The sequence below is a fragment of the Erinaceus europaeus genome, chromosome 19 (genome assembly GCF_950295315.1).
Source record: "Erinaceus europaeus chromosome 19, mEriEur2.1, whole genome shotgun sequence".
NCBI classification, from domain to species: Eukaryota; Metazoa; Chordata; class Mammalia; order Eulipotyphla; family Erinaceidae; genus Erinaceus; species Erinaceus europaeus.
In genome coordinates this window covers 9,197,897-9,269,985 of record NC_080180.1, presented here as the reverse complement: position 1 = coordinate 9,269,985, position 72,089 = coordinate 9,197,897, and positions in this window count along the sequence as shown.

The following is a 72,089-nucleotide window of genomic DNA, read 5'->3' as shown; positions in this document are numbered from 1 at the left end:
GAACTTAAGTGGAAACAGTTTATTACTGATAAGACTGCTTTGGTATGTAAAACAAGACTTTGATGGAGTGGTACCGACACTTTGTTTTGGGGTATGATGTGGCAACATATTTGAAGAACTGTGTAATTATGCCTCTAGAACCTACACAGTTTGGTAAACCAAAGCAATCTCAAAAACAAAATAAAGGAACGTAAGTGCACATACAGTGGAAGAAGGTGGTCAAACAACTTGCTAACAGTTCCTGCCTCCCTCCCACAGGCCCTCCACTTTCACACACCCTCTAGATCTTGGTTCACATACTGTCGGAGATAATTCTTGCAAGGAGCATCACAACACCTATCTAGGAAAATAGTTGCTTACTGGATTAAGCCAAAGAGAGAACAGGGAATCTGCTCAAGTTTCTATTTGATGCAGTGATGCTGAACTTGATAGCACCAGAAGTATAACAGATTGAGAATGCATTTGATTTTATCCAATACTGGAAACATCTAGATGCTATTTTGGAATACAGATGCATTACAAACTACAGAGACTAAACACACTGATTGTTTTTTCTCCCCCCACTTTGCCTTCAAACCTGTGAATTAATATGTTATGACTAACCAGCTTACCTACCAGTTAGGTTTATCTAACTAGTTCTGTTCACATAAATGATACAATAACTAGTTCTGTTAACATAAATGATAAAATCATTTCCCCCTATTTAGAGGATGGAAATGAGAAAAATATAACATCAGGAGTTTTTCTTTACCACAAAAAAACTAAATAAAAACATAAAGAGTGAGAAAAGCATTAATCTATATATTTGTCAAGTTTTCCTTCTTGCTACTATCAGAACTATTAAGCCAAATATGATAAGGACTGGGCTACTGACACCTGACTTCTTAAATCCATATAACTAATTCTATCTACTACTGTATCTATTTCTGTTGGTGAATGGAGTGCTATCAGACAGAGTGACTTCAGCAAGGTTCAAACTGGCCTAGTGGAAGTTAGCAGATGAAGGTGAAGTTATGTGTCAACAGAATCGAATGTGAAGCTGGAGAGACAATTAAGGAAATGTAGCTTCTAGGGTTTACCTTGTTACAAGCTAACAAATTGTAATTACAAGTATCCCAGAAGCCTAGCACAGAACCATGGTCTCATTACAGTTCGGGGAGACTATTAATGGATCATTCAGACAGATACAGCTATTTCTTACTTATATCATCATTTATTGTACCTGCTCAGAATAACTATGTACATAATGCTTGTGAAACTATAAAGCCATAAGCTCCAGTATCAGTTCCATTTGGGAAGACATAATTGAATTTTATACCAATTCTGCATTCTCCCATTGCAGTTGTGAAGACCCCAAATAAACTCTTTTTATTCACAATTTTAGCACAATTCATTGACTCTTCCTTATGTCCATGGGTTGAAATTAAGCCCAATCTGTCCTTATGGATTATGACTAGTGAAAATATCCATATATTTCACACATCCCTCTGTTAAGTGACAGTAGTTTACCCTGAGTCATAACTGACAGGCAGCACTATAGAAGTTTTAGTTGTACAACATCATGACTCGGTATTTGCATGTGTGGTGTTAGCTCCACATCTGGCCCAGTATATACTTGCAAGACATAGCTTCTTTTCTTTTAATTACTTTTGTATGATCTTTATTTATTTATTGTATAGAGATAGCCAGAAATTGAGATGAATAGGGGAGGCAGAGAAGGAGAGAGGCACAAAGACTTGCCCCTCTGTGAAGCTTTCCCGCCACAGGTAGGGAATCGGGGCTTGACTCCAGTTCCTTACACATTGCAACAAGTGCACTCAACCAGATGCGCAACCACCTGGCCCCCATATTTCCATGAAATCAGTGTCCCTTGCTATCTCTCTCTCTCTCTCTCACTCTCCCTTCTTCCCTCCCTCACTCTTTTTTCATCTTATGGAACTTGCATGAATAGTGTTACCACTTTTTGGCCATTATTTCATCCAGACAGAGAGACATAAAGAGAGTGAAAGGGCGGAAGGAGAGAGAGAGAGAGACTGAGACCACAGCACCAGAGCTTACTCTGTTGCCAGACAATCACCCATGTGGTGCTGAAGATTGAACCTGGGTCATAAACATGACTATGCAGGTACCCTACCCTTGAGCTATACCTCTAACTTAGAATAGCTTATTAGCACTGATAGATGAGATAGGTATATAAAAGCAGGTTATAAAGAAGGGAAATACTTAATAATTTAGAAGAGTTAAGGAGAAGAGATACCTACATATCTGGAACATAAACAGATGCATAAGTTTGAAGGTCAAAAAGAAAAGGAAGACATATATTCAAAAGCTACAGGAAGGGTACTGGTAATACTAATGTACAAGTATTGAAGCCAGTTACGTAAGGTCGAATGTGACAGCATACCATTTGATAAAATAAAAGGCCATAACTTTTACCACAAAGACCATGCCTTTTGCTAAAAAAAAATTATATAAAAATCATATGCATATGTATTTTCCAGAATTGTTCACTGTCAAAAGAAGGTACACCATTCCGACCATAAAGCAGAGATTAGGCAAGACACAATCAGCAGGCAAATCCAGTATCCTCATACATATTTCACGACTGAAAGAGTAAAGCAGAAGTCAGGATTCCCTCAGTTAGTGGTAGAACAGCCAGAGCATATAGTCCGCAGGATGCTCGGCTCTCCATTTCCTCAGAATTTTACTTGTAGTACTAAAAATTTAAGTAGCACGAGTAAGTTTTTAAGAGACCTGAATAAGAAACGCCGAGGTAATAAAGATTTGGGCAATCATAGCAAATAAGAAATATATCCCCTTTCCAAACACTAATTTTAATGTGGGAGGGGAAACAAAATGATTAAATGTGTATCTTTTCAACATATTAGGTGTTCACATTCTAACTGCTGTAAACTTTATGACACAGGTTGTTATGTGTATCATAGGTGTAGCTGATTGGCTTATAGAGTCAACATTTGATAAAGGTCAATACATGCCCAAAGTATCTATGGCACCTTTATTAAACCTTTGAGAATTTAGGGAGTTTACTAATAAACAGACCCATAGAACTCCCAGAGTTATCTCATCAGAGAACTGCATTCAGTGAGCTGAGAACCACAGAGTCTGCATAAAGTGAGAGTTCTCTAGCTTGCTCATGACCTCCTGGTAATGTCCATATCAGAGGATAAAAAATGAAAATTAACTCAAGTGTATTTGGAGGAATGCTAAACAAGAGGAAAGTAGCTTGATTTGTTCTTGAGTAAGTCAAATGAGCTTGGTCATGGTTCAAAGAAGGACAATGAAAGTTTCTATTATCATTCTTACTATTTAAACTGAGAAGTTAGCTCAGCCTGTTCACACTAACCATTAAAACTAGTTTGTGTATTATTCAGCGAATAGAAAAGTATTCTATAATCCAAACAAAGCTCTGACTTTCCAAAATGGAGAAACTCTGATCTCTATGTGATGGATTCCTTATGTTCTAGCCTTCAACTGAGCTGAGACACAGACAGAAGTGTCAGCAGTGTAGACATGAGGAGTGGTTCATATAGACAGCAATGCATTCAATACTACCCAGGTTCCTAGAATTCTTAGAAAACAGCCAACACAGCATGACACCTAAAAAACCACACCTGCAAAAATGCTCTGGTTCTTTTTGGAAAGATAAAATATTATTTAAAAAGATAAATCATTTCATGGTATTTTTCAGCACTTCTTCCATGAGCTAGAGGGGCAAAGTAGTATCAGAAGCAAAAATAATATAGTATCCCGTGAGTAGTGTTCAACAGAATTAGAGAACTTTCCAAAATTCAGTTTAAAATAGGGAAGAGAAATCTAGTTTCTGTCAATTCCGATTTACCAGAATGGAGACACCTCTAGGTTGCTTGGAACCCAGAGCTGTGAATTCACAAATGCCTAAAAGATAGGAAGAGATTTGGTTTGCTTGTTTATTTAAAGTTTTCATCATTTTTTTTTTTCATTTTGGTTTTCTTCTTTTCTTCTCTTTACTGACTTTCAGAAAGTCATATATATGAGTAATGGATAAGGTATTTTCTGAAGCATGAATTGCAGATATATATATCCCAATTTATGATTTATATTTTGAATTGCACTTTCCCCCACCCAATGACTCATCTGCATAAAATTGTTGGAAAAGTCGTTTTCTCCATATTGAATATTTATTTTTTCCATCATGGTTCCTAGATTTTGAGTGAAAATGTCTTTCAAGCTTCAATTGATAATAGACATCTTAAATTCTAAGACTTTATGACTTGTTATTTTTATGTTTCTATTTCGAGCCAGTGAAATTCCTAACTGATGTTTCACAGATACAAAATTTTGTAGAAACAATTAAGTTTTATTTCATGACCATGTCCTTCTAAGTTTACTGAAAACATGATTTTTACTCTTAAATGTCATTAATTTCCATAGTATTGTTTCCTATAATGTTATTGTCTATAACTGTAATAGCAGGTGATTTTAAAAGATTCTTTTTAAAATCACTAAAATTATAAATATAGAGGTTAATGTTTAGGACTTTCTTTACAACTTGCTGACTTCACCTCTATCACTTATGGAAATTTTTTCCCTTTTGTTGACCTTGTTTTATTGTTGTTGTGCTTATCATTGTTGTTACTGATGTTGTTGTTGTTGGATAGGACAGAGAGAAATGGAGAGGAGGGAAAAACAGAGAGGGGGAGAGAAAGAGAGATGCCTGCAGACCTGCTTCACCACTTGTGAAATGACCCCCCCCTGCAGAAGGGGTGCTGGGGGCTCACACCGGGATCCTTCTGCTGGTTCTTATGTTTGGCACCATGTGAGCTTAACCCACTGCACTACCGCCTGACCCTCTACTTACTGAAATTTTAACTGGGCTTTTCAAATTCCTAATTACGGGTCCCTGTTCAGGCGCCAATATGCCAGGCTAGCTTCGCGGGCGGGAGACAGACAACCAGGGACTCATGGCTGAGCTGGGAACGCAGTTCAATCTTTATTGATGAGCGGGGATGCAATGCAATCTGTCTAATCTCTCTTCATTAGAAAATCCTGTCCTTTATATCTCCTGAGGCAGAAGTGTCAGGTCAGAAGAGAAAATACTTAGGATAGGGGATGAGGAGAAGGAAAAAACATGCATACCAGTGGGGATTAAATGGTGGAAAACAGGATGTGACTAGGAGAAGGGGCAGAGAGAAAAGAGAGTGTGAACCAGTGGGATTAAACCAGTGCCCTGCAGACAGGGCGGGTCTCAGGTAAAACAGTGATTATGTAAATAGACCACAGCATTAAGCAATGCAAAGGAACCTAACAAGATGATCAAAACAGAAGGGGTCTTAGAAGCAGAATTAGAAGCAGACCAACACCTAATAATTCAAATTGTATTCCAATATTGATTTTCTCTATTAATTCTTTCCAGTTAGCTGTGCTTTTTCTCTTCTACAGAAAAATCTCAAACAAAACTGTGTCTTCCCTTTCCCTATGTTGACATGTGTCTCTACATATTCTTCCCACTAAAGCTTTAAATCCCTCTTCACTTTCTTATTCTCTATCATTCACAACTGTCAAGAATTAATTTTGGAAATTATTACCTTTAGCCATCAAAACAGTAAACATGATTAAATAAGAAATGATCTCTTTTAATCATATCATTTTTATAGGGTAGAGAAAAATTGAGAAGGGAAGGAGAGATTGAGAGGGAAAGAGAAAGACATCTCCAGCACTATTCCACCATTTGTGAAGCTTTGCCCCTGCAGGTGGGGACCAGGGGTTTGAACCCAAGTCCTTGTGCTTATTAATGTGTGCTCTCAACCAGTTGCACCACCACCTGTTTCCTGTACCATTATAGTTTTCATTAAATAGCTGCATCACTTTTCTTTGCAGTCTCCACTGTCCCACTACTAACAACACATGGAATACATGAGAAAACAAGCTACAGACTATCTAGGAGGAAAATATATCTGATATAGGACTACTATATAAAATATACAAAGAACAGTCAAAAATTTTCAATGACAATAGGAACCAGTGTACTAATGAATGAGCATGTACTATAAACTGATATCTCACCAAAGACAAACAGATGACAAACAAGTATATAAAAGGAAGCCTAACATCATCATATTCTATTAGGGAGACAGACAGAGGTTAAACCAAGAGTGAGATACAGTAAGGCCATTTACTAGTGTCCAAAACACTTTAGTGAGTATAGTATAGTGAGTATACTATAGTGAGTATACTATACTATAGTGAGTATACTATAGTGAGTATACTATACTATAGTGAGTATACTATAGTGAGTATACTATAGTGAGTATACTATATTATAGTGAGCATACTATAGTGAGTATATTATACTATAGTGAGTATACTATACTATACTATAGTGAGTATACTATAGTGAGTATACTATAGTGAGTATACTATATTATAGTGAGCATACTATAGTGAGTATATTATACTATAGTGAGTATACTATAGTGAGTATACTATACTATAGTGAGTATACTATAGTGAGTATACTATATTATAGTGAGCATACTATAGTGAGTATATTATACTATAGTGAGTATACTATAGTGAGTATACTATACTATAGTGAGTATACTATAGTGAGTATACTATACTATAGTGAGTATACTATAGTGAGTATACTATAGTGAGTATACTATATTATAGTAAGCATACTATAGTGAGTATATTATACTATAGTGAGTATACTATAGTGAGTATACTATACTATAGTGAGTATACTATAGTGAGTATCCAAAACACTGACAAGAACATGCCCAGGATGTAGAACAACAGGAAGTCTCATTCCTTTTTTTTTTTTTTTGTAATTTTATGAAATTCGTTGGATACAGAGAGAAACTGAGGAAAGAAGGGGTGGGGAGAGAAAAACCCCTGCAACCTCACTTCACTGCTAATGAAGGTTTCCCCTGAAGGTGAAGACCATGGCTTGAAGTTTGGTCCTTGAGCACTGTAACACGCCTCATTCCTTGCCAATGGTGCAGCAACCCTGAAATACACTGTCAGCTGTATAAAACTAAACATACTCTTCTTATATAGAGAAAATACGATACTTGGTACAAGCTGAACTATGTCCACAAAAAGGATAATATTATATATATATATATATATATGTGTGTGTGTGTGTGTGTGTGTGTATACAGATATATATATCTGTATATATATATATATATACACACAGACTTATTCTTAATTGTTCTAAATTGCAAATGAACAAGTTGATTTTCATAAGGTGAATGAATTAATATGAGTATGCTAGAGTGGACTATTTACTCTTATGTGTTAAAAATAAACAAGCTATGTCTTTCTGAAAAGACATGGAGAAAATTAATTAGTAGTAGCATTGTCATGTTAATAGCATTGTCACATAAGCAAAGTGAAAAGCCAATCTAAAAGGATCATCTTGTGTGAATCTGTCTAGAAGGCCTTCCAGAAAATGTAAAACAAAGGGAAACAGTGCAGTGACAAGTAGTCACCAGAGATTATATTGGAGGGAAGAATGGATAACAGAACACAGATATTTTTAAGGGCAGTGAAATTATTCAGTATGATACTATAAAATTCAATACATGACATAGTATTTGAATATAGAATACCAGAAGCAAGCCTGAACAATGAACAAGGAGGATTAATCAGACTTAAGATAGTTCAGTGTTAAGAGAACAGGACCACTAGGGCACCAAAGTAAAAACCCCATGGTGAGGGGTAGACATGCTTCCTGGGCTGGTGGGGGGTGGGGGTGGGTGGGTGGGTGGGATGGGCCACAGTCTTTTGGTGGTGGGAATTGTGTTTATGTACACTCCTAGTGAAGTGTAGTCATATAAATCACTAGTTAATTAATAGGAGAGGGGGGAAATTAATTGTATGTCTCAAAGTTTTTAAAATACAGACTGTGTCTTTTTAAAATATAGGCTGTGTATTTGATATGTGAACTCTCTCAAAATCCTAGACCAAGTAGATCAGAAGCAACCAATGGCACAGCTACATACAAGATACTGGGTACTATACAGCAAACCCTAACAAAAGGACTTTTCAAAGCTAGCCCAATTACCAAATAATGTGATGATAACATTAACTATCCATTGTCTTTTAGAATCCTAAGATAGCAGGAACCTCACATCTCCACTATAGAGCCTATATTTCCCCCAGTCCTGGAACCTTATGATAGGGCCCACTTTGCCACATGCCTCTCCCAATCCATATCAAATAATATTGCATCTGCCGATCGCAACCTAATCAACACAACGATTGCCACCTCAACATGCTTCAGCTCAGACTGTGTCCAGAGACTTCACGTGTGGAATGAGAACCCTTCAGCTTCATTACTTGGGTGAGACCTTTCCTTTCACAGTATTCTCTAATTCCATCCCAGGTGGTTCACTTTCTAACAAAGTCCCAAAGCCTAGATATAGACCAGGTTCTGTGAGAGAGAGCATATGTTCACACGTATCCATAAACTAGTGCAAAATATATACCTGAAAGCAGAAGTACACTAGAGTTTGCAGTGAGTACCCCCCTCCTAACACTTCCTCTCCACTATTCCAAGCTTTGGATCCATGATTGCTCAACAATTTGTTTGGCTTTGTATGTTAACTCTCTTTTCAGCTACCAGGTTCCAGATGCCATCAGGACGCCGGCCAGGCTTCCCTGGACTGAAGACCCCACCAATGTGTCCTGGAGCTCAGCTTCCCCAGAGACCCACCCTACTAGGGAAAGAGAGAGGCAGACTGGGAGTATGAATCGACCAGTTAACGTCCATGTTCAGCGGGGAAGCAATTACAGAAGCCAGACCTTCCACCCTCTGCAACCCACAAAGACCCTGGGTCCATGCTCCCAGAGGGATAGAGAATGGGAAAGCTATCAGGGGAGGGGATGGGATATGGAGATTGAGTGGTTGGGATTGTGTGCAGTTGTACCCCTCCTACCCTATGGTTTTATTAATTTATCCTTTCTTAAATTAAAAACAAGTTAAAAAAAAAGAGAACAGGACCTGTAGCTTTGATCATTTCAGTATACATGCCAAAGGTAGAAGCTGTTCTGGTGTCTCTGTCTCTTTTTCTCATACTTCTCTCTCTCACTTTGTCTCCCTCGTGTCAAAAATCAACCCTTTTTAATAGAATATTTTATTTTTAAAGATAGTGCATCAATGCACATTCCTGTTTAGTAACAAATCCTCCACCCTATGTCAATATATAAAATCAATTATGTTTTTGTCTACCAAAGATGAACAGAAATTATTTTAATATGGTATTATTTATAATAGCCTCCAAATCATGAAATATACTAAAACAATTAGTTTGTAAAAAAATACATGAAAAAAATTCAGGTTTCTCATAATTACCTTGGACTATAAATACGAAAATATGGCTTATTTTGGAATTAGATATACTGCTTGGTATGCTTATTTATCTGTATATTTCTGAACTGTATGCACACACATACAATTTATAAATAAATATAACAATAAATAGTAATTTATATATAACCATTCGTAAATAAGACACATAAATTTGCAAGGATTAAGCTTTCAAACTATCTTGTCTGGTATACAGAAAACAGGTGCAGAGATCTGAATTGATTGAATAAAAAGAGACTGATAAATTAATTATGTAGATATAATTAAAGCCAATTTTGGAAAATGTAATTTATATTTCTAGCTTTTGTTCTGTGAGAAGTCACTACCATATCAGTGTTTGACTTTATGGAAGTGACATTTCCAAGTCTTTGCATTTATAATTGATCAGTCAGATTCACATTAAGACATAGCTATGGGGATGGTGTTTCCTTTGCACAAAGAAACGTTGCTATGAAACAAAGTTCACATTTTTTTAATATTTATTTATTTATTCTCTTTTGATGTCCTTGTTGTTTTTTATTGTTGTAGTTATTATTGATGTCTTGTTGTTGGATAGGACAGAGAGAAATGGAGAGAGGAGGGGAAGACAGAGAGGAGGAGAGAAAGATAGACACCTGCAGACCTGCTTCACCGCCTGTGAAGCGACTCCCCTGCAGGTGGGGAGCTGGGGGGCTGGAACAGGGGTCCTTAGGCCTGTCCTTGTGCTTTGCGCCACCTGTGCTTAACCTGCTGTGCTACCGCCCGACTCCCCCAAAGTTCACATTTAACAATGACCCCTTTTACCCTGAAATACTAAAGCTTGTTTGTATTTGATTCCTATCGCCTTTGCTAATATGATGATGGAATTAATAAAGAGCTTGATGACACAGCTAGAATATGTAATGTTCACCAACTTTCAGCCAATGTTGATATCTCTGCTACCTGCTGATAGGTAGTTTTGAATATTTATTTACTTTATGAGAGAGGAGGAGAAAGAGGGGGGGAGAGACACAGTCTGAGCATCATTCTTACATATGTGATTTTTGAGATCTTAGGACCTCCAACACTTAATCCACTGTGCCATCTCCCAGGTCACATGAGCCAATATTTTTATTTATTTTTTCTTTATTGAGGGGATTAATGGTTTACAGTTGACAGCAAAATACATCAGTTGGTACATGTGTAGCATTTCTCAGCTTTCCACATAACACATTAACCCCCCACCTAGATCTTCCACCATCATGTCCCAGGACCTGAAAACTCCCCCCATCCCAGAGTCCTTTACTTTGATGCAATGGACTAAATCCAGTCCATGTTCTGCTTTGTGTTTTCCCTTCTGTTCTTACTTGTCCTCCTCTATCTATGAAAGGGATCATCCCATATTCATCCTTCTCTTTCAGGCTTATGTCACTTAACATGAGTCCTTTAAGCTTCCATCCAAGATAAGGTGAAGACAATCAATTTATTTAATATTTACATATTTTATTTACTGTTAAGAGTCATTTATTGCTTCCTTTGAGATCATCTTGATTAATTTCCCTTTTCAGACTAATGAAACAATCTTCACTACAAGCATCATACTGTAAAGTTTGTAGCATTTCTACTAAACTTTCTGCTTTTAAATGTCAATTATAAATTGTATCTGTGATAATAGAACAGTGCAGCCCTATTTTACTGACTATATTTTTAGTAGCAGTAAATTGACTTTTATACATAAATGCAAAAGCACACCAGAAATTCAAAACTTTATGCTAATATTCAGGATGTTAAGACATTATATTTCATAAATTTATTCAGTAGTTAAGTACATCGTAGCATGCTTTGCTAACTTTTATAATCATTTTTTTCATCAGTTAAGGTATCCAAGAGTCTAAAAGGCCAATCAGGCTTTTAATATGTAAACTATTTATTGTATGAGTATCAGAATAGTCTATGAATAATAATACTATTCATGTAAGGTTAAGGAAAGATTCATTATCTCTCTGATCTTTTTACTCAATATTCTGGAAGAAAATGCACAGGCATCTAATGAGCTGAGTTAACTTGTTCCTGAATGCAAATTTAGGTATTTTATTTCAATACATTTACTCTCTGGTTTGAGTTTTTTTAAGGTAAAGTTATTGAAATAGAGCTACACAGTACAAAAAGAATAAATACTAAAGTTAGAAACCTTGAACATCTAGCTCTGCACAGCATGGACACAGTTCCTTCAGTTTTTGTGGGTTTTTTTTTCAGCTGCCTTCTTCAGAGAGAAGTTATTAGACAGACGCAAATGAAATTTCCCATTTAGAAATGTCTGTGTGGTGACAAGCCCAGATTGTTTTATGAATATGTAATAAATACAAATAAATAAAATGTGTTGGTAGGAGTCATAGTCATCAGTTTGAAGCCTATGTTCAGAATGATAGGGGGATATTTATAAAACTTTGTCCCTTGATGATGGTGAGCTCTAATATATAACTTGGCTTGTCTATGTCAACAGTTTCAATATGGAGAAATAAGTGACTTATCTTGAAGTCACTGCCATTTCATGGGACAAAGCATAAGAAGAATTGTGTTATGAGTACTAACCATAATGAAATTGACAAAAATTACTGGCCAGTCATTTTGACAGAAACTCAAATGTGAATACATGTTCCTCAAGAAAATTATCTGGAAAAAAAGTAAAACATTCATGGATTTTTTTTGATATTTTGTAAATGGCACTGGGAGATATTAATTCATTGTGTATGACAAAAATTTAAGAGGAGGTAACATGCTACTAAGAATTAAGCTTTTTTTTTTTTTAGCTTAAACAACCAGTTATTTATCATATTTTGGAGGCTAGAAATTTCAAGATCAGAGTACAAAACAACCTGCTTCCTGGTTCATAAGTTGGCCATATTCACACTGATACACAAAACAAAAAGGCAAGAAGACACTGAATAATCTCTACAATCATATCTCTTGTCCAGTTAACATGTGTTTTCTTTTTAGAAACCCGCCCTACTAGGGAAAGAGAGAGGCAGGCTGGGAGTGTGGACTGACCAGTCAACGCCCATGTTCAGCAGGGAAGCAATTACAGAAGCCAGACCTTCCACCTTCTGCAATCCATAAGGTCCCTGGGTCCATGCTCCCAGAGGGATAGAGAATGGGAAAGTTAACAGGGGAGGGGATTGTGTGGAGTTGTACCCCTCCTACCCTATGGTTTTGTTAATTTATACTTTCTTAAATAAAAAATAAATTTAAAAAAGAATTAAGCTCATTTATTCTACTCAGACCACCCAATACTTGTTTACTGTATGCTGGGAACTCTCCAAGATGATCTGGAAACAGAGTTAAACAAATCCTTAATTCTCATGAAAGCAAAGTAAATATAGGAAAAGTTACAAGCTCAGTTTATCAACCAAAATATATAATGCGAGGGGCTGGGCGGTGGCGCAGTGGGTTAAGTGCACATGGCACGAAGTGCAAAGACCGGATTAAGGACCCCACTTGCAGAGGGGTCGCTTCACAGACAGTGAATCAGGTCTGCAGGTGTCTATCTTTGTCGCCTCCTCTCTGTCTTCCCCTGCTCTCTCCATTTCTCTCTGTCCTATCCAACAACACCAACAATAGCTATGAAAACAGTAACAATGACAACCACAACAAGGGCAACCACAAGGGCAACAAAATGGGAAAAATAGCCTGCAGGAGCAGGGGATTCGTGGTGCTGGCATCAAGCCCAAGTGATATCCCTGAAGGCACACACACACACACATACATACACATACACACACTCACTCACACACACATACACACATACATACATACACAAACACACATACACAAACATACACACACAACACACATATACACACATACATGCACACATACATATACATACATATACACATAAACATACACACACAATCACACACATACACACAAACACACATACATATGTACATACATACACACATAGATACACACATACACACAGATACACACATACACACATGCACACATACACAGAGATACACACACATACACACACATACACACATGATACTATCTTCTTAGATTTCTTTTTTTTTATTTTTAATTTAAGAAAGGATAAGTTAACAAAACCATAGGGTAGGAGGGGTACAATTCCACACAGTTCCCACCACCCAATCTCCATATCCCACCCCCTCCGCTGATAGCTTTCCCATTCTCTATTCCTCTGGGAGCATGGACCCAGGGTCTTTGTGGGTTGCAGAAGGTAGAAGGTCTGGCTTCTGTAATTGCTTCCCCGCTGAACATGGGCGTTGACTGGTCGGTCCATACTCCTACTTTAAGATGGGTGTTTAGGTAAGGATGTTCTATGGTGGCATAAACTTAGAATTCTAACTAGTATTTAAGAGCATGCAATACTAGTTTTTGCTTGAGCACTTACACAAACAAAAGTGTAAACACAACCCAACTCATTTTCATGTCCTTATATTACTCTGATGCTTCAAGAATAAAATAAAACTCCACCTACATCAACCCCCCCATATTAACTAAAATGAAACAACAAAAAAACTCAATATATTATTAACCAACTGAATATGGCACTATATGAAGAACTATAAATCACAGGTTATATTTGAAGAATAAAACACAGATTTCATGTTAGCAAATAGATTAATGCAATCAACTACATAAACCAGCTAAGGAAGAAAAATTATTGAATCATATCACCTGACACAGAAATGTGTCAGGGTGAATAAATAGGTCAGTTTGAGGCATTCTTCTACTTACTGTCAAGAATATTAGTGACCATCCACTGAAAATTTATATCACATGAATTACCATGTCTCATAATTTATGTTTTGTGTGACATCCTTTTAAAAGGTACATAAAAGTTTGTAGATATTAATTTTGAAATAATTACTTATTGTTTATTATAAAGAGACATTCACTTTTTATGACCATTTATAACTTTATGGCCCAAATCCATTTCCAAATTTAAAAGATTGCAAAGCATTAAGTTAATATTTACAGCTCAATTTAACATATTTGTTTATATATGCTCAGTCTGAATCACTGCTCCCAATACATATGCAGATAAGTAGCAGCATTCGTCTTTAGAGTTAATCATTATTAGTAGTACAATACTTTGTGGTAATTTATGTTTTCAATACTTAGATGTTACAAGTAATACAGAATTTTTTAGGGTCTCACATATGTGCATTTACTGAAATGTTATATTAAACAGAAAAATGTAACAATTACCTTTATTTGCTAAAAATCTCAGAGTTTATGTTTAGCTCAAAACCATGTTGTACATTCTAATGCCTCTCATGCTATTTCTTAACAAAATGTTTTATCTGCAAAGGATCTTTTTGAAAGTATAATTTAAATAGAATATGTTTTATAAAAAATGAAAGTCAGAGGAAATATGTAATGTTCATATTGATCACTGTACACTCATGTGAGACAAATATTTAAAAAAATGAAGCTGACATATAGTTTTAGTTCCAAGATATTAGAAGCTTAGAAGTGATGTATCCAAAAACATGAGAAAAAATCTGAACAAACTGAAAATCAATGATTTAGACCCTTAAAAATTACTGAGCTTGCATGGCAACAAGTTGCCCCCCCAAATCTAGAATAGCCAGTAAACCAGAGGATCATATCTTAACCTACACTTAGGAAGGCAGGAGCAGGTGGAGCCACACACTGGTACAGACACATCCGTGTACACTTCTGATGGAAGTACTTCTGGCTAAAGTAGAGTTCAGCATCGACAAGTGTGACATTAGAAACAAATGAAGGTTTGAGTTTTATGTGGATATTCACATATCTGTGGGTTTTACCTCCAGAAATCCTATAAGATTTCCTTTTTAAAAATATTTACTTATTTATTCCCTTTGTTGCCCTTAACATTTTATTGTTGTAATTATTATGTCATTGTTGTTGGATAGGACAGAGAGAAATGGAGAAAGGAGGGGAAGACAGAGAGGGGGAGAGAAAGATAGACACCTGTAGACTTGCTTCGTCACTTGTGAAACGACTCCCCTGCAGGTGGGGAGCTGGGGGCTCAAACCGGGATCCTAATGTGGGTCCTTGGTCTTTGTGCCATGTGCGCCTAATCTGCTGTGCCACCGCCTGACTCCCAATCTTATAAGATTTCTATAAAAATGATCCAAGATAGACTCCCTAGCAGCTTTATGGATATAAATAATTCCTATAATGTGTAAATGTATATTATAAAATACACATAGACAATATGTATAATTATATACATATAGCATCTTACATACACATCATATATACACACACAAACTGATGAAACAGAACCACAGCATCATTCTAGCATATGCAAACCCAAAGATTGAACTCAGGACCTCATGCTAGAGCAGTCAACACTTTATTCATTGTGCCACTATTCAGGCATTATTAAAAACATCTATGCGTCTGGTAGTTAGTTCACATGGTCAGAGTGCACAGTTTATCACGGGCAAGAAATCAAATCCATGCCCAGACCATCAGATGGGAGCACTATGCAAAGGGAAAGCTTCACAAGTGGCGGGATAATACTATGGTATTGTTTCTTTGTTTCTTCCTCACTATGCAAAAAAAATAAAAGAGAAAGAAAGAAAAAAAAAGACAGGAGTCCACTGATATTGGTGGAATGACACAGGCAAGAAGCCTTAGTGAAGTCATAACAAAGGAAATGAAATGAATGAATAAACAGAGTTTTATATAATATAAAAGTATATTCATTATATTTTTAGTTTTACACATTACAGTACAATTTATATGTTAAGAGAAGAAAAGAAAATATTATAAACTCCATCAAAATTACAAAAGACAAAAAAAGGCAATAAGGGAAAAGTGCAACAAACAAAAAATAGTTACAAACATGGTAGATGATAATGAAAATATATCAATAACCACATTAAATGCCAATGTTCTACAAATGAATTAAAATATTATTAGTAGAAATTTTAAAGAACAGACAAATGCTATATATATATTCTAAAAATAATCTAGCTTAGTTAAAAGAATGATAATATAACAGCAAAAATAATAAAATATCTAGGAACAACCTAACAAAAGAACTGAAAGACTTTATACTGAAAATTATGAGTCACTATTTAAGGAAATAAAAAAAGATACAAATAAGTGGAGATATGTACAATGTTCAAGGACTGGAAGAATTAACATCATCAAAATGACTGTTCTACCTACAGAGTTTTGTTTCCTCAAGAATACTTAACCCTGGCCATGTAAGCACCTAAGAGAAGTGAGACAATATATCGGGATGGGTCACAGTCTTTTGGTGGTGGGAATGGTGTTTATGTACACTCCTAGCAAAATGTAGACATATAAATCAGTAGTTAATTAATAGGAGAGGGGGAAAATCAGTTGTATGTCTCAAAGTTTCTCAAAACACAAACTGAATCTTTTTAATATATAGGCTATGTATTTGATATGCGGACTCTCTCAAAAGCCTAGACCAAGTAGATTAGAAGCATCCAATAGCACAGCTATATACAAGATACTGGATACTGTACAGCAAACCCTAACAAAAGGACTTTTCAAAGTTAACCCAATTACCAAATAATGTGATGATAACATTAACTATCGATTGTCTTTTTGAACCCTAAGACAGCAGGAACCTCACATCTCCACTATAGAGCCCCTACTTCCCCCAGTCCTGGAACCCTTGGATAGGGCCCACTTTCCCGTATGCGTCTCCCAATCCATGCCAAATAATATTGCATCCGCTGATCACAACCTAACCAACGCAACGATTGCCACCTCAACATGCTTCACCTCAGACTGTGTCCAGAGACTTCACGTGTGGAATGACAACCCTTCAGCTTCATTACTCGGGTGAGACCTTTCCTTTTATAGTACACTCTAATTTCATCTTAGGTGGGTCACTTTCTAACAAAGTCCCATAACCTAGATATAAACCAGTTTCTGTGAGAGAGAGCTTATGTTCACACGTATCCATAAACTACTGCAAAATATATACCTGAAAGCAGAAGTACACTAGAGTTTGCAGTGAGTACCCCCCTAACACTTCCTCTCCACTATTCCAAGCTTTGGATCCATGATTGCTCAACAATTTGTTTGGCTTCGTATGTTAACTCTCTTTTCAATCACCAGGTTCCAGATGCCACCAGGATGCTGGCCAGGCTTCCCTGGATTGAAGACCCCACCAATGTGTCCTGGAGCTCAGCTTCCCCAGAGACACACCCTACTAGGGAAAGAGAGAGGCAGACTGGGACCAGTCAACGCCCATGTTCAGCGAGGAAGCAATTACAGAAGCCAGACCTTCTACCTTCTGCAACCCTCAATGACCCTGGGTCCATGCTCCCAGAGGGATAGAGAATGGGAAAGCTATCAGGGGAGGGGGTGGGTTATGGAGATTGGTTTGTGGGAATTGTGTGGAGTTGTATTGTACCCCTCCTACCTTATGGTTTTGTTCATTAATCCTTTCTTAAATAAAAAATTTAAAAAACTATATCTTTGGCAAAAAGAGGCAAATTCACTCATATAGTCAAAGATTTATATACCCCAATTTCTCTTTTAGTAAATGACAAGGTTAAACAAACAAGAATCAGTAATGTGTACCCAACTGAAGAGAAAAAGCAGACAACTTGTTCTCATTACTAGGTACTATACTGACTAGTGGGCATAATACATCAAGAATAAAGTGAAAATAATCTCTAGCTAATTCTGATAGAACTGTCCTGTCTTATCAAAATTACCCTTTGCGGTTCCCATACAAAGGCACTATGGATTGCCTATCTGGCTGACCTCAGACTTCAGTCTATGAGAAAAACAGATACTGATGATGCACAGAGCCTACTCTGCGCCATCGCTTGGCAATACTGTGACCCTCTCATCCTAAATTGTTACCATGGATTTTGGTCCAAAACCCAAGCTCCTTCCTCAACTCTAAATATTGTTATTGTTGAGGTTCAAAGTCCCCAGGTGAACAGACATTTTTCTCAGTCATGACTTTCTAAGAGCCGCTTGTCCTCACAGAGGCTAAGGATAAACAAAACTTGTAACTGATCTGACTAATCAAAGGAGGGTATGGAACACACAACTCTGATGTCTGGAGCTGTGTGGAATTATACACCAGTTAATCTTACAATTTTGTTGACCATTATTAGTCATTAATAGTAATTTTAAAAAGAAAACAAAATCAGTTGCAAAATCAATACAAATAAAGAAATATTTTATACATAAAATGTATTCAGTAGGGAGTCGGGCAGTAGTGCAGCGGGTTAAGCGCATATGGTGCAAAGCGCAAGGACTGGCATAAGGATCCAGGTTCTAGCCCCTGGCTCCTCACCTAGAGGGGAGTCACTTCACAAGCAGTGAAGCAGGTCTCCAGGTGTCTATCTTTCTCTCCCCTTCTCTGTCTTCCCCTCCTCTCTCCATTTCTCTGTCCTATCCAACAACAACAACATCAATAACAACAACAATAATAATTACAACAATAAAACAAGGGCAACAAAAGAAATAAATAAGTATTTTTAAAAATTTATTCAGTATTATACTTTGAAAATAACTCTTGAGACTGTTATTTTGTACAGCTTAATTTAATTAGATCTAAAGTAACATATTAGGCAAGATGTGAATCTTAAAAAAACATATAATGTTTTATATTTAATGCAAAATTTTGGTAGGAGGCAAATATTCTTTAAAATTTACAATTATCAAAATGTGTAATCTTTTTATTTTGTATGATAAATAAATGTTTTATTGGTAAAAAAACATTATTACAGAATGTTACTCCCTTTGCATTTTTAGAAGAGACACTATTGAACTGTTCATTTTCTTTAAATATGGCTATAATTCTCTAGTAAAATAATCTGGGCCCAGAAATTTCTTTTATATAAGTTTTCACATTTATAATCTGATAAGATTGGACTGCTCAAATCATTTAGTTGATATTGGATCAGTTTAACAGTTGCTGTTTTTCAATTAATTGGTTCATTTCAGTGAAGCTATAAATCCCTATGTGTGGAGTTGTCAGTAGTAATTACTAATTATTGTTCTGATGACTGGTAAGTCTATGCTAATGATCGGGTTTGTTGCTACTAAAATCTAACTAGTCTGTCTTTCCCTCTTTATTTATTGTTAATTTATTTTTGCTATTGTTAATTCCATTTAAATTTTACTGTTTTTGCTCTTATTTTTACTGGCTTTTGTCTTCTCAATTTAGGTTCATTTAATTTTTTCTGTAAATACTACTAATTTTTATTTGTTCCTCTTTCAAATGTATGACATCATTCCATTTCAAAATTACATCTTTTTATATGCCTACAAATACATTAATTATGTAATAAGCCATCACTGCACTAATAAATGATCATGGGCTAAAATCAGTGTAAATAAACAAGAAAATTCACACAACCAAAGGAGTAGGGTACTGAAAACCATTAGTATTCTCATTGCAAAATCTTTTTGAAAATGTAAGCTTCTTGACTTCAGAGTTAATTTAAAATCAGAGACATTTTGTCTTCCATATTGCCTGCATTTATTGCTAAAAATAATCCTCTTAAGAACGTGTTAACTATGCTCCATATATTTTGGTCTTGTTATCATTTTTATTCAGTTTTCTCATCATAAGCCTTAGAAGCAAGAAGGGACCTATTCACAGTATTAAAAAAAAAAAAAGAATTAGCAGCCACAGCATATTCTATCTTGCCAAAGAATCCTTCAAGGAGTAATTAAAATCGTCCCATACATATAGAAACTTAAGGAATTGACCACCACCCATCCTGCCTTGCAACGATTATTGAAAGGAATTCTACATTCAGAGAGGCAAAGGAACTCCGACTCTATGGTGATCAGTGGCAGAATCGAACTGGGAACACAAACAACAGCACCAACAACAAAAAAGCATATATGCCCTTTGGAGGGCAAAGTGGACAGTGATAGGATCAGTGTTGATAACACAAGATCAACTATTGCATAGCTAGTTGTTAGACCAGAAACCGTAAAATCCTAATGTTTGTCTCACTTTGGTTGGAACCTGAAGGAAAAGTGTTGAGTAGGCTGAAGGTAGGGCTTAGAGATTTTATCTTTCCACAGTTGACTTCTACTTTGATTCCATTATAATTAAACAACTATGGTGATTTGAACTCTTTTACAACTGTTGAAGAAAGTTTTTTTTCCTAATATTCCAGAATAGGCTCTAGTTTAGTAAATGATTTCTGTGTGCTTGAAAAAAAAAGTGCAAATAAATATAATTTGGCTTGAGCCCAGGTCCTTGTGCACTGTAATGTGTGCACTTGACCAGGTATGAAACCACCAGCTCCCCAGTGTTGTTTATAGATTTATCTATTAAAAATAATAAAGAGTTCAGTATATGCCCTTCAAGTCCCAACAACAGCACTGATAGCACGTAAAAAATGTGCTTGCATTTTGGCAAAGAAAATACATTTTCAGATACTTAGATATTTAAAATACGATGGTTCGTGTTAAATAGAGTGAAGTCATTTTTGAGGGATCACTATATCAACCAAAATAACTATACTTAAAAGGTACATTTAGTGAAGTATAGTATTTATACCCATTTATATTGTCATAAACACAGACTAAATTGAAGTATATTAAGAAATATTTATGAAAATAAATATGCAACTGGAATTAACTTTTAAAGTTGCAAGACAGAAACAAAATCTGAGAGAATAGACTGTCCATATGAAATTGATAGACACCTGAGGACCTGCTTCACCATTTTCAGGTATGTCTTTCTCTGTCTTTCTTCATCTCTCTCCTCTCCTTCCCTACCTTTCATCTCCCTCTAAATTTCTCTCTGCCCTCTCAGAGGAAGTAAATTTAAAAAAAAAACTAAAATTAAAATATATTTTAAAAATAAACATCAGCACCTATTCATAAAAGCTTTTCTTTTTAAATTTTATTTATAAAAAGGAAACACTGGCAAAACCATAGGATAAGAGCAGTACAACTCCACACAATTCCCACCACCAGAACTCAGTGTCCATCCCCTCCCTTGATAGCTTTGCTATTTTTTTTAACAGACCTTCCATATGACCCTGTAATACCTCTCCTAGGGATATACTCCAGGGTCTCCATAAGACCCGACCAAAAAGATATGTGTACATCTATGTTCATAGCAGCACAATTTGTAATAGTTAAAACCTGGAAGCAACCCAGGTGCCCAACAACAGATAAGTCGCTGAGAAAGCTGTGGTATATATACACAATGGAATACTACGCAGCTATTAAAAACAATGAACCCACCTTCTCTGACCCATCGTGGATGGAGCTAAAAGTTTTACTTTTTTAATGTCAGTAAGGATAAGGTTCATAAGAAGCTACCATGATGCCAACCAGACTTCCCTGGACAGATAACCCCACCAATGTCTCCTGGAGCCCTGCTTCCCCAGAGCCCTGCCCCACTAGGGAAAGAGAGAGGGAGTATGGATTGACCTACCAACGCCCATGTTCAGCAGAGAAGCAATTACAGAAGCCACACCTTCTACCTTCTGCACCACATGATGACCCTATGTCCATAATCCCAGAGGGATAAAGAATAGGAAAGCTATCAGGAGATGGGATGGGATACGGAGTTCTGGTGGTGGGAATTGTGTGGAGTTGTACCCCTCTTACCCTATTTTTTTTTTGTCAGAGTTTCCTTTTTATAAATAAAAATTTTTTAAAAAGAAAAAAAGTTGTCATTTCAAGAAGAAAAGTAACTGCTAGTCTATGAAGTTTATAATAAAAGCATTTCTATGCATATGCTTTGCATAATTACCTTCTAGAGGCTTGGTTAGGACATAGGATCAAAGATATTTATTGAATTATATGCTAAAGTACAAACACAGGGGATAGGAAGATAGCCTAATGATTCTACAAGACTTTTTCATGCCTGAGGCCCTGAGGTCTAAGGTCTATTCTTGCCTCCAGGCTATTTGCTGGGGCTCAGACTTCTCCTGGCAGCCATTTTATTGAACAGGACAGAGAGAAATTAAGAGGAGTGGGGGAGATAGAGGGAGAGCAAGAAAGAAAACCCGCAGTTCCGCTACACCTCTTGTAAAGCATGCCCCCTACCGGTGGGGAGCCAGGGGCTTGAACCAGGATCTTTGCCTAGGTCCTTGCACTTAGTACTATGTGTGTTTAACCAGGTGCATCACCTCCTGACCCCCAATAAGATACATAATTTTAAGTAGAAATACAGGAAGAGGAATTACTAGCTATATCAACTATTGATAACGAGTTTACATGAGGTCATACAAAATCTACTTTATAATGTGCCAATATCCCTCTACAAGGAAGAGTATTTCTTTTTTCTTCCTCTCTGTATGTCTTGCTTTAACTATTCTTATTTATTGTACCTAGGGAAGTATTTACAGTTACTGCTATTTTCTGTGAGATTATAACATCTATTACTGATACAAAAGAAATAGAACAAAATTGAAACTTCGAGTAGAAAAAGCAAGGTTGTCCCACAGAAAGAAAGAAGGTCATACCAGAGACTTCAGGTGTGGAATGACAACCCTTCAGCTTCATCACTTGAGTGAGACCTTTCCTTTCATAGTATTCTCTGATTCCATTCCAGGTGTTCCACTCCCCAATAAAGTCCCCAAGCCTAGATATAGTCCAGGTCCCCTGAGATAGAGCATAGGTTCACCCGTGCCCATAAACTAGGGGAAAAATATATACCTGAAAGCAGAATTACACAAGAGCATGCAAGGAATACCCCCAACACTTCATCTGCACTATTCCAGTCTTTAGGTCCATGATTGTTCAACAATTTGTTTGGCTTTGTATGTTAACTCTCTTTTCAGCCACCAGGTTCCGGGTGCCAGCAAGATGCTGACCAGACTTCCCTGGACAGACGACCCCATCAATGTGTACTGGAGCTCCACTTCCTCAGATCCCCACCCTACTAGGAAAGAGAGAGGCAGACTGGGAGTATGGATTGAACAGTCAACACCCATGTTCAGCGGGGAAGCAATTACAGAAGCCAGACCTCCCACACTCTGCAACCCACAACGACCCTGGATCCATACTCCCAGAGAGAAAGAGAATGGGAAGGCTATCAGGGGAGGGGATGGGATATGGAGATCGGGTTATGGGAATTGTGCGGAATTGTACCTCTCTTATTCTATGGTTTTGTTAATGTCTCCTTTCTTAAATAAAAAACAAAAGGAGAAGGTCATAAAGTAAAAACTTAAACTTCAGAATTGCACATGGTGCTGACTCTGCATATGAACTAGTAAGGTTAAAATGCTTGCAGCATCACTTCACCCCAGCTTTCAGAGACAGGGGTATGCATATTTGTGAGATAATGTAACAATACAATCAAATGTACTGTTTAGATTAGAAATCTCACTCTAAATTTACCAACCATTACACATGCATATAGAAAAAGATTCAGGGGAGTCATGTGGTAGCACTGAGGGTTAAGCACACATGGCACCAAGCTCAAGGACTGGCGTAAGGATCCCTGTTTGAGCCCCTGGATCTCCACCTGCAGGGGAGTCACTTCACAGGCGGTGAAGCAGGTCTGCAGGTGTCTGTCTTTCTCTCCCCCTCTGTCTTCCCCTCCTCTCTCCATTTCTCTCTGTCCTATCCAACAATGACATCAATAATAACTACAACAATAAAACAACAAGGGCAACAAAAGGGAATAAATAAATAAATAATTATTAAACAAATATTCAGAACTATTAATAAAGGATTTATGTAAACTTAATTGGAAACATTACAATTAAGACTAATTTTTCAAGTTCATTAGTTTTCCCTTCTTTCCTTTCTTTCTTTCTTTTTCTTTCTTTCTTTCTTTTTACAAAGTTACCAATTCCAGTGGAAATTTTTAACTTTTTTTTCCTCTTTTAATTTGACAGGACAGAAAGAAATTGAGAGGGTGGGGAGATAGAGACAGAGAGAGAAAGATAGACACCTGCAGACCTGCTTCACCTCTCATGAAGCAGACTTCCTATAGGTGGTAAGCAGGGGCTCGAACCCTGTCTATGTGCTCTTAACCAGGTGCACCACAGCCTGGCTCACCATTAGTTTTCTTTAAATCTTAAAATACTTTGAAGCCTTTCAATATGGTAAGCATGGGAAGTGTCTTTAAATGATTATGCAGACCACAGAAAAGATCTTCATTTTTTTAAAAATTGTATTATTCTTTTAAATATTTATTTATTCCCTTTTGTTGCCCTTGTTGTAGTTATTATTGTTGTTGTTATTGATGCCATCATTGTTAAATAGGACAGAGAGAAATGGAGAGGGGTAGAGAAAGATAGACACCTGCAGACCTGTTTCACCGCCTGTGAAGCGACTGCCCTACAAGTGGGGAGCCAGGGGCTCGAACCGGAATCCTTATGCTGGTCTTTGCACTTTGCGCTACGTGCGCTTAACCTGCTGTGCTACCACCTGACTCCCAAGATCTTCAATTTTTATTCTCTAGAAGACAAACAGAAACATATTAGGTATAGTAGTTTTATGTTTTATTTCAAGTGTCAAAATAGAACATTTCATAAGGATTTTAGAAACATATGTCACTTAATAATGTACATCATCACTGGCATTCTACAAACTGTCATAATTACTGCCTTTGTGTATTTTACTCAACACATTGGCCACTTTAGATATATATGTATACCTAATAAAATGACTGTAAATACAATGGATAATTCTTTCCCTATAAAAGTGCACTAAGTAGTAAATTATCCTTGTAGTCTGCCCTATGCTTAGCATTTTAATGTATTTGTTTCTTAAATTTTATTTTAACATGACTGTGCTTTTGCAATGGCGTTGAGTTACATCCTGTGGATCAATGCTCATAAACTAAGAGCAGGGGCAGAGAGATCTTCAAAGTGAAGAGATCAGCTTCTTCCATAAAGAAAGACATCGCATCTGCATTTAACTGCTTCTCTTAGCACTCTGAATGTAATGGAAGGTCAGAGTGTCTGAAGTCTCTTGGTGTTTACTGTAAAAAGAAAATGCATGGTTCTATATATTCTTCTGATGGCTTATATTGTCCTATTGTTCTCCATAGGTTTAACTTTTTATTATAAGCTATAAGCCTCAAGTACACAGGAGAACACCTCTGATAATGTGGTTTCAGTGTTTGAAATGTCAAACATTAGAATTTTAATTCCTAATACTGTGCCTCTATCTGTATTGTTATTGTGCACTGTGAAGTTACTAGCAACGATAAGGAAGGTCAGGGAGAAAGAAAAAAAATGCTTAATTGGCTCTCTGTCCATTATTCTTGCATTGTAGAAGAGTGACAAAGAATTCAAAGAGAGTTGAGAATGGGCTAAAGAATTTGCATTTATGGGGCTGGATGGTGGTGGTGTACCTACATGAGTGCACATGTTACAAAGTGCAAGAACCCGGGTTCGAGCCCCCATCCTCACCTGTAGGAGGAAAGCTTTGCAAGTGGTGAAGTCAGACTGTAGGTGTCTCTCTTTCCCTCTCCCACTCTATCACCCCCTTCCCTCTTGATTTCTGGTTGTTTCTATCCAATAAATAAAGGGAATTTTTAAAAATTAAAAAAATGCATTCACTCTTGTTTAAGAAACTCAATAATTGTTCCCTTCAAGAAATAGGGAAGATTATATATTAGTTTCCTTTCCCTAAAATATGCTTTCATACATTTTAAATTTTCTTCATAAATTTATAAGCATGTTCTCAAAAATGTACTAAAAATAAAGGATGCCTTTTGAAGCTCAAAAAATATTGAATGAAATATAAAATTGGAAATGTGATTATTAGTATATCTCTGCTGGAAAAATCGTACCATGTTGTTTTCGACGGGTTATGTTGTTTTCGCCGGGCTGGCTTCACGGGCGGGTAACAGACGACCAGGGACTCATGGCTGGGTTGTACGCAGTATCTCTTTATTCATGCAGGACGCAGCACAATCTAAGACGAGCTAAGCTAAACACAAGGTACCATAAAACTCACAATGCTGTCTTTATATATACTTGCCAAGTAGGGTGGAAACAGGATGTGACATAGAGAGGGTGGAGAGAAAAGTGACTGGCGAAAATCAGAGTGTGACAAGGAGGGGGCAGATTAGATGAGAATCCTATCACTGAACCACCAATGCCCTGGAGGGAGGGTGGAACTTGTTAACAGTGGTTATGTAAATAGAATAGTGTTAAGCAGGGGGGATTTAAACCAAATGAAACAGAAGGGGTCTCATGCATACCAACAGTACCACTCCTTGACAAGCAATATGAAAAAAGTACGGGGATCGGGCGGTGGCGCAGTGGGTTAAGCGCATGTGGCGCAAAGCGCAGGGACTGGAGTAAGGATCCCGGTTCGAGCCCCCGGCTCCCCACCTGCAGGGGAGTCGCTTCACAGACAGTGAAGCAGGTCTGCAGGTGTCTATCTTTCTCTCCCCTTCTCTATCTTCCCCTCCTCTCTCCATTTCTCTCTGTCCTATCCAACAACGAATTGCGTCAACAAGGGCAATAATAATAACCACAATGAAGCTACAACAAAAGGGGGAAAAAATGGCCTCCAGGAGCGGTGGATTCATGGTGCAGGCACCGAGCCCAGCGATAACCCTGGAGGAGAAAAAAAAAAAAAAAGAAGAAAGAAAAAAGTACATGTTAGTATTCTTACTGTTATTGTTATTATTATGATTTTAACCAGAGCACTGCTCAGCTCTGGCTTTTATGGTGCTGCTGCCACCAATTAAAGGTGGGACATTGAGCCTCAAGCTCTACAGTAGCTTTCCACAGCCACTATGTTAGCTTCCCAGCCCTAAAATCAAGAGTTAATTATCAGGGACATCTTCAAGTCAAGCTGAAGTCATAGCACTGGGTTTACTCCACCTCTCGAAGCAAGTGGGAAAAAAATTGGAAAGGCTATATTAAAGAGTTCACAGACTCTACTTCAGTAAATACAGGCCACTGATCCCTGAGAGATGCCCAAATGAAGCAAGCCCTGAAATCACCTCAACTTACTTTCTTGAACTTAAAAATATGAAGCAGGAGGCTGGATGGTAGCGCAGCACATTCTTCTTCTTCTAGCGTTTGCCCTTCTTCCGTAGCCAGACAACAGCGTCAGGTTGAGCCTGATGTAAAGTTTCGAGACCTCCTTTGAATCTGGAGAGGTGGCAGTCGTTGACTATGTGGGTCATAGTCTGTCTGTAGCCGCAGGGGCAGTTCGGGTCGTCTCTGGCTCCCCAGCGATGGAACATAGCGGCGCACCGGCCACGGCCTGTTCGATAGCGATTGAGGAGGGCCCAATCATAACGTGCTAGGTCAAAGCCGGGTTGACGCTCGCAGGGGTCTGTGATGAGGTGTTTGTTCTTGACCTCAGCTGACTGCCAACTCTGTTTCCAAGAGTCTGGAACAGAGAAGTTCAGTGTAGGCGTAGGAGACCGGATTGGGTGACGAGACGTCAAGTGTTGGACAGGATGGGCGAAGATATCCGTGGGAAATGAACTTAGATGATTCCGCATCCCGATGAATATCTGGCAGGACAATGTTGCTAAGAACTGGCAGCCATGGAACCAGGGTGTGGCACATTAAGTGCACATGGCACAAAGCACAAGGACAAATGTAAGGATCCCAGTTGAGCCCTGGGTCTCCCCCCCCCCCCCCGCAGGAGGGTCACTTCACAAGCAGTGAAGTATGTCTGCAGGTGTCTATCTTTCTTTCCCCCTGTTTTCCCCTCTCCATCTCTCTCTGTCCTATCCAACAACAACTACATCAATAATATCAACAATAACCACAACAATAATATAAAAGGGGGGCAGCAAAAGGGGGGAAAAAGTCTCTAGGAGCAGTGGATTTGTGATGCAGGCACTGAGCCCAGCAATAACCCTGGAGGCAAAGAGAGAGAGAGAGAGAGAGAGAGAGAGAGAGAGAGAGGGAGAAATAGAAGTCTAAAGTGGCCAGCAGATTCAGATTCTCTGAGAGCATTTAAGAGGTGAGAAGTACAAACTGCTCTGAAAACCCAAAGAAGGTTCTCTCCATGCATTCAGCCAAGTGCTGAGTAGAGAGCACCCCCTAGGAATCTCTCAGAACCTGAAGGAGGAACCACACAAAGATGCACAAGGAACAATCCCAACATACTGGAAACAACCCCAAGACACTGAGGTCATATTACTATGAGCCCAAATGAAAAAAAAAAAAAAACTTCATTCAAGGGGCATCTAGTAGAGCAATAATGCTATACACTCTGAAGTGAGACCAAATGAACTGTAAACTAAAAGCTGCAACAGTGTCACACTCAAAGCTTAAAACGATTCCTAGAAAGATCAATCTGTATTCAATTAGCTTGACTACAACAAAAAACACAGGGGTATTAATATGGTTGTAAAGATACCAAGCACTAAACAAGGCCACTTTCACCATCTCTGACATCCCATAAAACCACTGTCACAGCAAAGCAATTATAAAAAGATAGTCTTTTAAATGAAAGACTCATAATAATGTACAAAAAAATGAATCTGTCTACTCAATATTATAGATAGAATCAAGTATAGAAGTTAAAGATATTTTTTAAATAATACTGAGCTTTTGAAAAGGCTCTTAAATGAGACTCAAGTCCCTGGTAACACTAAGTCTGTTAGCATGTATTTCAGGGAGATGTGAAGGTGTACCTCGTCTTGTCCAGTAGTATTTTCTCAAGAAAAATAAAGAAAATGAAAGAAATACTTCTGGGATAGAGGAATGGCAACCTAGTCATAGGTTGCCATTCAACACTTCCTCTCCACTATTCCAAGCTTTGGGTCCATGATTGCTCAACAATTTGTTTGGCTTTGTATGTTAACTAACTCTCTTTGTAGCCACCAGGTTCCAGATGTCATCAGGATGCTGGCCAGGCTTCCCTCAACTGAAGACCCCACCAATGCATCCTGGAACTCCACTTCCCCAGAGACCCACCCTATTAGGGAGAGAGGCAGACTGGGAGTATGGACCGACCAGTCAATGCCCATGTTCAGTGGGGAAGCAATTACAGAAGCCAGACCTTCCACCTTCTGCAACCCACAATGACCCTGGGTCCATGCTCCCAGAGGGATAGAGAATGGGAAAGCTATCAGCGGAGTGGGTGGGATATGGATATTGGGTGGTGGGAATTGTGTGGAGTTGTACCCCCCCATCCTATAATTTTGTTAATGTCTCCTTTCTTAAATAAAAAAAGGTTGACTCTCCCCTAGAAAACAAATATTACAATAAAAATAACTCAATTCATTTAATCTGAGAACAACTAGGATTTCTGGTAAAGAAAGGAACATTGCTATCTGAAGGGTGGTGATTGTGTGTAAACAGTAGGAACAGGAGGAGAGGGAATACACTCAAGCAGTAAGGTAGCCCTGCATTGCCTGCCCACACCATATCTACAATTGCTTCAAATTCATGTGACAGATTTAATGGTCGAGTGTGGAACTGCTCATGGACAGACTACCTATAAAATAATTCTGGACTTCCTTTTAGAAATGTAGAAGACACAGCCTCCTGAACAAACTCCTGGGGGAGCAGTTCAGAGAAAGAAGGGATGGAACACAGTGCCCTTGTGACATCAGGGAAGCCTATCAAACTCAAAGGTGTCCAGCTGCCGTGGAGACCCTGGAGATCAAGATAAGACTGCCCAACAGGCAAGAAAAGTGACTTTGACCTCACAGCATAGTTCCTACTTTTAGGAATCAGTCTAGGAAAGGTGATAATCAGGTCAGAGATCTCCTTCCTCCACCGTAGGCATCAGATATCAGACATCAGATGCCATAATACTATGTAAGCTCCTGTCCGTGTTTCACAGCTCAGACACAAAACAGAGCCCAGCACATGTGGGCAGAAATTACAACAGGGTAAAACTAGGAAAATATTTGTTTTGCAAAACCAAGAGGAAGCACAGGGACATAATGATGCAAATCCAGAAAAGCTCTTAAGAGACAGAATGCATTGTTTGGAATTTGAACAAATACAAAGTCCTCAGTTTATTATGGATACATGGATTAAGAAAGAAGTCCATAACTTCAAAGACTCACCGAATAGGAAAATGAAAAAAACAAAAACAAAAACTTGAAACAAAGTGAGAGGACATAAAGGACACTTTGAATGTATTTCATTCTCAAGTAGCATGTCCATAAAGTATACTTAGCCACGGAGAAGAGAAAACAGCAGAAATAGAAGATAAACCAGTCAGACTCTTTAATGTAGACAGATACAAAAGGTTTAGGAAAAATGAAATAACTAAGTGATTGAAGACTCCATCAAGGAAACACATTGGAAGTGTCTCTATTTCAAAAGAAGAGGAGAGAAAAAGGAAGAAGAAACCATACTCAAAGAAAGAAAAGCAGAAGATGGCTTATAAAGGCATCCTAGGGAGTCGGGCGGTAGCACAGTGGGATAAACGTACATGGCACAAAGCACAAGGACTGGTGTTAAGGATGCCGGTTTGAGCCCCAGCTCCCCATCTGCAGGGGAGTCCCTTCACAAGCTGTGAAGCAGGTCTTCAGGTGTCAATCTTTCTCTCCCCATCTCTGTCTTCCCCTCCCCTCTCCATTTCTTTCTGTTCTATCCAACAATGACAACAACAATTAACTACAACAATTAAGAATAAATACAACAATTAAGCAACAAGGACATCGGAAGGGAATAAATAAATAGATAAATATTAATAAAAAAATAAATAAAGGCATCATAATTAAACTTGCTTCAGATTTTTGTGCAGGGAGCACAAAGGTCAGGATAGAGTGGAGTGGTCTATTCAGTGTGTTAAAAGACAATTTGCCAGCTTCACATACTTTATCCTGCAAGACTATCCTTCAAATATGAAGGAACAATCAAAACTGTACCAGACATACAAAAAATCCTAAAGGAGTTTGCCATTACCAAACCTGTCTTGCAAGAGTCAAAGAGTGACACAGAGAAACAAACAATGAGGTTCCAGGAGGTGGCGCACCTGGTTAAGGGTTCAAATCACAGTGTGCAAGGACCCGGGTTCAAGCCCCTGGTCCCCACCTGCAGGGGGAAAGCTTCAGAAGTGGTGAAGCAGGGCTGCAGGTGTCTCTGTTTCTCTCCCTCTCTATCTCCCCTCCCGTCTCAATTTCTCTCTGTCTCTAATAATAAATGAATACAAGAGAAACAATGAACAGTTGGTACATAGTACATAGTAAAACAGACCCAGAAATATGAGCCATAGAAGCAGGGGACAATTTTGAACTATGAGAGGGGAGGAAGACATGGACAGAATATGTTCAAGCAATTAGAATAGTGAGACAAGAACAGTTTAAGCAAGACTCTCTTAGATGTGTTTATATATAATCTATTCAAATGTAATTACGTAATACCTTTATGTATAAGACATTTACATGCAAATAGCCCTCTATGTGTTATCTCATTTTCTTCCTAGTACTTTTTAAATCTATCTTACAACTTTATTTTGCTCTTCTCATATATTAAAAAAACTGCATTTATGTAATGAATAGAGATGGCTAGAAATCAAGAGAGAAACCTGCAGACCTGCTTCTTCACTAGTGAAGCTTTCCCCCTGCAGGTAGGGACTGGGGGTTGGAACCCGGGTCTTGCACATTGTAACATGGGCGCTCAACCAGGTGTGCTGTCATCAGGTTCTCTGTTTTTCTCACCTTCATCATAGATAATATAGAGGCTCTTTAATTTGGCATTTATGTTCAAGTCCTTTTATTGCTATAGTTTATATCTGTTAGCAAGTTGCCTTCATTACTCTGAAAGACAACAGTATAGTTTCACTTATATGTGCAATATAGATAACTGAAATGCATGAATTTATATTAAAAATAAAAGTCAAATCATTGCTAAGACTTTGTGAAATCTGTTGGTTATCGTTGGGGTGAAGGAGAAAGAACCAGGGATAGGAACAGATCTGAGGTGGAGGTCATGGTCAGGAACTATATATACCACTGTAATCTGATGATTTAGTACATTGTTATCAAATCATCAATACAATAAATACATAAATAAACTGGACTTAATAACTATTAAAATATTGATCTCTAGACAGTCACATGGTATAGCCCTACCTCACTAGGGGAAAGACAGATCAACCTGTCAACGCACATGTCCAGCGTAGAAGCAACTACGGAAGCCATATCTTCTACCTTCTCCACCCTATGAATTTTTCTGGTCCATAGTCCCGTATAAAGAAAAGGGAAGCTTCCAATGCAAGGGATGGGATATGGAATTCTGGTGGTGGGAATTGTATGGAATTATACCCCTCTTATCCTACAATCTTGTCAATCATTAAATCACTGATAAAAATAATGAAATAAAATTATGCACTCAATAAATAGGTCCTGATCAAATTGTAAGTAGGGCACCAAAGTAAAAACCCAGTGGTGAGGGGTAGGCATGTAGCTTCCTGGGCCAGTGGGGGGTGGAAGTGGGCGGGAGGGATGGGTCACAGTCCTTTGGTGGTGGGAATGGTGTTTATGTACACTCCTAGCAAAATGTAGACATATAAATCAGTAGTTAATTAATATGAGAGGGGGAAATCAATTGTATGTCTCAAAGTTTCTCAAAAGACAAACTGAATCTTTTTAATATATAGGCTATGTATTTGATATGCGGACTCTCTCAAAAGCCTAGACCAAGTAGATTAGAAGCTTCCAATAGCACAGCTATATACAAGATACTGGGTACTGTCCAGGAAACCATAACAAAGGGACTTTTCAAAGTTAACCCAATTAACAAATAATGTGATGATAATATTAACTATCGATTGTCTTTTTGAACCCTAAGACAGCAGGAACCTCACATCTTCACTATAGAGCCCCTACTTCCCCCAGTCCTGGAACCCTTGGATAGGGCCCACTTTCCCGTATGCATCTCCCAATCCAAACCAAATAACATTGCATCTGCCGATCACAAACTAACCAAAGCAACGATTGCTACCTCAACATGCTTCACCCCAGAATGTATCCAGAGACTTCACGTGTGGAATGACAACCCTTCAGCTTCATTACTCGGGTGAGACCTTTCCTTTAATAGTACACTCTAATTCCATCTCAGGTAGTTCACTTTCCAACAAAGTCCCATAACCTAGATATACACCAGTTTCTGTGAGAGAGAGCTTATGTGCACACGTATCCATAAACTACTGCAAAATATATACCTGAAAGCAGGACTACACTAGAGTTTGCAGTGAGTACCTCCCTAACACTTCCTCTCCACTATTCCAAGCTTGGGATCCATGATTGCTCAACAAATTGTTTGGCTTCATATGTTAACTCTCTTTTCAATCACCAGGTTCCAGATGCCACCAGGATGCTGGCTAGGCTTCCCTGGATTGAAGACCCCACCAATGTGTCCTGGAGCTCAGCTTCCCCAGAGTCACACCCTACTAGGGAAAGAGAGAGGCAGACTGGGGGTATGGACCGACCAGTCAACGCCCATGTTCAGCGGGGAAGCAATTACAGAAGCCAGACCTTCTACCTTCTGCATCCCTCAACGACCCTGAGTCCATGCTCCCAGAGGGATAGAGAATGGGAAAGCTATCAGGGGAGGGGGTGGGTTATGGGGATTGGGTGTTGGGAATTGTGTGGAGTTGTACCCCTCCTACCTTATGCTTTTGTTCACTAATCCTTTCTTAAATAAAAAATTTAAAAAAAAATAAATAAAAATAAATAAATAAATAGGTTTATCTAGATAATACAATTATTTATTGAGATAATATTGGTTTACATAACTATAAAAATTTTATAGCTTAATTAGAATTTCATCAGCCTCTTCCCAAAGAAGGAAAAAACAGATATGCATGTCTATTTTTTTATCCTTTTTTTTTTTCCTCCAGGGTTATTGCTGGGCTCGGTGCCTGCACCATGAATCTACTGCTCCTGGAGGCCATTCCCCCCCCTTTTTGTTGCCCTTGTTGTTGTAGCCTCGTTGTGGTTATCATTATTACCATTGCTGATGTTGTTCGTTGTTGGATAGGACAGAGAGAAATGGAGAGGAGGAGGAGAAGACAGAGAGGGGGAGAGAAAGACAGAGCCCTGCAGAACTGCTTCACCGCCACCTGTGAAGCGACTCCCCTGCAGGTGGGGAGCCGGGGGGCTCGAACCGGGATCCTTCCGCCGGTCCTTGCGCTCTGTGCCAGGCGCGCTTAACCCACTGCGCCACCGCCCGACCCCCACATGTCTATTTTAACAAAAGGGACAGGCAACAAAAAACACCAAGGGACCTGTGAAATAGCCCATTTGACTAGTCTGTTGCTTTGTAGTCTGTTTAAGCAAGTTTGAGCCTAGACCACTGCACACTGAGGGAAGCTTTAGTACTATGATCTCTCTCATTCGCTGGTATGCTCTATCTTCTCTCTCTCTCCCTTCCCACTTCCTTCCCTCCCTCCATCTTGAAGACAAACAGGATCAGAGATGGGTATGGTCCTGACATCACACAATCAAACAAACAAAAAGATGCTCAAGTCAGTAGTTATTAGTCAAATGCACATTAAAATGAAATGTTAATAAACATCCAATGAAAATGAAAATGTAAAACAAAGATTGATTCACCATTCAAAATGTCAAGGATGTGGATATACATCCACATCCCTTGTGGGACTTACATGGATATACATAGAATGTTTGTGGGACTATACAATGGTAAAATACTTTCAGAAAACTGCTTGATAGTTTTTTGGTCTTTGAACACATGTCTGCATTCCAATACTGGGTATCTAATAATCAGAAAGTAAAGCATTTAGCCACTCAGACACTTATGCATGAAAATGTTTCAAGACATTACTTGTAGTAGTCCCAAACTTATAGTAGTCCCAAACTGAAGGGGGAAAAAAAAGCATCAAGTAACTGGATAATCCAACTGCAATATACCTGATATACAAACTATACTTTCCCTCATTTTTAAGCTGTATTTTTATTAGTGATTTAATATTGATTTACAAAATCATAAGATAACACCACCAGAGTTCCATGTCCCCATTTCCTCCACTAGAAACTGAAATAGTTCTCCCAAGATCACAGATAGGGGATGACTATTATTTCTATAACTATCTATATTTTTATACATATTTGCCCACTTTTTTTCCTATGGTCCTGCATTTTCCTCCTATCTAAGTCACACCTACACCTATTGCTATTTCTTTTTTTTAAATTTTTTAAATTTATTTATTTATTTTCCCTTTTGTTGCCCTTGTTGTTTTATTGTTGTTGTTATTGATGTCATTGTTTGATAGGACAGAGAGAAATGGAGAGAGGAGGGGAAGACAGAGAGGGGGAGAGAAAGACAGACACCTGCAGACCTGCTTCATAGCCTGTGAAGTGACTCCCCTGCAGGTGGGGAGCCGGGGGCTCGAACCGGGATCCTTACTCTGATCCTTGTGTTTCATGCCACCTGCGCTTAACCCACCGAGCTATTGCCTGACTCCCTACCTATTACTATTTCTGATTGCCCTTCTTCCTTTCCTCTTCTCTTTCCGGGACTTTCTTTACAATGACTGTTTGCCTGTGTACCCTGTAAATGTCCCCTGGATAACTAATAATGTTAATAAGAGACAGGGAATGTAGAGTACATGTATCAATTTTAAATTAAAAATGACACAATTTTGATATAAGCACAGAAATCAAAGGGACAAGAGTCGTGCTTCTAGGTTTCTTCTACAGAAGGAATCAGTAGAAGCTGAGAAAAGAGTTTATGATGATAGCAGGGGTTATCCAAAATGACAGTTAAATCAAAGTAAGGGAAGAGGAGACGCCACTTGGGTATTTGGCACAGCTTTGCCTTTGGCCGGTGTTTGTTTTCAGTGGGGTGGGTACATGCTGACTGAAGATATCGAACTTCAGAGTGAGCAAAATAGTTCACCTGGCTAGTGCACCTACTTTGGGCTTTATTCTATCCAGGTTCAAGCCTGTCTCTTAGCATATTAGAGAAAACCTGAGTTGTCATATCTCCCTCCTTTCTTCCCTTCCTCCTCCTTCCCTCCCTCTCTTGCCCTTTTTCCCTGTTATAGTATAACGGAGCAAGAAGGAATTAAATATATTATTGTAAAGGAATTCTAGTTTCCATCTATGTCTATTAGTCTTAAGTAATGTCATGGGCCTCTTGGAATACCTAAAATAGACTTACTAGCTTTTTCCCAAATGGAAACCCCAAATCTCATCTGCTATATTGTTACCTTTAGGATTAAACAATCTGATCTGCTTTATATCTTAATGCTCTTTCAGCCACCAAGTTGCAGATGTTACCATGATACCAACATGAATTCCCAGGGCAGATGATCTCACCAATGCACCGTGACGCCCCACCAAGATAGAAACAGGATGGGGGTATGGATCAACCTACCAACACTCATGTCCAGCGGAGAAGCAATTACAGAAGCCAGACCTTCCACCTTCTGCAACCCATCATGATCCTGGGTCCATGCTCCCAGAGGGATAAAGAACAGAAACGCTTCCAATGGAGGGGATTAAACGGATATGGAAATTTTGTGGTGGGAAATGTGTGGAATTGTACCCCTCTTATCCTCTGGTCTTGATGATATTTATTAAATCAATTTTTAAAAAGGAATAAAGGAATTCTGGCTTCCTTTAAATACTTGTCTTTAAGAAAGGAACTTCAGATTTTTGTTTATTTATTTATTTTTATTGAGTTTAAGATAAAGGGTACAATTCTTTTTTTTTATTTATTTTTATTTTTTACTTTTTTTTCCCTCCAGTTTTATTGCTGGGTTTGATGCCTACACCATGAATCCACCGCTCAGGGAGCCCATTTTCTCCCCTTTTGTTGCCCATGTTGTTGTAGCCTCGTTGTCGTTATTATTATTATCATAGTTGCTGTTTTTCATTGTTGCATAGGACAGAGAGAAATGGAGAGAGGAGGAGAAGACAGAGAGGGGGAGAGAAAGGCAGGCACCTGCAGACCTGCTTCACCGCCCGTGAAGCGACTCCCCTGCAGGTGGGGAGCCCGGGGCTCGAACCAGGATCCTTCCGCCATTCTTTGCGCTTTGCGCCACGTGTGCGTAACCCACTGCGCCACCGCCCGACCCCCCAAAGGGTACAATTCTACACAGTTTCCAACATCAGAGTTTGTGCCCCATCCCCTCCATTGGAAGTTTCCCTATTTATCCCTCTGGGAGTATGAATCTTTATGGGTTGCACAGAAGGTGGAAGGTATGGCTTCTATAATCCCTTCTCCACTGACCATGGATGTTGGCAGGTTGATGCATACCCCCAGCCTGTTTCTGTCTTTCCCTTCTGGGGTAGGGTTCTGGAGAGGTGAGGTTCCAGGACACACTGGTGAAGTCATCTGCCCTGGGAGGTCAGGATGGCATCAGGGTAGCATCTACAACTTGGTGGCTGAAAGGCGGTATGATATCAAGCAAATTGTTCAATAAATGGGCAAATGAAATTAGGGGTCTTCAATGGCAGGAAGCTGGGAAGTCTTTTTTAGGTATGTTCCAAGTGGTTTTTCAATGCAGTGAAGACCTAGCTTGAAGTTGGTTCCCACACACAGGAAGCAGCATAATAGCCAAGTGAAGCATATTGCTGGTCCTAGAACTTGCTTTTGAAAATTCCTCATTTGCTCAGTTTGATTTTTTTTTCCCCTTTTACTCAGAGGTTTTATCAGCTCTGTTTTATGGTAATGCTGGGGACTGAACCAGGTAACACAGAGCCTCAGGCATGAAATTCTTTGGCGTGTCCATTATGCTGTCTCTCCAGCTCATTATTATTTCAATTGGTTGGGAAGTTCCAGGTTTTATTTTTATTTTGTAGTAAATTAAAAGGCAAAGGGAAGGTAGAATTGTAACTCTATGTAACTCCTCTAAAATTATAATGCCTTGATTAATGTTTAAGGGTCTGGAAATACAGGCAAAAATAACACTTTTGTTTGTAACCAAATGCAACATTTTGGCTACCAAGTGCATTTCTCTTTTTCATAGAAAATGCTCAATTTTAACATGTTTCTGGTCTGAAATATTATTTAAAAAACTATAAACCACATATGCTATGCTTTTGTTTGTTTAAACAACTTAAATCCTCATTTTTAGTTAGTAATACCTTGAGAAAATGAAAAGGTATTTAGTGTAGAAAAAAAAAATCCAAGAACTGAAAAAAAATACCTTTCACTAGAGTCTCCTCCAAATGTCCTTGTTGAGTATAAAGAATAATTTAACATAACATTAGGTTTTAGTGTATTATAAAAATATATGAGAGGCTTGTTCACGTTTTATAAGAAACTAGTACATTTTGTGCATTTCTACAAGGGACACTTACACTCACCTTAGACTACAGAAGACAAAACATGGTTGCCTATCGCTTGCTGTTTTCAACATTTAAACCTGGCTGAGTCTCTAATTAGAAAAATAAATAAAACATGAAGCATAAATAAGGGAGGTTAATGAAAGCTGCATACTGGGAGTAATCTAAAAGGCTATTTGCAGGAATTGCTGTTCACATGTTAAAAAGAAAAATATGCAATAAAACGAGGAGTCATAGTTTCAGAATAAGGAAACAAATGTCCAGGGGCTGGGCAGTGACACACTGGGTTAAATGCACATAGTAAGAAGCACAAGGACCAGCTCAAGGATGCTGGTACTAGGCCCAAGCTCCCCACCTGACGGAAGGTTGCTTCACAAACAGTGAAATGGATCTGCAGATATCTTTCTCTCCCCTTCCTTGTCTTCCCCTCCTCTCTCAATTTCTCTCTTGGAAGTGACCTTCAACTATAACTTAAGGTGAGTTTGATACTCAGGATGGTTTCTGAAGGAACACAAATAGTTTATCACTTAAATAGCTATTTTCCCCACAATATCTATCAAAAATTATATGCTGAAGATAAAATAAAAGCATAAGAAATGAGGGTTAAAAGAAAAGGCTGAAGGACAGTGGGAGATAGCATAGTGGTTATGTCAAGAGACTCTCATGTCTGAAACTCTGAAGTCCCAGACACAATTCCCTGCACCACCATCAACCAGAGCTGATTAGTGCTCTGGTGAAAACAAATAAAAAAAGGAAGGAAGGAAGGAAGGAAGGAAGGAAGGAAGGAAGGAAGGAAGGAAGGAAGGAAGGAAGGGAGGAAGGAAGGGAGGAAGGAAGGAGTAAAGAAGGAGAAAAACAGGTTGACTATAGAGCAAGTGGAATCATTTTTCTTTTTTATTTTTTATTGGGGAATTAATGTTTTACATTCAACAGCAAGTACAATAGTTTGTATATGCATAAAATTCCCCAGTTTCCCATATAACAATACAACCCCCACTAGGTCCTCTAAATCCTTCCTGGACCTGTATTCTCCCCACCCACCCACCATACGCCATACGCCAATTCCATCATTTTTCAACTCAAAGAAATGTCAATCATTTGAATACCATATTCTTTTTTTTTTGCTTTGCTTCCAGTTGCTGGGGCTTGGTGCCTACACTACAAATCAACCACTTCTGGTGATAATACAGAAATAAACTGAGAGAGGAAGGGAAGGCAGAGAGGGGAAGAGAAAGATAGACACCTTCAGACCTGTTTCACCACTTGTGAAGAGACCCCCTGGCAGGTGGGGATCTGGGGGCTCAAACTGGGATCCTTGCACTGGTCTTTGTGTTTCACACTATGTGCACTTAACTCCATGTGCCACATCCCAACCCCCCTGAACACCATTTTCTTATTTAAATGTGTGTAGAGTAAGACCTAATTGTACTGCAACAAGATATTTAGAGGAGGTCATAGGTGGTGGTGGGGGGGGGTTTAGAGTGTTATGTGGAAAACTGAGAAATGTTACACATGTACCAACTACTGTATTTACCTGTTGACTGTAAACCCTTAACCCCCCAATAAAGAAAAAAATGCCAAGTCCACTATACTATAAATGTGTATATGTCACTATTTACTTAGATCTTCAATATCATATAATTTTAAGCATTTCAAGCTATCACAATTTTTTTTTGCCTCCAGGGTTATTGCTGGGGCTCAGTGCCTGCACCATGAATCCACCGCTCCTGGAGGCCATCCTTCCTCCCGTTTGTTGCCCTTGTTGTTGTAGCCTTGTTGTGGTTATTATTGTTGCATAATATTTCTATTACTGCAAGTACTATGTGTCTGTGTATACACACACATAGATATGTTCATCATACAATTAAATCCCCAAGTTTATCAAGAATAATTTGCTAATTATTCTTAGTCATGACAATTTAAAAATCTTAAAAATCACAGTTTACTGTTAAGCCAACTCAGCATTATTCCCTATCAGCAGTAATATTTTCATATTTTCTTTCTAAATGAATCACACGTGGCAGAAATTCTGTTCAACCTTCTTTATGGCATTTTACTTCTGACTTCTATAACAAGATTATTCTGTCTGAGCACACTTTCACGAAAAAGCCAACACCTTCTTCTTCTTTGTTTTTCTTTCCCTCCAGGGTTATTGCTGGAGCTCACTCAGTGCCTGCACTATAAATCCACTGCTCCTAGAGGCTATTTTCTCCCTTTTGTTGCCCTTGTTTATCATTGTTGTTATTATTATTGTTGGTATTGCTGCCATTGTTGGATAGGACAGAGAGAAATAGAGAGGAGGGGAACACAGAGAGGGGAAGAGATAGAAAGACACTTATAGACCTGCTTCACCACCTGTGAAGCGACCCCCCAGCAGGTGGAGAGCTGGGGCTCAAACCGGGATCCTTACACTGGTCTTTGAGCTTTGCACCACCTGCGTTTAACCCGCTGTGCTACCACCCGGCCACCTAACACCTTCTTCTTAATGCCTCAGAATACAGAATTAGTCAACTGATGACAGTGACAATAAATATTATAACAACTCCTCTGACACCAACACTGCTCAGATAAGTTCTCAGACAAATATATATATATATTTGTTTTAAATTTTTCAAAAAAGAAAAAAAAGAGCTATTTCACTTTAAGACTTGAATTTTCACCACAGTGTAGTTGTGTATATATGATATACATCTCATTTGACTTCTCTTCTTTGAAAACATCCAGCAATTACTAGTTCTTTGGATCTTCACATTACTTTTAAATTAGCAAATTAAGTGATACTAGTGATTATCATGATAAGGCTTAAATTTTGCATATTTCTAATTTGCATAAAATGTGATTCATTTTAGACAAACTTCATGACACTGGGCTGAAAACCTTTTGAAGACTTTCTCATATGATTAGACAAGCACATAAAAAAGGCAAAAAAATTAAAAATAATACCATATTGGGGGCCAGTTAAGCTGTGGGGAGCCAGGGCCTTGAACCCAGTACAGTGCTCATGGAACCTGCAAAGGCTCAGGTTCAATCTCCTGCTCTCCACCTTCAGGCATTGCGTGGGGGCTGAGGGGGACACACTTCACAATCAAAGAAACAAGTCTTCAGGCATCTATCTTTCTTTCCCCATCTCTATCCTCTATCTTCTCCTTCCCTCTCAATCAATATCTCTGTTCTGTGGAATGAAAAGCATAGAGAAAAAGAAAAGGATGCTGGGAGCTGTGAATTCATAGTGCTGGCACTGAGGCCCAGCAAAAACCCTAGAGGCGAATGAATAAATAAATAAAAACTTACTATCAGACGTTTTGAGGAGACAGCATAGGCAGAAGTGACAAGATCTCCAAACGCAGTGAACCACTGAACTCTGTGCATCCAACTACCCTCAGTGAGCATGATCATCTCTCAGTGAGCATGATCAATACAAATATTTTCTGTAAATCATCACTAAAATAAAGACAAGAAGTAGAAGAAATATTACACATGGGCAAACTATAAAGGTTACAGCAGTTTGTAAAGTTCTCCAAGATTTATCCCTGGACTCTAATTTCTAATTTTCTCATAGGTCTATGAAGAGGATGTGAAATCCTATAGTAATTTTTGCCTTTTGCACTTAGTGCTCACAGTGAGGTTTAGCAATATAACCCCATTTTGGGCCTCTCACTAAGAACAGAAATCTTGCAACTACATGTTTGTTTGTGTTTTCACCAAGTCTATTATGTATCAGTAAATATATAATCTCTCTAAATATGTTCTTTTTTCTGAAGTGAATCATTTACTAAGTATCAGAGCCATCTTTACTACTTCTTTCCGTTTTTTTTTTTTTTTTTTTTTTTGAGGATACACTCCTCTGGGCCAAATATTCCAGCTAGAGAGACAGAGATAAAGAGACACAATAGATAGGAGAGAGGGAGAGACACTCTTATCACCAAAAACTTCCTCAGAACAGGGGGGAAATGGCTCAGACCCGGCCGAGTATACAGTAAAATAGGCATCCTTTCAGGAGACTACTTTTTGTCCTGCCAGCATCCATTACTAGATTCCAATTCTTTGAGATACTAGTAGCAATGCCAACAGAGATGTGCAAAGTGTGGAAATATTTTGTGGCTGGTCTCCCTGAGTTCCTGACTTTCCTTTCATTCTCTTTTGGAGACTAAAGATAGATACACGAGAGGCACATCTGGGCTTGTCTTGAAAAAAAATCTCTAGGACCTGTATCAATATTAAATGATTAAGTTGTGTTTCAAGTGCAACACTTAGTTATCTAAATTCTGAAAAAAAAAAAAAGAAAGAAATCTTCCCAGGGATCAGTCATTGATATACTCAATTATCTGGTTCCAAACTCCTAGACCCTACCTGCAGTGAGGGTGGGGAAAGCTTCATGAGTAGTGAAGCAGAGATACAGGGATCTCTCTACTATGCTTCTCTCTCAACTGCTCTTTTCTCTCAAATAAAAAATGGGGGTGGAGGGTATAGCCCCTGGGAATGGTGAGTTCATCATATAGAGACTGAGCCCCATAAATAATCATAGTCGAAAATAATAATAATCCGAAAAGAAATCTGACTACGAAATAAAACATAAAATAAAAGGCTCATAAGAGTCCCCCAGACTTCCAAAAGGAAGTTTGGAATTCTAGTCAAGGATAAAGTTTGCAAGTGTATTCTAAGCTACTATAACCACTGAACATGACGGTTTGAGCACAATAAATTGTATTGTCTTTCTTCCTAAAGCCCACTGAAAAGTGCTAAGGATTCCCAGAAAAGAACAAGTCCTCTAAGAATATCATATTTGCTTGAAGTATGTGCTTATCACCAGGACCTGTGCAAGGATCCCAGTTCAATTCCCCAGCTCCCAACCGGCAAGGAGGGTGTCACTTTGCTAGTGGTGAAGCGGGCCTGCAGGTGTCTATCCTTCTTTCCCCCTCTCTGTCTTCCCCTCCTCTCTCAGTTTCTCTCCTATCAAACAACAACAGCAGCAACTACAACACCAAGTGAAAAAATGGCCTCTAGGAGCAGTGGATTCATAGTGCAGGCACTGAGCACCAGCAATAACCCTGAACGCAAAAAGAAAGAAAGAAAGAAAAGAAGGAAGGAAGGAAGGAAGGAAGGAAGGAAGGAAGGAAGGAAGGAAGGAAGGAAGGAAATGCTTATATGAATGTGAATGTGGATAAATTAGCAGTTTACAATTTAGACCAAAGTTAAGACAAGGGACAAAATATTTAGTTATTTTGCTCTTTGCATTTACAGCCAAAAAAATAATTTCTTGAGGAACTATGAACAGGAAGGGCACAAACTGACAAACTAAGATGTTGAACTGGATTCTGAGCGTGAGTTGAGTAAAGAGTGGGAACATTCATTTTCCTTGTGGTATTGTACTAGCCTGGTAATGAATGGTCATGGAAGAAAGCGAGGAATAAGTGAAAACGAAGTATTCTTAAGTGAAAGAGGGCCAAAGAAGAATGACAAATACCAGATGTTTCCACTCATTAGTGAGACTGGAGAAGTGATAAGGAAAATGCATTGATATTTTTTATTAAGAGAAACACTAGGTGTATTGGACCAAAGCAAAAGACTCTGCGGGGGGTGGGGGGGGGATAGGGAGGGTTCATGTGCTGGAACATGATGGCAGAGGAGGCCCTAGCAGGGGTTGTATTGTTATGTGGAAAACTGGGAAATGTTACGCATGTACAAATAATTGTATTTTATTGTTAACTGTAAACCATGAATCCACCAATAAAGAAATTTAAAGGTAGCGCAGTGGGTCAAGCGCACATGGCTCGAAGCACCAAGACCCATGTAAGGATCCTGGTTCGAGCCTGGGCTCCCACCTGCAGGGGGGGTTTTCACAAGTGGTGAAGCAGGTTGCAGGTGTTTTTCTTTTCCCTCTTCCTGTCTCCCCTTCCTCTCTCTATTTCTCTCTGAAATATCCAACAACAATGACATCAATAACAAAAATAATAATAACCACAGCCATGCTAAAAAAAAAAAAAAAAAGAATTTTTTTTTAAAAAAGAGAAAGATTAATAGTCTGTTTAAGCAGTTCTGAGGATACTACAGGGAGCGATGGGATGGGGCTAAATGATGGAGGGGCCCTGTACCCCGTGGTGAAGGGAGATTGCATTTTGTTGGTTGGTGAGGGTTGCTGCTAGGTATTCTGGAGAGATGTAAAGCTATATCCCTGAAAAAAATGACACCGTAGTAACTCCATATTTACTCAAGAATCAGATCAGAGATCTGTAAATATGCCTAAGTACACAATGCAAAGATGTAGATAACATGGAGTTCTCGCTAGAGAGAGACACATATACACAGAAGTTATTGTGGCAAGCGTGCTCACATAGATGACGGAGGTCTACATTTCAGGAAACTATCTCTAACAAAAGAAGGTGATGTTTCTAAAAAATGTAAAAGAGGAGTTATTAAACAGTCTAATCAGCTCATTAAGATGCAAGGAATTAAATGTTCTGGAGTGTAAATGCTTTTGTTTTCTATGGCTGTTAAAAGCAAATCATCACTTACCAACTGACTTAAAACAATAAAGGTTTATTTTTATGTAGGTTAGAAATCTAACACAGCTGGGGGATGGTGCGCTGGTTTAAGCACACATAGTATGAAGCACAAGGACCTGCACAAAGATCCTGGTTCGAGCCCCAGGTTCCCTACTTGCTGAAAGGGTCACTTTATAAGCAGTGAAGCAGGTCTGGGGGTGTCTTTCTCTCTCTCTCCCTCTCCTCTCTCTCTCCCCTCTCTCTCTCTCTCTTTATATCTTCATTTCCCCTCTCAGTTTCTCTGTCCTTTCTCAAATAAATAAATAAATATATTTTTAAATGGTCACAGGAGCAGTGGATTCATAGTGTAGGCATCAGCGATAACCCTGGAGTCAATAAAGATAATTAAAAAATAATAAAGATCTAGGGGGGCAGTCAGTGGCACACCAGGTTAAGCACACATAGTAAGAAGTGCAGGGCTTGCGCAAGGATCCTGGGTTCAAGGCCCTGGCTCCCCACGGGCAAGAAGGTCACTTCACAAGAGGTGAAACAAGTCTCAGTCTCTGTCTCTCTGTCTCTCTGCCCTTCTCTCCTTCTCTCTCTCTCTCTCTCTCTCTCTCTCTCTCTCTCTCTGTGTCTCTCCTATCCAATAAAATGGAAAGATTGCCTCCAGGAGCAGTAGATTCACTGTAGAGAAATGAGGTAGCAACGCTGAAAATGAAGGCGACAGCAGGAATATCAAAACATACCAGAAGAGAAATAACCACCCCTCTGAGGTAGGAGGAACAGAATAAAAAAGATGAAAAGACTGACTTCCAACTTATAAATGTCAGATAACAGTGCATGCCAGGTACCTGGTTTGTAGGTGGGTAGAATGGAATTAGCATAAAGGGAGTAAAGTTGGGTTATCAATGGTAAATGAAAATTCATATCAGTTAGGTTGTAAACATCAGTATACCTCCAAGAACAGATAGCCATTTTTCAAACTCTGACTCTGAGATGAGACCTTAGAGTGATCAAGAAAAGTAAGGGAAAAGGTAAAATCATGAAAGTTTATGTGAATAGTGTAATAGAATACAAGAGCAAAACAAATACATACAAGACAGGGATGGCTATTGTAGGTAAGCCATTACCTCCACATTAAAGGATTTTAAAAAGAGATTGACTTGTATAATCATAAAGAAACTACTGTGAGTCATAACTGACACCCACATGTAACACAGTCATTGACAGTTTCCTAACAGAAAACACTGAGGCAAAAAGACAGTCCTGCAAGGTAAGCAGACAACATTTCATTAAGTCAACAATGTTTCCTGTAAAGTTGTAACTTTAATGACTGGCGGGAGTAAATATTAACTTAAGCAAGCTTATATGCTTATTAAATTTATCACTACTGTGTCAATAAAAATTAAAAGAGGTCACCGTTTCACAAACAATAGTGCATGCCAGAGACCACCATTAGCTTCAAAGACAGAATCCAGGATGGATCAAAATGTTTTCAACACAGAATTACAGGGAACACGACTACTGGGCATCAAGTATTTAACTTACTCTAAAGCAGTGGCCCCATTTGAAGAGTTGTTTTAACTAACTGATTAAGATTCATTAAGAACTTCTATATAATATATATATATTAATATAATATACATCTCAAATTATCTGTAAATTAAATAATAATAATAATTAGTTTGAGAATGAAATATAAAACTAACCCAGTCTGAGAAATCTTGACCTGATTTCATAAGGAGTCTCTTTTCAGAATAATTTACTGTGGGGTTAATGGTTTACAGTACAAATAAGGCCTGGGCCTTTGTCATCACTTCATGCTGGGTATCCGCAAAACAGTCTCATCCCCAATGTAGGTCCATTTTCCACCATCATTCACCAAGACTATAGCCCTTCTACAAATGTATTTTAAAGATTCTTCTTTGCAGTGAAGAGCTGATATCCCTTTGTGGATTAACTATAAAGATTCCTCATTTAAAACACTGAAGAAATGGAAGTACAGAACTGAGTAACAAAAAGTATACTGAAATGGTGGCACAAGAGGAAATATTTATGATTTGAAAATTATATAACAGCATTATTGTACTGGAAATATTTTTTCCTATTAGTTAAGTGAATATGATAGACAGTAGAACTCTTAGGACAATATTTTCTTTTTTGTTTGTTTGTTTCTTTTTCAAAATAGATGGTTCATTGAAGTATTCTGAATGTGGTCATTTGCAATATAACTGTGACATAATGTCTTGTATTTTTAATTAGTTCATTAAAATTTTGAAGTAGCTCTGTGTAAAGAAGCTATAGAAATAACATCAAGGAAGTTGGGTGATGGTGTACCTGGTTAAGTACACATAGAACAAAGGACAGGGACTCAAACAAGGATTCTGGTTTGAGCCCAGGCTCCCTTCCTGCAGGAGGGTCACTACACAAGTGCTTATGCAGATATGCAGATGTCTCTCTTTTTCTTTCCCTCTCTATCTCCACCTCCTTTCCCAATTTCTCTCTGTCTTATCCAGTAATATGGATAAAATTGCCACCAGGAGCAGTGGATTCATACATAGCCCAAGTGATAACTCTGGAGGCAAAAAGAAAGAGAGACAGAGAAAGAGAGGCAGGCTGGCAGACAGGCAGGAAGGAAGAAAAAAAAGAGAGAGGGGCCAGTGAGGTGGTTGGGCACAGGATCAATGTGTAAGGAGCCAGGTTCGATCCCCCAGTTGCAACCTGAAGGGGGAGAGCTTCATGAGTGGTGAAGCAGGGCTGCAGGTGTCTCTCTGTCTCTCTCCCTCTCTATCTCACCCTTCCCTTTTGATTTGCGGCTGTTTCTATAAAATAAATAAATAAAGATAATTAAAAAAATAAAGGACAAAATGACATTATTTTTTAAATAAATTTCTGAAGCAGAACCTTTTTACTTATAATATTAAGTGAAAATTAGAAACATGTAGGCGTATGTATCATTTAATGGAGAATTATATTTATTTTGCAGTTTTAATGTTGAGCACCTATTCAGTTAAACTATTCAAGTAAATTAAATTTTTCAAATGACAATAAGAAATACTATTAAATTGAACCTTGATTTCTAAAATTAGAAAGGAAAACAGCTTTCTTAAACTATCTTAATTATGCTTTTGTCTGATAATTATATGACTTAGTGATTTCATATTATTACAAGATTTCGCCCTGATACCATGTTGAGCTTAATAATTATTTTTATCCTGGAATTTATAGCAATAACTAGAAGGATTCAAGGGAAATAATGTATAAGCATTATGTTTCTATCTTTGAACCTTCCTGTGGATGTTTTCCTCAGATTTTATTTTTTAATTAAAATGACACCTTTCATGGTAGGTTAGCAATCACTTTTAAATGTTTCAATTATTTTCTCATACAATTAAAAAGAAACCATGCGCTGGGCACAGTCGTTTATCTGTAGCCTAACTTTAATATGTTCACGAAGGAAAGAAACCTGAAAAAGAAAATATAGAATGGCCTATAGGAGACCTTTAATCTAAATGAAATGTTTAAATCATTCTAGTATTCCTTTGTACATATTAAGTTAAATGATTTGCATACATAAATTATTCATAAGCAATGCAACAGAATTTTATTATTAATCAACTCAATTGTTTTATATCTGTCACTCCTCCTGTACAAGACACCTACAGTGTGTACAGTATTTTCTATTCCCCTCAAAAAACTAAGTCTTTGATTATTTTAAATTAAATAGATACTTATTAAATTATAAAATCCTACTGTTTAGGATGAACCTATTTGGAATGATCGTCCATGCAAACATATATTTAAAATTTCATCTAAGGGGAAGTGTCATTCCCCCTGCAGGAAGGAAGCTTCAATGGTGGTGAAGTAGGATTGCAGGTATCTCTCTGTCTTGCTCCCTCTCTACCTCTTCCTCCCCTCTCAATTTCTCTCTGCTCTATCAAATAAAATAATTTAAGAGGAAGTATCATTTTAGAGAAAATAAATATACAAAGATTAGCTATGAATTGATTTAAATATAGTCTGTGTAAACTAGATAGGACACCAGAAGATTGCAAATTGTCCAGTGTTAACACTGCTGGTTAGCAGTGCACCTGTATTGAATTTCTCTGGTGTATCCCACTATCTCTATACTGAACTAGTTATATTGCTGAATAAGGATTTAAAACCCATTAAAAGGAAATGTGTCAATTAAGAGTAGACTACTTTCATACAGTATGTTTATAAAATAAAGCCTATGTTAACATCCTGTATATACTAATGTGAATAGAATCTATCCTCTAGAACAAATCAAGTATGAAGCCTTTGTTGTTTTTTTACATTTTTCCCTTGAGGATTAATGTTTTACAGTCAACAGTAAATACAACAGTTTATACATGCATAACATTTCTCAGTTTTCCACGTAACAGTACAACCACCACTAGGTCCTCTTTTATCCTTTTCCAGGACCTGTACTCTCCTACCCACCCCTACCCCAGAGTATTTTACTTTGGTGCAATATACCAACTCCAGTCCAGATTCTGCTTAGGATTTTCTCTTCTGATTTTGTTTTTTAACTTCTGCCTTTGAGTGAGATCATCCCATATTCATGCTTCTATTTTTGACTTATTTCACTTAACATGATTTCTTTAAGCTCCATCGAAGATGGGCTGAAAAAGGGTGAAATCACCATTTTTAATAACTGAATAACAACTTGCTCAGCCACTCATCTGTTGTTGGACACCTGGGTTGCTTCCAGGTTTTAGCTATTACAAATTGTGCTGCTATGAACATGGGTATACACAAATCTTTTTGGATGGGTGTGTTGGGTTCCTTAGGATATATCCCCAGGAATGGAATTGTAGGTTTATAGGGTAGGTCCATTTCTAGCCTTCTGAGAGTTCTCCAGACTGCTCTTCACAGGGGTTGGATGAACTTACATTCCCACCAGCAGCCCATACTATTAAATGGGGAAAGGTGAGTCTCTTCAACAAATGGTGTTCGAAAAAATAGGTTGAAATATGCATAAGAAGGATACTGAACCACTATATTTCATCAAACACAAAAGTAAATTTCAAGTGGATCAAGGACTTGAATATTAGACCAGAAACTATCACATACTTAGAGGAAAATATTGGCAGAATTCTTTTCCGCATAAATTTTAAAAACATCTTCAATGAAACAAACCCAATTACAAAGAAGACTAAGGCAAGAATAAACCAATGGCACTACATCAAATTAAAAAGCTCCCACACAGCAAAAGAAACCACTACCCAAACAAAGAGACCCCTCACCAAATGGGAGAAGATCTTTATATGCCATACATCAGACAAGAGTTTAAAAAACAAAAAAACAAAATATATAAAGAACTTGACAAACTCAGCAACATGAAAACAAATGACTCCATCCAAAAATGGGGAGAGGGCATGGACAAAATATTCACCACAGAAGAGATACAAAAACACATGAAAAAATGTGGGAAACACATGAAAAAATGCTCCAAGTCATTGATTGTAAGATAAATGCAAATAAAGACAACAATAAGATACCACTTCACTCCTGTGAGAATGTCATACATCAGAAAAAGTAGCAGCAACTAATGCTGGAAAGGTTGTGGGGACAAAGGCACCATCCAGCACTGCTGGTTGGGATGTCAATTGGGATAAAGTCTTTGGACCCTGTCAGTGGATACTAGTCATACATATCCAGACCTTCCATGGGATTGGCTTAATCTCTGTAGAAAGGCATCACAATTCGGGGGTCGGGCAGTGGCGCAGTGGGTTAAGCGCATGTGGCGCAAAGCGCAGGGACCGGAGTAAGGATCCCGGTTCGAGCCCCCGGCTCCCCACCTGCAGGGGAGTCGCTTCACAGGCGGTGAAGCAGGTCTGCAGGTGTCTATCTTTCTCTCCCCTTCTCTGTCTTCCCCTCCTCTCTCCATTTCTCTCTGTCCTATCCAACAACGAATTGCGTCAACAAGGGCAATAATAACCACAACGAAGCTACAACAAGGGCAACAAAAGGGGGGAAAAATGGCCTCCAGGAGCGGTGGATTCATGGTGCAGGCACCGAGCCCAGCAATAACCCTGGAGGAGTTAAAAAAAAAAAAAAAAAAAGAAAGGCATCACAATTCTATTTCCCTCCAAACTCAAAACAATTTCCTTTAGTTCCCCATAGTTCTGAGATCAGACGAGATTGAGTTGCTTCAGGGTATTCAGAATTTAGACTGAATTTTAAAAGTTATCTATAAGTATCTTCCACATCAGCAATTTCTATCTCAGAATCTATTTCCAAGAGAAAATACCTGGAAAAAACTACTGTTAGTCTAGGTAATAGACCTTATTTTTAAATTGACATTTAAAATAGCTTTAAATGAGCTATCAGGAAATAATCTTAATTTTGAACCATAATTTAGAATAAATGTTAATGTTTGGTGATCACTGTACTATTTGCCAAGATATGAAATATAAAATCTGTAATATGGCATGGAAATTGCACAAGCTCTGTCTACTTAAGAAACTCTGTGAATAATTATATTACTATAATCATAATACAATATAAAATAATAAATTAAGTTATGCTTGTTGTGTTCCTCAGCCTGCAGGCTGACACAGGTTACCAGAAAGATGAGTTCCAGGTGACTAAGAGCCTGGAAGTGACTTTTCTGGACACCCACCACTATAGGAAGTGAGTGAAGCCCAGCAAAAGTCATTTCTTCAAGTCCTGAGTCATTTCATTAACAAGGTTTATAACACATCAGGAGTACCAGATACAAATGGGTAGGTTCTGGTAGGAAGCAGAATTAACAGCAGAACAAAAGGCTTCACTGGCTGAAAACATAGTGGGTGGTGACAACTGAATCTAAAGACAGTAGATGTCAGCTCAGCATATCAATGACTCCTGCTTGTCAGGACATACTGATACTTCTCTCCCATATATAAGGCTAAGGCTTCATGTCTGTGAGCTGGGGATGCTGGTGCCCTTGAGATTTTTATTAATAACAGCCCAACTATGTTTGAGGAATTTGCAGATAGCTTACTGGGAACAGTCTTTTAGGTACTGGGTTCAATATAAGCCTAAGGAACTGGGCATCTGTACACAGGTGTACACACTGCTTTTTGGACAAGTGTCTATGTTTTCACTGGATAAACCACCAGGAGAGAAACTGCAGGATCATATGGAAACGCTGTTAATTCTCAGAAATCCCTAAGTTGCTCTCCACAAGTGTTGGACTTATCTTTTTTTTTAATTTTTAGTGATTTAATGTTGATTTTCAAAATTATGAGATAACAGGGGTATAATGCCACAGTGTTTTCACCATCAGAGTTCCATTTGGCCAGTCCCTCCCTTGGCAACTGTAGCAGTTCTTCCAAGGTCATGGATATGGGTTGACAATTATTTCTATAACTAATATGTGCATGTTTGTATATATATATATATATGTGTGTGTCATTTTTTTCTATGGTCCTGCTGTGTCTTTCTTTCACACCTACACCTATTACTACTTCTGAATGTTCTTCCTTTTCTTCCTCTTCTCTCTCTGGATCCTGATGGAGTTGGAGTTCAGAGCCCTGTGGTCATCTTTCCCTAATATTTTTTTCTCCTCTGGGAGTATGAAACAAAATTCTTTATGAAGTGCAGAAGGTGGGAGTTCTGCTTTCTGTAATTGCTTCTCAGCTGGACACGGGTGTTGGCAGGTCCATCCATATGCACAGCCTGTTTCTATCTTTACCTAGTGGGTTAAGACCCTGGAGAGATGAGGTCCCAGGACACATTGCCCAGGCAGTTCAGGATGGAATGATAGTAGCATCTGTAATTTGTAGAAGGTTTCGTCGTTGTCCTGACATCCTCACCAACAGTTGTTTCTGTTCTGTCTACCTGCCTAAAGTGTGGCATTCTCACAGATATAAAATAGTATGGCACTGTTGTCTTTATTTCCATTTCTCTGATTATTAGTGATGTTGGGAAGTTTTTCATAAGTCTGTTGGTTCTCTTAATCTCTTCTTTGGTGAATATTCTGTCCATGTCTTCGCCCCATATTTTAGTTGGGTTTTGGTGATGAGTTTAGTGAGCTCTTCATATAGTAATATTTCTGGTGATTAGCTCCCTTGTAAAAAAAAAAAAGCTGTCTGTAGGTATGGGGGAGAGGAGGAAATTAAATGTATGCAACCAGGTGAAAGAAGCCTGTCTAAAAAGCCCCTGCTGCCCGCCTGAATGGGATCCACTTCACAAGTGATGAAGCAGGTCTGCAGGTGTCTACCTTTTCCCCTCTCATTTTCTCTCTGCCCTATTCAGTAAAAATGGAAAAAAAAAAAACAGCCACTTGGAGCAGTGTGTTCATAGTGCTGGTACCAAGTCCCAGTAATAACACTGGAGGAAATAACATAAAATAAATTAAAATAAAATAAAATAAGATAAAATAAATAAAATGAAATTTAAAAAGAGACTATGGCTACCTACCAGCAATTGCGGGGTGGTGGTGGTCAGGTTTAAATGGGCAGAGCACTGAGTATTTCAGAGCACTGACCCTATCTTACCTGATAACTTACATGAACCATTGTAATTTGTCCAACTCTACAGAACTGACACCAAGATTTATCTTCAATATAAACCATAAACTCTTGAGTAATAAAAGGTGTAAAGGTAGGCTCACCAATTTTAACAAAAGTGCCACTCTGGGGAGTCAGGCCACAGCGCAGCGGGTTAAGCGCAGGTGGCACAAAGCACAAGGACCAATGTAAGGAGCCCGGTTCGAGAGCCCAGCTCCCCACCTGCAAAGGAGTCGCTTCACAGGTGGTGAAGCAGGTCTGCAGGTGTCTGTCTTTCTCTCCTCTCTCCATTTCTCTCTGTCCTATCCAACATCGACGACATCAATAACAACAACAATAACTACAACAATAAAACAACAAGGGCAACAAAAGGGAATAATTTTTTTTTTTTAAAGAAGTGCCATGCTCTGGGATACTGGTGGTGAGAGGATGTGCACATGGGATCCTGGGGAGCGTGAGCAACTCTGCTGATTTTGCCAGACTGTCTCTCCTACCTTAAAAGGGAGATGAGGGAGCAAGAGATAGAAAGATATTGCAAGAAGAATGTTGTGACTATCAAGATTTTATTAACTAACTATAAAATATGAACTATGACTTATACCCTATTTTCCAAAATAATCGATGTGATGTTACATTATCTAAACTTGTTTGATCACTAGCAGAATAGTAATACTGTTGTTAATAACAACCATAGACGTATGGACCGAACAACTTTGTATGTAAAGGGTCAGCTATTGGTACCACATACACTTTATATAAAAATTTAAATCTTCCTTAAAAGTTTCTTTATGGGGGGCAGGTTGTGACCTACCTGGATAAGTACACAGGTTCAAACCCCCACTCCCAAATTGCAGAGGGAAAGTTTCATGACCAGTACAGTATTTCTGGAGATACATATATTTTTTTCTCTCTCTCTCTTTGTCTCTCCCACCTTCCTTTCTCAATTTTCTGTGTCTATCCAATAAAATAAAAAATAAATACAATGTTAAAAAGACATACAAAGTGCTCATGTCAAAATGCTCATGTGAGAAAACAGAAACTAACAGATGTCATTACTATGGAGCAGAGACCACTAACAACTGGGAGAGGCTAATGTTGAACCTGGTGTTTCAGCTCACACAGTCTTGTCTTGAATCTCGAGTCACCATTACCTCTTCTATCAAAGACAGCCATCATCATCCGGAGAATATGATGCAGTGACTGTGAAGATTGTCTGAGATGACACTGATGGCAATGTTTATCGTGTGAGTTATGGTTTAAAGTAAGCTCCAGGAAGTCGGGCGGCAGTGCAGAGGGTTAAGTGCAGGTGGTACAAAGCACAAGTACTGGCATAAGGATCCCGGTTCAAGCCCCCGGCTCCCCACCTGCAGGGGAGTGGCTTCACAAGCACTGAAGCAGATCTACAGGTGTCTATCTTTCTCTCCCCCTCTGTCTTCCCTTCCTCTCTCCATTTCTCTCTGTCCTATCCAACAACGACATCAATAACAACAATAACTACAACAATAAGACAATAAGGTCAATAAAGGGAATAAAAAATAAATATTTTAAAAAATTAAATAAATAAAAATAAAGTTAGTTCCAGGGTGCCTCCTTCACAGTCACATGCATTCAGGGCTATCATTATGCACTTGGGTCAATCAACTGGTCAGTATAATGTTACTGTCAGATCCCAGTAATCCGGAGGCCTGTGTCAGCTCACTTGAAACTTTTGTGTGTAGTGAATATGTCATGTCTATTGACAGAATTCCTGCTGGATACTGAATTATAAATTCATTGTGTTTTTTTTTCTTTTAGGTAGAAATGGCTGTGAACCAACAAAATATATTTTAAAAACCAACTAGTTGATTTTTAGGATGGAATTTTTGATAAATCTATTTCAGCTACAGAGTTCTCTTTTCCCTTAGTTCTGGAGCATGAAATGTTGTGCTTGTAAATATTTTTAATTAAACAGAATTAGAAGGGGGAAAATCATGTTAAATGTGCTTGAGACAATGATAGATGCTCACTGAAAGTACTCTTAAATATGAATTTCCTCTCTTTACTCAGCTGGATAAATCCCAAGTCCTTATCAAGTGGAAAGGATTTGCACATACATAGGGAAAACAGGACATTATAGTATGTCTAAAAAAATCTGACAATCTAATTTCAGCTATCTAAATGTATTACATAGGGAGCTTTGAATTGTGTGCTGAGTAGTCACTACTGCATTCTACCAGAATATTTTATTAACTGTATATCAAAAAAGTAAGAATTTTTGTTCACAAAACAACAAAGATTTTTAAATTCATGAATTTAATTTTCTTACTGTTGGCAGTCTTTCTTAGTTTTACCTCTAAAAATAGTGCTTTTCAAATAGACGCTGTTGAAAATTCTCACACACACAAAAAAGTGTCCCTGTCACTGACAAGATTGGCTATAACCCAAACCTTACCCTTATGCTTTAAAAGGGAAAAGGACTCTGAGTAACACATCAGACCCTTTAAAATGAGGCGGATGGCAGTGTGGGTTAAGAGCATGCAGTGCAAAGTGCAAGGTCCCAGTTTGAGCGCAGCGCAGTATTTGATTTTAACATATGATAGATACTGAAGATTGGATTTAATTCTGAAAAATAAAAGCACTGGAGCAACTGTGCTGCTTGATATCAACTAATCTAGAAGAAACAATTTTTTCCCCGACAGATGTAAAAATGTTCTAAGTTTCAGTCCAGTAATTTATCAATCAGCACAGTATTTGTCATTAACTTTCGCACTCACCAAAAACGGGTGTCACAGAACTGCTCTCTTCTCTGATGCCTTTGCGTTTACTGAAGAAAACACCAGTAGGTGAGGTATGATTAAGGTTTACTATCAGATTTCTCAAGTATTTGCTGAATATTCTATTACAGTTTTCCTTATAAAAATAAATAAATAAAAAGGAAAAGGTTAAAAAAAAGTTTCTTCTTATGAACTGTCCTGGTTTCCTTTCTTTAGATGTACAGAAAGGAAAGCATGGTTCTGGTTGACAAATACAAAATTCAAAAGGCTATCAGTAACCTGGCAATTCTAATTTAAATAGCAACATCTGTTGTTTTACTAGGAAACTGAACTTAGTTGGAAAACAATTTTCCATGTTGCCACTACAGTTTTTTTTTGAACTGTCTCTTAAAAAAAATGTCTGCAAAGGACATTGGAAAGGAAATAAGACATCTCTGTCTTTCAGCAATGGACAGATTCTCTCCAAGCCAAAGTAATAAAAGCAATGTCTTTCTCTATGGCAAAAGTAAGAAAGGTTTTCCAGCATCCTCAGTGTATTATTGGGATTCACCACCAGATATTAGGAAAGTAAGCCCCCCTGGTCTACTTCAGTTACAGTCTTCATGGAACTTGGAGGAAAGATAGAAACAATGCAGTTCTTATTGGGTAATAAAGTCCTTAGTCTCTAACTCAGGAGTCCTGTGTATTCTGCTAGCACTCACAAAACTGTCAAGTAAAGGATTCTCACTTTCTGAAAACCTTATCTTCCTTTTCAAGATCTCCTCTTGGCCTTGAAAACAGTTTTACTTTAATTTTATATCCTCCTAAGTCTCTTTTGGAAGTAGGTCACTTATAAATAAATGCAATCACAATGCCAACTGTAGTACCATATCCCAAATCCTTCTTGGAGTTTATCAGAATCCCATGGCTTATTATCTCATGAACTTTAAATTCCTATACCTTAGAGGGAAAACACACACATATTCTGTCCTCCTCTTTCAACTTCACAAATAACATTTGATATTTAAGCTAGAGAAACTGCACTATAATTTGTTAAGCTAAAATGCTTAAATCAGAAATTCTGGGTCAGATTTTAGGTGTGCATTTTGCTTTATTTTTGGAGTAAAACACATTTCTCTAGATCAATGTCTATATAGTAACTAAGATACATTTCTTTATTCTATGAATATCGATCCCACTCCATTCTTTTTTTCTGTCATAAACTTAAGCATAAAGTTGTATTTAAACTAGACTGATGAATATAGAGCTTCTGAAGAAAAAAAATCTTACAGTGAGCAAGACAAGTGAAAGAATATGGTGAAAATAAATTCTTTTTTTTTCTTTTTGCTTGAATAATGTGTGTGTGTGTGTGTGTAATAAAATGGAAACACTAACAAGACCATAGGATAAAAGGGGTACAATTCCCACTACCAGAGCTCCATATCTCACCCCCTCCCAATAGCTTTTTTAAACTTTTTAAAAAATTTTTTTATATTTATTTATTCCCTTTTTGTTGCCTTTGTTGTTTTATTGTTGTAGTTATTATTGTTGTTGTCATTGTTGGATAGGACAGAGAGAAATGGAGAGAGGAGGGGAAGACAGAGAGGAGGAGAGAAAGATAGACACCTGCAGACCTGCTTCACCACCTGTGAAGCGACTCCCCTGCAGGTGGGGAGCCGGGGTTTGAACCGGGATCCTTATGCCGGTCCTTGTGCTTTGCGACCCAATAGCTTTTTTAAAGAAATACTTTTAGTTATTTATTATTGGATAGAGACAGAGAAATTGAGATGGGAGGGCAAGATAAAGAGAAGGAAACAGACAGTGAACACCTGAATCCCTGCTTCATTAATCCCTGCTTTCATTAACTTTTTCATTAACTTGTGAAGATTTCCCCTTACAGGTGGCCTCCAGGGGCTTGAACCCGGGTCTTTTCACCCTGTAATGTGTCTACTTAGCTGGATGCACCACTGCCTGGTCCCAAAAATAAATTCTCAAAGCTAAAGGCAGACATAAATGTGGTAGCTATAATTAACAAAATAAACATGTTAATAGTAAATATTCAAATTACGTACTATTAATTAACATTTAATAATTTATTATTATACAGTTGGGGCAGAAAGTATAAGAATTAAAACTATAATACTTTAGATCATTGTTTTCATTAACTCTTTCTTTAATAATTACCATATTCATACTCTGTGTTGTTATATAAAGTAGCTGTCAGCTGCTACTCTCAGAATTCTAATTTCACCTACTGGTAATTCTAATTTAAATAGCATCATCTGTTGCTTAGGAAACTGAACATCACAGGTACAGGCTACATGTAAATTGTCAGTGTTTTATTTTTATTTTATTATTGGTTAAAGACAGAAATGGAGAGGGGGGAGACAGAAAGGGGGAAAGACAGAGAGACACCTGCAGCCTTACTTCACCAGTCCTGCATCTCCCCCTGCAGGTGGGCCAGGAGCTTGCACCCTGGTCCTTGTGCCCTGCAGTGTAAGTACTTAACCAGATGCTCCACTCCCTGCCCCCCTTTTTTTAATGTGAGTTATTTTTAACATGTTTTTTTTTAAATATGCGTAACGATGAAAGGAATTAACTGTCACCATTAGAGATCTTTGCCAATTTAGGATTCAAATTTGAGAGAGAGAGAGAGAGAGAGAAGCGCACACACATGGTGCGAAGTGCAAGGACCAGCATAAGGATCCTGGTTCGAGCCACTGGCTCCCCACCTGCAGGAGGGTCGCTTCACAAGTGGCGAAGCAGGTCTGCAGGTGTCTGTCTCTCTCACCCTCTCTGTCTTTCCCTCCTCTCTGAATTTCTCTCTGTCCTATTGAATAAATAATACTAACAACAAATAATAACAAGGGCAACAAAAGGGAAAAAATAGCCTCTAGGAGCAGTGGATTAGTAGTGCAGAAGATGAGCCCCAGCCCCAGCGATAACCCTGGAAGGAGAAAAAACAAATGGTGTGTATTCTTCCATTTATTGAGTTATGCAACACAACCCACATCCATTCTACATTAAAATCCACGATTCTTTCTTCCATTATAGTAACACTTAAGACTAGAGGGTTAAAATACAACCAGGAAAATTTGTTATGTTTTTAGCCTTAACACAATTATGAATCTTTGAATAATCAGAGTGACCTGGAGATTTCTGCATGGAATAAGAATCGCTGTGGTTAGTGACGTATTTTTCACTTTTCTTTTCTTTCTTTTTTTTTTTTAGGATTGCTGATGGAAAGCAGAAAGGCCAAGTGGGGACCAGAGAAGAAAAATAAATTGGGAGTGATGGACAACCATAGACACAATAACCCTGAGTCAATTCTTGGTGATCAAAGATTCCATATGAGTTTAAAATAAAATGTTTTCACTGGCTTATACGGCGAGTCACGGTTGTGACTGCTACTGTCCATAAATTTTGGGAAGGGAACATTAAGTAGACTCAGAGCTCTTTAAAATGATGTTTTGAAAGTAAAAACTAGCGAGCTAAAATGAAATAAATGAATATTATCATGATGACTCCACCTCTCTGATGGTTCTTTTCCCCCTATTTTCTATGTTTTTTTTTTGATACCAACAGAGAGAAGAGAGAGAGAGAGAGAGGGAGAGAGAGAGAGGGAAAGAGAGAGAGAGAGAGAGGGAGAGAGAGAGAGAATGAGAGATATCTGTAGCACTCCTCATGAAGCTTCCTTCCCCATCTCATCCTGCCCCACCCCACACAGGTGAGAACCAGAGAGACCTGAGCCAGGTCACTTGAGCATAAAATGAATATGTGACTCTACCACCAGGGCCATATAAAATATGGTTTAGTAGGCTATGCAGGAAGCTGAAAGAAAACTGACTGCCCAGTCCACACCTTCTAGTACTTTCTACAAAATAATACAACACAGATTATATAACCAGCGGCATACTATTCCTCAACTTAAAAAGATAGCACTGCACCCTTTGGAACAAAATGGATTGAACTGGATGTTCTTACACTTAGTGAAGTAACTGAAAAGATGAAAGACAACTACCACTGTGGTTTTTGTTCATATGTGGAATGCAGATAATTAAAGCAGATTAATTTACTAAAAGAAAGTGTACAAGTGTCTTTCACACTTAGAATGTGTGTCTGTATTGCTCTCTAAAACTCCCTCTTCCTCTAAAATAAATAATAAAAAATAGTTCCAGGGTGACTTGAACCCACTCATAGCACTAAGGGAATGAAAAAGTAAAGGAAGTGAAAATGCAATCTATTTTTTTCAAACTCTTTTTTGTTTGTTTTATAAGGGTGTTTTTTTTAATCTCTTTATGGTATTCAAAAAAGGAAACATAAACTCAGTCATAAAACTCAACTTCAAGACAAAGTAGAGTCATGAAAATTAATAAAGGACATTTTAAAAAGTGAGATTAAGAGAATAAAAAATGGAACAAACATAGAAATAAAAAGCACGCCTGTAGCACGGGAGTCAGGCGTTGGCACAGCAGGTTAAGAACACATGGCGCAAAGCACAAAGACCAGCCTAAGAATCAGGGTTTGAGCCCCGGGCTCCCCACCTGCAGGGGAGTTCACTTCATAGGCAGTGAAGCAGGTCTGCAGGTGTCCATCTTCCCCTCCTCTCTCCATTTCTCTATGTTTTATTCAACAATAATGACATCAATAACCAGAACATTGTTAAACAACAAAGGCAACAAAAGGGAAAATAAATAAATATTAAAAAATAAAAAACAGAAATAAAAAGCATACTAATTACTGATGTCACACAGAGAGCAAATTCCTTTTCTAAAAGATTCCCCAATGAGACACATACATACATATTTTTAGGATCTCACGACCTCAGCAGTACTCACATTTTGAACCAGATAACATCTGCTGCGTGTGCAGTGGGACTCCACTTCACACGTGTGAGAGTGGCATACCTCAGGAAACTGGGGACAAGTGCTGGCAAGGAATTGTGGGAAAAAAACTCCTTCTGTACAGTTAGTGGGAATGCATTTTGGTGTGACTTTTAAAAAAATATTTATTTATTTATTTTCCTTTTTGTTGCCCTTGTTGTTTGTCATTGTTGTGGTTATTGATGTTGTTCTTAGATAGGACAGAGAGAAATGAAGAGAGGAGAGGAAGACAGACACCTACAGACCTGCTTCACTGCCTGTGAAGCGACTCCCCTGCAGGTGGGGAGCTGGGGGCTCGAACTGGGATCCCTATGCCAATCCTTGTGCTTAGTGCCACATGTGCGTAACCTGCTGCACTATCTCATTGACTCCCCTTGGTGTGACTCTTGTGAAAAACAGTCTGGTGGTTCCTCAGAATAGTAGCAATGGATCTATTCTGTGACCCAGGAGTCCTTCCTAGAGATCTATCAAAATACAAACTAACAAATATACACACAGAAAGTCTCCCTCTCCTTCTCCCTCTTCCTCTCCTTCTCCCTCTTCCTCTCCCTCTCTTTCAAAAAGGTCTATGTATACCTAAATTCATAGCAGCACACTATGTAATAACCAAAATTTGGAAGAACCCAGATATCAAACAATGAGTAATCACAAAGGAAATTATAATATATATATATATATATATATATATATATATATATATATATATATATATGAATACTACCCAGTTGTTAGAAATAATGAAATAATCATTGTTGTATCTTGGGTGAAACTTCAAGGGAACATGTTAAGTGAGATGGGTTAAGTGAGAGGGAGAAAGATGAAGTCTGAATTATCACATTGACAGGTAGTACATATGAATCAAGAGAAGTAAAGGGCAAGATAAGATGAAGCCTGGTCTAGGTGAGATGTATTGCAGCAAAGTAAAGAACCTTGGACTAGGACAGGTGAGGAAAGGCATCAGGTATCTAGGACTTGGGATGTTGTGGAAGTGATGTGAAAACACCTATCACAGGGTGGTAAGAGACTGTACAGATGTGTGAACATCAGTACCATAAGTTAGTTACTATTTCCCCCCAAAATAATGAAGACAATAAAGTGATTTCATCACTTTTTCTTACATTTTTCTCCTTCAGTAGTTATTATTCATACAGAAAAACTACTTTTATGTATCTCTCTGCCCCCTAAAAATAGCCATTCAAGCATAAAATAAAACAACACACTGTTAAAATGAGTTATTGTGGTTCCGTTTGGTACAACACCAGATTTAAAAAAACACACATGTAGTACAATAGTAAAAAGGACAAATTTTGAAGTCAGGTTGTGGGGCACCTGATTGAGCACATATGCCACAATGAGCAATGACAGGGGTTCAAGCCTCTAGTCTCCACCTGTACAGGAGAAGCTTTTCAAGAAGTGAACCAAAGCTGCAGATCTCGATCTCTCTCTCTCTCTATCTCACTCTCTCCCCCCCCACCAATCATTCTCCATTTCCCTCTATTTTCTTGTATTGATTATTATTATTTTAATTTATGAGGCTTCACTTTCACAAGAATACACACTTGTGGCACAGGAATATCTCAGTAGATGGCCTTAAGGTAAATATTTAGGTTGATTAAATGAAGCTTTTAGAAAATTCAACGTTATTAGAATTCATACTACGTGATCACATTCAAAATTATAAAGTAAATTAAAATTTTTTAATAACCCTCAAAAAATCAAATAGAAATTTCTAGTCAAACATCCTATGTCAGATCCAATTTGCCTTCTTATTTTCTATTTTATATGTTGGCACTTTTTCTGAATAGAGCTAACAGATAATTTTGGAGTGTTAACTTCCCATCTTAATACCAAAAAAATCACTTATCTTACTCTGGCTACATATTTTTCATTGTTTATAGTAATATGTGCTTATCAGGTATACTTTGTGAATTAAAAAGATTGTTGAGAGAATTATGAATAATTTCAATGATCCTCATTAAATTCAAAGGAAATCACTTCCCCAAAACAGAGAGAATCATAAGATAACCCCCAGCTCTGTCTAAATAGGAACTGAAAGAAAAGTGGTAAAGCTATGCTAGGTATTGTGTGTTTTTCATGGTGTAACACAGGTAACACTTGATAATAAAAAGTAAATTAATAGGCTAATGCTTATAAATGCACACTTTAATAAGTCTGAAGTCCACAAATAATTAGGTAAGCTTGTGGACAGACTGACCAAGATACATAAATTAGGAGGTACAAGTGGCCTTCTAACTTTTCTATACTTTTCTTTTTACAGAATATTTATTAAAGTGGCTCAGTGTACAATTTGACATTTTGGAAGTTCTTTACTATAAAGACTGCTCTTTTGTCGGGGGAGTCAGGCGGTAGCACAGTGGGCTAAGTGCACGTGGCGCAAAGCGCAAGGACAGGCATAAGGATCCAGGTTCCAGCCCCTGGCTCCTTGGCTCCCCACCTGCAGGGGAGTCGCTTCACAGGAGGTGAAGCAGGTCTGCAGGTGTCTGTCTTTCTCTCCAGTTCTCTGTCTTCCCCTCCTCTCTCCACTTCTCTCTGTCCTGTCCAACAACGACAGCACCAATAATAACTACAACGATAACACAACAAGGACAACAAAAGGGAATAAATAAATATTTTAAAAAAGAAATGGATAAATTGCACTATGTTTATAATATACTATCCAGAAGTGAAAAAAGAAAAGGTAGTGAATTGAGTTATAATACTGAGTGGAAAAAATGAATCGCAGAAAAATACCAATGTAATTCAAAATATAAAAACTATGTAGCTCTAAAAACATAAAATGAAATATTAGATGTCTAGAGGACCCAACATACATGAATAATGCAGAAAAGAATTGTGATTATAAAAAGATTTTTTCTGCTGTATGGGAATCAGATGGGAAATGTAATATTTAAAAAGATAACGGCCACATTTCATATATTTAAATGGTACCTTCTCAATATCCTACTTTGTTAATTGTTTTTATAATATCCATATGCTAATTGACTTCCAACTGAAAATTAACAAGTCATAAGCATGAAGAGAGATTTTTTTTTTTTAGAAAGTAGAAGATGAAAGACTTCTATTTTTATCTTTATATTTTTTTAAAAAAATTATTGGGGGAATAATGTTTTATAGTCGACAGTAAATACAATAGTTTGTACATGCATAACATTTCTCAGTTTTCCACATAACAATACAACCCCCTAGGTCCTCTGGACTTTATAGGCTTCTTATGTGGATTAAAACTAATAAATTCAAGGGAAACCTTTTAATGCACAGCCATCACTTTATGTCTTGTCCAACTCCAATATTGGCCTCCTTTGCTTTATTTTATTTTTCAAAGGGCAATTCAATGTCAAAAATCATTATTGTAGATGAAACTGTATGCCCAGGAGTTGCTTTATCATAACACAAAATAATAATAATACATTTTTAAAAAGTCCTACACAACTTTCTTTTTGTTTTCTGAGATAAGACTTCCTTCATGTTTTTAAAGAACTCTATTTCATGAAGATTACTATGTCTATGTAATACTGCTTTTATTAGGCAGAATCCAAATGGTTGGGATTTATTTATGACAACTTAAAATGAAAAATAATTCTGTTTTTGTACATTTAAGACTCCTAAATTTTTACACTGCATCCAATAATCCAATTGGATAGCTATTCAATAGGAAAAGAGTAAAATCTCCTAGAGAAATGTATTATCCAAGGGGCTTATCTCCATTAGTAAATGCTGCATTTTGCCATCACCAAACTAAATAGGAGGCATGAAATCTCTCTCTATTGTAAGTAATAAAAGCAATTTGCCAGAATCTCTTGCAATATGTCTAATTTATTAACCATACCTTGAAACACAAAATGCTTAATAATTTATACTTTGGAACTATTTCTATGTGTCTTTTATCTTTTAAAGTGTAACATAACTGCCAGCATACAGAAAAGTCATTATTCTAATTAGAAAAATACTGATGGCTTAAAGTTCATTCACCAAATCAATATTTAATTAGCAATGTGTCAAACTGCAGATACCTGTTTCTATAGTATATGTTCCTAAAATGAGATACCCGTTTATCGTGGATGCAGCTGTGAAGATTAGGTCACAAAGATCCAAATAAAAATGGAATTAAGTATCCAGATAGCATTGTCAGATCGCCCAAACCTCTCTTGTATGATGACCTCAGTAATGGAAAATATCATCAGATTTCTAAACAAAAACACTCCAGCTTTTGTCATTTTTATAGTTGGCTCTGATGTGTGACTTAAAAGATCTCAGTAGAAATGACATCACTGAGTATATTCACTGACTTCTACCAATTCAGGTATTTATTTTGACATGTACTCATCTTTGAGTTGTTTATCTACTTCAATGGTAATTACATGGAATAAAAGCTACTGGGAACAGCGAGACAGTTCGCACAGCAGAATGACTGCCTTGTCCTGTGCTCTACCCAAGTGTGGGCCCTGGCACCACCTGAGAGGAAGTGTTAAGGGACTACAAGAAGCTTCAGTGCTGCGATGACTCTGCTTCTTTCTCTGAATGAACATATGGCCCAAAGTATTGAAACTGTACAAGTGTGAAGCAGCAGCAGCACACAAAAGTCTATTGTTGCTCTTATTTTTAACAACAACAACAACAACAACAAAAACATTAGGTGGCCAGGTGGTGGTGTAAGCGACCTGTTTAAGCGATCACATTAAGGTGCATAAGGACTCAGATTCAAGCTCCCGGTCCCCACCTTTAAAGGGAAATCTTCATGAGTGGTGAAGTAGGGCTGCGAGTGTCTCTCTCCTTTGATTTCCTCTCCAATAATAAATAGATAAATAAATAATATTTAAAAAGACATCAATATCATATGAATTTCCCAGCTTAAAACGAATTGGATATAAACCATAAGAAATAAAAATTTCTTAAGGAAAAGGAAAAAAAAATATTCATAATCTTACTGCACTGGGGGACGTGCTGGAGTTGCAATCAAAATTTCACATGTAACTTTATAAACTTTCCATTTACTTATTCTACAATATATATGAAAGAAGATGGATGCAACTAAATTCCCAGAACAAAGAAGAGGAAACAATGAAAGTCAGGGTGAAATTAAGTAACAACTACAAATTTCTTTCTGTGTAATGTCTGACACAGGGTAAATCATAGGAATAGACTCTGGGGAGAGGTGGAAAGAGATGGGGCTAGGAGAGCTCTGGGGTCCTGATGCATGTTGGTGGGAAAGGAGCTAAGTTCTTCAACAAGTGAGAGACTTGTAGATACATCTCATGGGGAGATAAGAAACTGTACCCATATCTCACCAACTTTACTGTAACGAGCCAGAACCCCCAATTAAGTAAACACACATACACACCCCTCTCATTTTCAAAAAAAGTGTATATATATATATATATATATATATATGCTTATTTGTATACATACATGTTTTTGTGGCACTTCAGTGTAGGCATTCAAATAGCTAACATATATATGTATATATACATATATACTGCATATACATATATACACATATACTTCATATACATAAATATATATATGTTTTAAATATTTCAAATACATATATATGTTTTTGTATACTGCTTCATATACATATATTTTTGTGCCACTTCAGTGTAGGTATTCAAATAGGTAGCAGTGATAATTAACCTTATTGTATCATGCAGCCTGCCATTTTTTCTGTAATGTTGCTTAATCCTTCAAGAGTTGACTACATACAACAAACCAGGGATATCAAAAAATCATGAGATGATTTATTACAAGTTCTCACATCGTTTCTGCTATTTACTACATGGTAGAAGTGTGAAGACTATTACTTTTCAACGATATGTTAGATTTATATACTGCTTCAAGTTATTAAGGATGAATTATAGATACCATATTCTAAACAGAAACACATGAAACAATGTTCTAAAATGAACAGAAAAGCTTCAAGACTAGCTATATTGCTACTTACTGTCATCTGTAGCAGCAAAAATCTTATTTTTGTTTAGACAATTTTGATCAGAGGTTTCTGTTTCAAAATGACAGCTGGCTTTCAGCCCCAAAGGACTCAACTATTCATTAAATGCTAGTAGCGATGAAATAAAATATTTTTAAAACTCTTAGCAACCTTCTATAGGATACTGATAACCCAGTATTGGCTTCTTGTAGGATTGACACTAATATGAGATAGTTAGAATTAGATGGAGGAAAAGTAGACACATATTGAGCCATGCTTCAACTCACAGATTGAATTCTTAATCTTCTAAAACCTATCTTAAGATAAGATGCTTCATAATTCTACCACCATTGATCAACTGACTCTAAAATACAAAACCCTGACAAGCATGAATCCTCTCTGAAAAACTGTCCTGGAGCGGTTTCTGAGAAAAGTATTTCAAATCACGGCTAGTAACGAGAAGAATGTAGAGGGGGAAAAAAAAAACAAACAGGTAATAATAGCAATGTGCATTCTGAGGAGAGCAGTGCCCCCACCGCCGCCACCACCACGGGAAAAATGCTCTAAGTAAGGCCAAGGAAAACAGAACCTAGTAGAAGTGCAGGCTGACATGTCTAATCCTCAGTGTACAACATTGGCTAAGAGGTTTGGCTCTATCCCAGAAAACCTGGAAACAATGTCGAAAAGATACTTAATCAAAGTACAGCAAGCAGGGCCCAAAGATGAAGAACTGCCAGAAATTGGGAATTAAACTGGAAAACTGTGCACATCAACCTTTCCCTTCTGTTACAGATTTGAAAATAGAATCTGGAAGTGGTGCCAGTCAACAGGAAGTGGAATTCAAGGTCAATTCTCTCACCTTATCTATAAAGACATGAGCTAGATAGATTTTTCAATTTACAGAATGAATGTGGAGAAAACAAGATGGGTTCTATGAAAAAATGCTGTAAATCAAAGGCAACTCATGGGTGGCATATTAATAAGTAGCAGACTAAGCATTCTAGATTGGCACATTTAAAATATACATGGAGGTGGGGCCAGGCAGTCCTGTACCTGGTTAAGCACACACATTACAGTGTGCAAGGATCTGGGTCCAAGCTCCTGGTCCCCACCTGCAGGGAGAAAGCTTCACAAGTGGTGAGGCAGGTCTGCAGGTGTCTTTCTGTCCCTCTCCAGCACTATTTCCCCCTCCCCTCACAATTTCTCTGTCTCCAAATAAAGATAAAAAGAAAATATACATGGAGGTGAACAAAATCAAACATACAAATATATGTCCCATCATTTGATAGAACATATATTATAAAGAAATATTTTTTACAATTTGAAGAATCAGGCAGATTTCAATAAATTTGAGTTGATGAAATAAAAAATATCAACTAAATAAAATTATATTAATAAAGTTTTTGATTAATTTGAAAAAAGTAAAGGCAATATTAATAGCAATGAAAAATTAGGTATTTTATGCCTTGTTAGGATGATCATCAAATTTTGCAATATTTGATCTAATGTGAAAATTTCAAATGTATAAACATTTAAGCAAGAAGCCTGATTCTGAAGATTTCCTCAAATAATCGCTGGAATGTATATTTAATGGTGGCCAATATCACTTTCAGATTAATGTAAATGTTTCATTTAAAAAATTCTTCTTCTTCTAGTGTTTGCCACTTAAAAAAGATAATAATACGATATAATAGTTTCTAGTAAGAAGTTCGTATAGAATACCTAAAATGCAGTTATTCTATTAAACTGTAGCTAAACTGATTTTGATTTTTTAATGCATCACATTGAAATTTAAGTCTATATGTGTCGGTGGCTATCAGAGTTGATGCCACAGCTATACAACACTGTTTGATAATATTTTTAAAAAACATTTGCAAAAGCAAAATGGTTGAAGCAACCTAGACATCCATAACTATAAGACAAATTGGCATCCAGAAACCAAACTAAGATGGCCAACACTTGATGTCACTCCTTTCAAAACAGTAACATGAAAGTACAATAAACCCTACAGATAATTTATATTAGATCATACATTATAAAAAATAGGTACATATTAGATGAGTATGTACAGTAAATCCTCACTGAACATACTCACTAGATTTTTTGGAAAATGCTATGTCAAGCAAAACAATGTAAATCAATTTCACCATACAGACTTTTTTTTAAATATAAACTAATTTTCTAGGGCAGATTTCTGATTACAAACACCAGTGAACTTTTAAATAAAGATCTGAAGGCTAAGACGGTAGCTCAGTCACAACTTACATACCTGAGACCCCAGCAGGCACCACAACGTCAGTCCAGGTGCCACAGCATGACAAGGCTGAGCAGAGTTCTGGTCCTTCTCTACCTAATGTCTATTCTCTTTCTCATAATAAACACCCACATAAGGAAATAAGTCTATTTAAAAATAGACCTAAAGCACATCCGGTACTAAATAAACAGCAGTTTGGGCTAATCCACTTGTTCCAGGTCAGGGTCAGTGGTAGGCAGAATCTATCTCACTAGTTCAGAACACAAGGGAGGAGCCAACTCTCGACAGGCTGCCCTTCCATCTCAGAGGACTGATCACATAGACCCACACTCTCTCTAATTGGGAGGATTGTGACCTGTCAGTGAAAATGTTGGCACATCTTTTGGATGTTAAGAGAAAACTGGAGGACCTGGAAAAAGGCCTCAAAGCAAGGTAATGGTCAACAGCACAACAAAAAGAAGGCTGAATGAAATGGTGCTGTTCAAGGGTATACTGTACGCCTCCTAACATACATGGATATGGAAAATGGCACCTAGTGACACTTACATTTCTGACACAAGGTTTAAAGAAGCAACTGTTAGTTAAGATTTATGTATACTTTGAATCACATTTTATGTAGGTTTGGAATTCTAGTCATTTTGTTTCAGCAAGGTAATGCATTTATCAACAACTCAAAATTAAATCATTTAAATACCTAAATTTATTAATGAGGAAGATAAAAATGAAAGATGAAGTTGATAGGTGTGAATTTGGAATTCAATGTCAAAAATATAAGCTCATCAAAAAGGAGAAAATAAATGGATAGCTCAACCAACTATAAACAGAATGTTAGTCAAAGAATAAATAAATATAGGTATATGATTCTGAATGAGAGAAAAATATATAACTATAGAGAATCTTAATGAAATTCACTATCAGGAATAACAGTGAATGAGGGTGGTTCATAGATGTTTACAACACTAAACACCTTAAGTTATTCAGAAGAGAGCAAAGAGATAAACATATATTGAGAATAAAAATTGGTATCATGGCTAAAAGCTCAACAACAAAAAAAAAAACCCTGAGATTTTTCTTATTCTTTTGAACTAGGATGAGTTCTAACATAAAACAGAAAAAGCATCAAAGGACTCAAGATATCCCATACGGCTGGAATGAAAGTTTCCTCTGTAATCTTATGCTATTTCATTAGATACAAGTCAGTTTTCAAATGTAAAAGTATCCTTGGACAACTCTAAGATTATGGAAACATAAAGAATCACAGTGATATATCATGACCTGATAAACATCTATTGAGACTTATAATAACCAGGTTCTTTAAAAAGCCAAGATGAGCCCTTTAATGCACCAATAAGCCAGACAAATGTTCCCTCTTTAATGACCTGGATAGAAAAAGTAGCCCCTATTACAAAGATTTTTATGGATCCTACTAACTTAGGTGATAGCAGTTATTAATTTCAGAGACGAGGGTCAGTGAAAAGGCTCACTTAGATAATATGCTGCTTTACCATTGTTAAATGTTACCCACATTCAAGCAACATAAAGGAAACTTCTGTCTCTTTCACCCTCTTTGTCTCTATCTAAAATACGACTACTTATTATAATTATATTTAAGATTGTTATGGCTAGTTAAAATGATACTGTAACACAGAGATAGCATTGAAGTATAGATGACATTTGATGAAGCTTTCCCTGCAGTATCTAGATCAATTACTTTGCACACTGACAGACTGTTAGCCTGGAAGGGTTGGTACTAGTAGTCAGGTGGTGTCATTCAGATGCTTACAGATAAAATCCTCTCTCTCTGTGGATCCAAGTCTCTCTCTACCTTACTGCAAGCAAAGTAAATCCTAAAAACACCTCAATTTAAGACTGTGATTGCAGAATGTCTCCCCTGAAAAATGACAGAAGAGTGTCATTCTGAGTAACGGTGTGGTCAATTCTCGATTTCTCCACTTTGTCTCCCTTATGCAAGTTAGAAGGCCACAAACTTGCAGTCAGGAATGGCTTCTATTTCAGCTCAGGCAATGTAGTCAAGTAACTGACAGGTCATGAAATATTGAGACTATTCTCACTCTATTATTAGGTGTCTTCCCTTAGTAAACTCGGAAAGGAACTCAAATTGTCAGGAGTGACAGCAGAGAAAGTCAGAATCGGGTTGCCAGGCCACTAGAAGTGGCATTAGTCAGGTCCCCAGTGAGCACCAGCTGGTTTCATAGTCTGAGGCTGCCAGGTCACACAGGGATCAGCCCCTTATATGTGCCAGCAATGGAGGCTCTCAGGTCATTAGGAAAATGATTCTGTCCTTTCTAGTGAAGGCCATTTCAGGGTCCTGGCCTGTGAGAGATGGTTCGACTCTAACTGCAAAAAAATGTTCTCAAATAGACCAGTCCTAAAAATGAAAAAATTGTTATAAATACAAGTACATAAATTCTAAACAAAAGACGTGTCATTCCCTATTCAGCTGAATGATTTTTCTAGAACAAGTAATCCAAAATGGTTAAATATTTGCAGGCAGTAATCCCAAAGTGGCACTGAGTTCTACCCTGGCACAACATATGCCATACACCATAGTTTTGTTCTGATGCTCTCTCTCCCCTCTCTTCTGCATTTGTAAATATATATATATATATACTTTTTTTTCTAAAAGCTGTTCAAGTATCAGGAGAGACCATAATATTAGAACTTCACCACATATCATAGTATTTTTGTTAAACCATAACATTCCACACTTTTAGTTATTTCGATTTCAGTTTTAG